This window comes from Agelaius tricolor, unplaced genomic scaffold (assembly GCF_023055355.1).
Source record: "Agelaius tricolor isolate 1412-34295 unplaced genomic scaffold, bAgeTri1.0.p SCAF_6, whole genome shotgun sequence".
Lineage (NCBI taxonomy): Eukaryota > Metazoa > Chordata > Aves > Passeriformes > Icteridae > Agelaius > Agelaius tricolor.
The window spans coordinates 31,458,388-31,529,080 of record NW_027269266.1 but is presented as its reverse complement, the minus strand read 5'-3'; the positions used below and the strand labels follow the sequence as shown (position 1 = coordinate 31,529,080).

Below are 70,693 nucleotides of genomic sequence, written 5' to 3'. Positions count from 1 at the left end.
GTTACTGCAAAGGAACAGGAATATTTCAGTAGATGCTGCTTCAAGGGCTGTTTTAGCACTACAGCTTTCTTGGAAACATAGTGATTTATCAATGCATAGTCTTTTTACCAATTTGAGATATTCACATTTTGCACTTCCAGCTGTTGAGATGTGTCCCAAATCTCTGTTTATCACCATTTGTTCTGATTCTTCTGTTGCTCTTGCACATATGCACAGCAGGCAAACTGCACATCACTGTGTACAGCTGGTCTGCATTCCTCCCTATCTGCTCTCCCCTGCCACTCCACACCTGTCCTGCATGAAGTTAAACAACTCCTGCCTGCTGCCCAAATGTTAAATGAGGCCATTTGTAAGCCAATGAAGCAAATAGTAAGTCATATATTTAGGGCATCACACCACCACCACCAGTGTGACATGCAGCCATGAAATCACAAGCAGGAGGGCAACCATGACTCCCCCAAAATCAGCTTGAGAAGTTATTTTTCAGCAGAATGGTAGTTTAAAATAGTCCTTTACAATGCCTTTGGTAAGGGATTTAAAATTCTAATCCATGTCATTTTACATATCTATTGAATTAAAGTTTAAGATTTGTCATTCATCCTAAAAATGCATTTACAAACTTCAGCATGGGTCTTGCATATCTGCCATGAGATAAATAAAATCAAAATCTCATTATTCAAGCCTTGACCCATACTTAAGCAGTTAATATCGAAGACTTATGTTACTATCTTTATTCCCCTGGTTCACTTACTTCCCTCTAAATGATCACAACATCCTCTTAATGGAGGCACTAATCTTTATGACAGGAGCTCTGGCTGCTGATCTACTGGCAGCAAATAGATCAGTCACTAGAAAGCAATGAGTATAATTAGATTCCTGGATGAGATGTCAATATATGGAACCATCTTGAGGGAAGTCACCATTCATCTCTGAAATTCTTTGGCCGCTGCTTGCCATTCCATTCTAGCACATCCTGAATGGACCTCCACAAGGAGATGGCTATACAGAAACAGCTGCTTTCATGGTCTCCCTTCTTCATATGTCATGTCAGAGTGGCATAGAATCATAGAATCACAGATTGGTTTGGTCTGGAAGGGACCTTAAGGAGCACCTAATTCACCCCCCCTGCCATGGGCAGGGACACTTTCCATTAGACCATGCTGCTCAAAGCCCCACCTTCCAACTCTTTGAAGTCATGCACCAAGAAAAGGGCCAATATGATGAAGAACAGTTCAGTATTAGTGTCTGTCAGAAAGATGGTGCACAGTATTTGGAATGTGGCACCCAGAACATTAGCAGCAAATTTAGTCTGGAGCACTGAACATGGAAAAAGGGGTACATTGTTAGTTTGACCCCAATCCTTAGTATTCTGATAGGTTCTAAAACACATTGCATAGGGCAGACAAAAGGTATTTCACTGCAGAGTAGCACACAGGCTATGAATTCTTTGCAGTTATGTGGGGAAACCCAAACATCACCCCCCAGCAGCGCCTTTCTGAAAGGGGAGGAACAGACTGCAGCAATCTGCTGTTAAAACACAGCAGCTTAGGGTCCCTTTTAGCCATGAAACTCGTAGAAGAGTCTACAGCAGGGTGGCACAAGGATGACTGACTCCCTGGAACACCCCGCCGCCGTTCCCACCATGCCAGCCGAGTGTTCCCAGAGGTGCCCGTGGCTCCCCAGCATCTCCCGGGAGCTGCCGGCCCAGGCAGGGCGGCACGGCCGCTCCACCTGCTGGGCACCGACAGGGCTGGGTGCCGGCAGCAACGGGGCTGCCAGGCTGGAGTGCCATCTACTGAGTCACCACCACTGCTACCCTTGGCACTTCGGTGGTTCGGCCACAGGAGTCCAAATAAAAGCAGCAACACCCGAGATATTCAAATCATGTCTTATATATAACCACATGTTTAAATGATTAAACCTATGAATTGTGTTCTCCATTGCCCCTGAAAGGGTAAAATTAGCTGTAAGTCAACAACCCATTTTAAAAAAAAAGGATAGATTTAACTAGGTTCTTTTCTAAATGGAGGGGATAGCATACATTTTCTAAGCAGTGGCATGCAGAATTCTGAGACACGCCACCTGTACATCAGTAACAGTTTAGAGAAACAGCAGAATTTCAATGGGAAGCACACGAATTCTGCTATTTCTCTAAGAAGTACCAGGTATTATTCCATAAAAGCAGAAGTTCTAAGCACCTCCACCTGGGTCATTAATACAGTGGTTATTAACACTGTCAGGACACAAGTGTTTCCAGGGGACTGAAAGCATGCTGCCTGCACACTGCTTCACCTGGCTTTTGTTCAACAGAAATGCTGTGTCCTGTCCAGGCTTCTTGTGGTGCTTGGTGATTGAAGGAGTAAATAGGTTTTCAGTTCTTCACCTTCCCAATACATTTAGTACAAAGAGCATTTGGTGGTTCTGGGAAAACCAAAGTCACAATTCATTACCTGCCTTTTGACTGGTAATTTAAAAGGTGCGGTAAAGAAATTCAAGCAGCCTTTCAATTGCAGACAGTGGAAGAGTAAAATGCATTTAGCAGCCTTCTGTTGTCCAACTTGTGGGAACATATTGGCTCCTGTATAGTAGCCTCCATAACTGTATTTGTCTTGATTGGTGACATTCTCTTGGCTTCTTTTGAAACAGATTGTCCACAAAGAGCAAAGATATTTTAGCTTGCTGACCATAGCATGTGCACGCTGAAGAGAAATTGATATTGCTTATGGGACAGCAGAAGACAATACAAATCAGTATTGTAGTAGTAAGTGTAATTGTTCTCTGTAGCTGAGTACTGCTTTTATGTATTTCTCAGTATTTTCCTGTTTTATTTGTGTTTAACTGTAGTTAGCTAGTTTAAAATAGCCTTTTGTTGTCATTAAAGGAAAAGAAGATCTGACTTTCTAACATCATTTATGGAATACTTGAAAATTTGCAACTTAGTCTATTAGGGCTGACATCACTGAGAATTATATTGAAAATCAAAATTTGTTATTCCTAATTTCTTAAGGAAGCAAGTACTGTTTATTCACCTTTACATACATCTAAGATGTATCTCTGTAGTATCTCTTGCCTTAAATTTCCTCATCCAGAGAGTTGCACTGACCTATTTCTTTGCTGGATTTTACACTGCAGTGAGAGAAATGAGGGAGTTGCCAAATATAAAATCCTGAATTCAGAGAAATGCATTTACTAGAAAATCGACTGTGCTGTGACTTGTCAAAATCAAGAAATATTTAGCAACAACATCCAAAACTGCAGATTAATCAGCTGCAGTAGATGGAATCATAGGGAATAATCAGAAATGCTGCCGAGTAACAGACAGTTATGTTCCTGCAACAACTGCAAAATGTCTGTGACACCAATGTGAGATGATGTTTCTCCCTTGAATCTCTGATTTTACTGCCTTCACAGGATATGTGGCTTAGTACAACTGTTGGAGTATCAAGTTTAAAGGTTCAGCATATAGGCAGATTGCCTTCCTTGCCCTGGTGAAAAATTTCTCCTTTCTAGTTTTACAGGTGTATGTGTGTGTCTGTTTTGTATTTTTTTTCAATTAATCAAATAAATGAAAATTAACTGAAAACCCAAACTGCAACTCTGTTCATATGATTAAAAAATTAATTAATAAAACTATAATTTCTTTGTTACACAAAGAAGATTCCTTTATGTATCTATGATTTCAGCTTTTCTGAAACATTAAGACATGCTCTTTTGCAGGGTTTTTTGGTTTCAGGTCAATAATTTCAAATGATGGTAAACAATCCACTGAACACAAAGTCTTGCATTACAGTAGGGTCTGGTAGAATCATTAGACCCCACCCAATTTTCTGTAACAGCTCCTTTCCTGTGATGATATAGAACAGGCGTGCAACTCTATGTGCAAAACTGATTCAGTACCTGCAAAAATTATAGAGAAGGTCATGCCTTTTCCCTGAGAACCAGTTCAGGATATAGCATGAATCAGCAAAGTGTCCTTTCATGGCTTCTCCTGTTTCCTGCTTTTAATTTTGTTCCTCTCCTGCAGTAGCATTCTGCTGCAGTTCCATCCAGCTTGTCTCCCTCTGCCTTGGCTGCAGTGCTGGTGAGTTGAACTGGTGTCTTCAGCACAAACCTTCAACTGGACTTACCAGTACTGCTGTAATGTCAGGGCTTGTTTGCAGATGGGTATATATATAAATATATATACATATATTTACATATATCTATATATACATATATCTATATACACAGATATAGACACGTAGGTAGATAGAGATATATAAATATAGATACAGATATATAGATAGATATAGATGTGGGTAGTTGTGTGTAGATATTTTTCCCCCAGTGATTTCTGAGAAGTGATTTTGCTCATTTTGTTCCAGGAGTGGGCAGAAACAGGAGCATTTTCTACTGTTGTTTTGAATGTAATAACGGTGTTGTGCCTAAAAGAACAGTTTGTTCAAACAAGCACAAAAATTTTCTAATTTCAGATGGGAGCCCAGCTGGGGCTTCTGCAGCCTACAGCAACATCTCCAACAACAAACACAGTGACTCTCCCTTTTTCTCTGAAGACCACTCAAGAAATAAGCCTTACTGGGGGAGAGATCAACAGTCATTTTGCATTTCTAGGATGTGAACAACATTGCCAGAGTGATTATCAGTCTCTGAATATCTGCCTTCTATACAGTACCCTTAAGTGATCCTTAGCTGAGCTTTTTTAAACTCTTGTTTTTCCTGAGTTTTGCAGGGAAAACCTTCTCAATCCACAGAACTGTAAACCAAATTGGGATCAAAATGCTTTATTGATCTGTCAGCAATATGGAATTAAGCAGCAATCAGTGAAGTGTTGCATTCAAGTAGTAATGCAATAAGTAAACCCTCAGACTAGACACATTAGTGTTAATTAACACCAGCAATATAAACACTCCCTGCAACAAATGCAAGAGGTTTCTGAAATGCTATAAGCCTGCCTGACCACACATGCACATTGTTTTAATACTTGTGAGCATCAACTCTGAAACAGTTTCAGGAAAATAAAATCCTGTTTCCTCTTGCAACCTTTTGATTTGTCTTCTTGAAAGGGGTTTTTGTAGCTGATAAATCCCTGGCATTTCATGCAAATAAAGATGTAATTTTTATTCAACTAATGGTGAGTTCAGGGAAGAGAATAGAACAGAAGAAAATCTTTACCGTGAGGGTGGTGAGGCACTGGAATAGAACTCCAAAAAGTTGTAGATGCTCCATCCCTGGAAGCATTTAAGGCCAGGTTGGATGGAGCTCTGAGCAACTTGGTCTAGTGAAAGGAAGACAAATTCCCCTCTCTACGGTGGGAGAATTGAAACTAGATGATGTTTAAAGTTTCCAACCCAGGCCATTCTATGATTCTATTAATAAAATAGAATAGTTATGCAGTGTTAAGACCAGCATTATGCATGACAAACTCTGATGTAGAAGTGAAGGATCTATCCAGGACAGCATCTCTCTGCTTTGTACATCCCAGGCCCATCCAGCACACAGGGGCAGAGATGGACAGAGAAGGGGAAAGGTGGGCTCTAAAGAATGTAATAAATAGTGACTTTCTTAAAAAAAGAGAGTACTCCTGATTGAAATAATTTAATCTAGATATTATTGAGAAGGACAAAAACTGCCGCCATCTTCTTTTCATTATGATTTCCCAGAGCAGACGTGTGCCTTAAAATGTGTGAAAAAATATTCTCAGTTCTAGAATTTTAAATACCTTCAAGCTGAGAATAAGGTAATTTGCTCATCTTCCATCCAAAGAGACATAATTCATCTTTGCTCTGGATGGGTGATGGTGCTTCACTTACAGTTGTGTGATATTACATTGCATTCAGTCTCCAAATCCTATCTTGTGATACAGAGATCACTGATAGAGTTTTTAATTCCCAGACAAGTAAGGAAGCGGGTCAGCAGAGCTGCACTTTAGACTTCTGGAGGGCAGGTTTTGGCCTGTTTAGGAGATTGATTAACATTGTCCCTTGGAAGGCAGTCCTGGGGGGCAAAGGGGTCCAGGAAGGCTGATCATTCTTCAACAGGGAAATGTTGAAGGCAGAAAAGCAGGCTGTCCCCATATGCAAAACATGAATCACTGGGGAAAACCAGATAGCTTTGGCTAGAGCTCAGTCTGTGATACTTAATGCCTTCTTTGCTGAAGTCTTTATTGGTAAATCCAGTTGTTCTTGGAATATATGGCCCCTTGAGCTGGAAGACGGGGACAGGTAGCAGAATGAAGCTCCCAGAATCCAAGGGGAGATGGTCATCAACCTGCTACACCACTTAGACGAACACAATTCTGTGGGGCCAGACGAGATCCATCCAAGGGTACAGAGGGAGCTGATGAAAATGCTCAGTAAGCCACTATCCATCATTTACCAGCAGCTCCTGCTAACCAGTGAGGTCTGAGTTGACTGGAAGTCAACAAATGTGACACCCATCTGTATGAGGGGCTGGACGGATTTGGGGAACTACAGGATTGTCAGTGTAACCTTGGTGCTGGGGAAGGTTAGTGAGCAGCTCATCTTGAGTGCCAGCAAGTGCAGGAAAACCAGGGAATTAGGCCCAGCCAGCATGGGTTGACCAACCTGATCTCCTGTGACCTTGTGATCCACTTAGAGAAGAAGGAAAGGCTTTGGTTTGTGTCATCTGCACTTCAGCAAAGTCTTTTACACCCTTCTCACAGCATTCTCCTGGAGAAACCAGCTGCTCATGGCTTGGACAGGTGCACTGTTCACTGGGTAAAAAACTGGTTGGAGGGCTAATCCCAGAGAGTGGTGATGAATGGTGCTACGTCCAGTTGTTGGTAAGTCACAAGGGGTTCCAAAGGGCTCAGCACTGGGACCAGTCCTGTTCTAGATCTTTATTGATGATGCAGATGAAGGGATTGAGCACATCCTCAGTCTGTTCATGGACAACACTGAAGCGAGCAGGAGTGTTTGTCTGCAGGAGGGTAGGAAGGCTCTGCAGGGGAATCTGGACAGGCTGGATTGATGGGCCAAGGCCCACAGTCTGAGGTTCAACAAGGCAAAATGTTGGGTCCTGCATTTGGGTCACAACAATCCCATGCAGTGCTACAGGCTGGGGCAGAGTGGCTGAAAAGTGGCCCAGCGGAAAAGGACCTGGGGACAGCAGGTGAACATAGGCCCAGCGTGTGCCCAGGTGGTCAAGAAGGCCAATGGCAGCCTGGCTTGAATCAAGGATAGTGTGGCCAGCAGGACCAGGGCAGTGATTGTCACTCTGTACTGGGCACTGGCGAGGCCACACCTCAAATCTTGTGTCCAGTTTTGGGCCCCTCATGACAAGAAAGACATCGAGGTACTGGAGCAAGTCCAGAGCAGGGCAACGGAGCTGGGGAAGGCTCTGGAGAGTGAGTCCTATGTGGAGTGTCTGAGGGAGCTGGGGCTGCTTAGCCTGGAGAAGAGGGAGGTTCAGAGGGGTCTGGTCACTCTCTACAGCTGCTTGAAAGAAGGTTGTAGCTAGGTTGAGGTCAGTCTCTTCCCAAACAAGCTACATGACAAGAGGAAATAGCCTCAAGTTGCACCAGAGGAGGTTTCGATTTAATATTAGGAAATTTCTTTTGCTGAAAGGCTTGTCAGTCATTGGAACAGGCTGCCCATGGGAAGTAGTAGATTCACCATCCCTAGAGGCATTTAAAAGATGTGTATATGTGACACTTAGGGACATAGTTTAGCAATGGACTTGGCAGTGCTGGGTTAATGTTTGCACTCAATGACCTTAAAGGTCTTTTCCAACCTAAATGATTCTTTGATTCTAAGTTTCTTTAACATCCATTTTCTTTATAAAGACAGAACTTCCTGATCCTTGATCCTGCTTATAGAAACTCAGGCAACAAGGCCCAGTGCTTTTCAACAAATATTCTGGAGCAAAACTACATACACATTTCAAATTGTAACTCTGTGCAGAGCAATGCACCTGGATAACATTTCTGGGAAGGAGAAATTGTATATAGAAGCCAATAATACTCCTCTGGTCTAAGCAAATCTGAGGGATTTACACATTCAATGAAGGAAGAAAAAGAAACCAAACTCTGCCATCCCATCCCCATAAGGGTGACCTTTTCACCAGATTAAAATATTTTGGCATACACTGCAATGCATGCAAGTACTTGACCACTTACTTTATCTAGTAAGAAAATCCATCACAAAATGTTATTACATTCTCAAACACCATGCCATCAATGCCAGCATCGTAAGACAATATGAGCTTCCATCTGGCAGGTGCCATCTGGAGCCCTGGGAATCATATCCAATTCTCTCACCAAGTTAAAAAATGCTGCAGCACTCTACAAGGAAGAAGAGCACCATTTCTACTTGAATCAGACTGGAACAATTGCAGGCTTTTTTTTTTTTGGGACAGGTGTTTCGATTTTGCTTGGTATAACTTATTAGCTTTTCTAGCTTAAACCATCTATCATTTACTTGAAATCAGAGTCCAGAATGTCAGGAGTTCCTGACAGACATTTTGGGACATGGACGTTTTCTATTTAAACTTCAAAAGGATGTGGTATTACTCAAACTGGGATGGCTGGGACTGCACCAACAAGAGGCAGCAGGAATGAAGCACAAAGCCTCTGCAACTCTTTCCTGGTCCTGCTGAGATGAAGGTACTACCAAACACTTTTGGCTCCACTGCAGCATGCCCTCAGGTGAATAGGAAAACACTGTCAGGTGGAAACAGCTTGTCAAAGTACCCATCAGTCAGGTAAACCCTGCAAGAGCTAGTGTGGATATTCACTCTGCAAAACAAAGCACAAACAACTCCTTGAGCTGGTAGTGTCACAGTATCATAAACCTAGAGGGAAAAACAAGGTTCTGTTTGATCCTGTGGCATTTTGTTCCAGGAACCTCACAGCCCTACTTCCATGGTATTGCACTTCAGCTTCTAAGGTGCAGTAGGTTTGTGCAGCAACTTTTCACTTCAGAAACAAATCTGGGGGCATCTGGCTTGGCTACTAGCCCAAGTTTAGAAACCTCTGTCAGCAGAGTAGCCATAACATAGTCTTAACATAAGTAGCTAAATTCAGAAGCTGAATAAAAGGTGGCATTTTGAGAAGACATTAAACAGAGAGGGACACCAATGGCAAGGAGAATACTGAGAATATTGGAGAAAGGTCTTAGAATAGGAAAGGAGTACAATCTTTTAGGCTGCAAGAGCCCAATTCAGGTAAGCACGTAAGATAATTTGCAGTTAAAGGAAAAATGTAGTTATAGTTACATTTCAAGTTATGACAACATATGTTGAGTCCTAAATGTACTATAATCTATTGCTAAGAAACTGTCACAGTTTTAAGGAGAACTGCACCATAAATCTAGAAGAATTACCACAAAGCATGCAGAATCCATTTGTGCTGAACTGATAAAAATCACTTGCAACGCTAATAGTTTTTTCGCAGGTACCATATTTGTTTTATTCAATTTCATATCAATTACTCTGATTAATTTGAAAGTAATACAATACTAATTAACAAAGTATGAGTTTTATTCTTTCCTAGCGAAGAAGTAGGAACAAGGCTATAAGAGGATGATATTGTAGCTGATCATGATCTCAATTTTACATAATCTAACACTACCTGGTTATGTTTAACGTGAGTATTTTCTTCAGCCAGAGTGAGAAGCATTGGAGCAAGCACAACTGTGATTTTTGTGGTTGTGTGGGTTTTTTTTTCAGGACAGCACCATTAACACAGAGTAATCATAAAATTACAGCCTGAAACCCATTTGGTTTGGTATAAGAAAGGAGACAATGATGAGAAACCTCTGCACAACTCAACTAACTACAGAAGATATCTCATTTATTTCATCAGTTAATTTTAAATTAATAACATTTGTCAACTTTTTGCCTATGTATGCAGCACATTCAGCATACTTTACATAACTTGTAACTTTAAAGTGTTGCATTGCATTACTAGCAAAACTCAGTTTGACACAAAGTGAGGAGAGAAAAAAGGAAACAAATACCAGTCAGCATATTTACCATCATAACATAAAAAAATCAGCAATCTAAAGAACTGTCTAACAAGCTGCAAAGTTGTTTAAAAGTGAATTCAGTGTATTTTTATTAAGTCAGAAGGAAGAACCAAATATAAGGTAAAAAGCTATATGTAGTTACAAATCTGTATTTTAAGGGTTACAAACTGAGGAGAACCAACCTTTAACAAAAATCTTTGTCTACCACTAACAATAACCAATAATTAAAAACAACCGTTTAACCTGTATTGCTTCAAATCAGCAATTTCACACAGACTTGATATCCACACTTGAAATGTGTTACAGAAACTGCAAAGTTTCAGGCAGTAAAATGCAACTTGTACAGTAATAGTTTTAAGACTCTTTACAAAGTACTCCATACTGAAGAAACTGGCAGGAGAATACAATCTGCTTTGAAATTCCTCTTTAGCCCATGCGTTTATCAAGCTACTGGATAAAAAAGCAAGGATTTCAGAATCCTATATACTAGATGTATAAATATTCCTATTATGGGCCTCTCAAAAATTAAGCCATGAACTCTGTAGGAGTCTTAAACATGATAAAATCAGGGTGATTTGTCTAAGGAATAACCAAGAGAGGTTAGTTAAGTGCTCAAATTATCATTATCTGGTGCAAGGGAGCTCCATGCTAACAGGGATATCAGATAGAGCCACAAACTGACTGAATTCTGCCCAAAACCAGTAATAAAAGATCTTTAGGAAAAAGTTCATATAGCAAGTTTAGTCATTGCTGTTTAACTAAAAGTAGGCGTTCTATAGTGGCAGGCTTTGTTTTGCAATATAAATGGCTTTTGAAACTATTGAAAGGACTAATAATTATAGTAATGATTTGTGAAACAGTATCAAAAGAACATCAAGCACAGACTGGATTCCTTCCTTCACTTGTCAGGCTATGCACACTATAGGAGGGTTTACAGGAATATCCACTTTTTTTTAATCTTCTGAAAAAACATACCCAGGCAATCCCAACTGTCTCACCTTTGAGAAGGGCTACAAAGATGATCAGAGGGCTGTAGCACCTCTAGCACCTCTCCTGTGAAGACAGGCTGAGAAAGTTGGGATTGTTAAGCCTGAAGAAGGCTCCAAGGAGACTTACTAGAACCTTCCAGGACCTAAAGGAGGCTTACGAGAAGGCTGGAGAGGAATTACAAAAGCATGTAGTGACAGGATGAGGGGAAATGGCTCCCAACCAAGAGTAGGGTTAGGTTAGATATTATGGGAAGAAATTTTTTACTCTGAGGGTGGTGAGGCACTGGAACAGGTTGCCCAGAGAAGTTGTTGACAACCCATCTCTGGAAATGTTCAAGGCCAGGCTGGATGGGGCTCTGAGAAACCTGGTCTAGTGAAAAGTGTCCCTGCCTGAGGCAGGCAGGTTGGAACTAGATGATCTTCACAGTCCCTTTCAACCCAAAACCATTCTATGAGTCTATGGACACTAACAGTGTACTACAGGATTATATTTTTTAGTCAAAACTCTAAATTAAGGATAATTCTGAAATAATCTTGGCCACTGATGTATAAGCACAGCTTAAGGCGAACTATAGTATGGTAGTCAAAACACAAAGATGATGTTTAGATAAAAGCAAGTGAAAAGATGAATGGCAACTTCTGCCCTTCTGAAGGTATTATCCAAGCAGCTGATTATAGGACTAATTTCAAAATTCAATCTGAAATAGAAAAAAGTCTTTTGCTCCAAGTATATGACTTAAGTAGCTTCATTTAAATATTCCACTTTAAAAGCTGAGCTATGTAAGTATTCTCACATAGGTGATGGCCTGTAGAATAATTCCATCTGAACCAGCCCTAGAGTACATTATAGCCTCCTATTAAGAACTGAAATTAAAACAAGGGCTAATACTGTCAATACACGTCAAATATTTCCCAGTGTGCCTGCAGAGGCTACTTGGCCTTGTGACCAACTGTTGTAGCTAAGTTGTGTGGTTGCAATCTGTGATTTAAAGAGTACTCAAAGCACATTAATTTTACAGGCCCTTCCTGACCCAGAAAAACCCGTGTCTCAGGCAGTATTCATGAAAACCTCCAACTAATAATCAAAGCCTGGTACTTGTCCAGTATTCTGGTAAGAGTAGCAGTGGGGTAATATTAATAATCAACCTACCCCCCGAGAGAACAACTTACAGTTAAATATATTACAAACTGAGTTTAACATATCAAAAGTTGAGAAATACCCCGCTTCAAAAGAGTCACAGCCTATCAGTATAAAGGAAGAATATAAAACTATTTTATTGACCACTGCTCACCAGTATTTACAATAAAGTAAACAATATACAGTCTGATAACATTCAAATTACTACAAAGTTAGTTTTCACCTGGTCTTCTTAAGACCGAGTGATCCCAAATACTAGAAAGAATGACCTTACAGGTTTAAAGGGCTAGGTTTGGGTAAAGAAGATACATGCACATCAATAGTATAGAAGACTACAAAACATCTGTGAGTTTGTTTAGACATTCATTATGATCCTGTAATAACTAAGGAAGTTCATCAATGTTTTATAAAAGCTTTTACCTAATATGGAGGAAGTAGTAGTATCAAATGCTCTCTTGTGGTAAATGAAACAAGTTGCAGAAAGCTTTTATTTACTTGCTGTTGATGCAAAACATACTACTTCAAAAAAATATCAAATTTGAAACTTGTTAGAATGTATGCTTCTCACATTGCTAATAAATCAAATTTCGGGTTTTAATATTCTTATATATAAAAAAAGCAATGCAAACAATTATTGTGCTTCATCTTCTGGGCATGAATGCCAAGTTAGCCGTTCTTCATAAAAAGCGATTACAATCTGAGGACACTTCACATTAGCTTCTTTGGCCAGCACCAGATCTGCCTCATCAGAGTCTTTCCTGATGTAGAAGAGAGCAGGATTTGAGAAAATTAATAATCAGTATTTCAAAACATTTAGCAGCTCTTCATAAGTTCTAAGTTCTGAAAACAACGTCAGCTAGAAACGTCAGCTTCCAGTATTCCTTTCACTAAAGCTACCAAGACTTTCCATGTTAATGGTAATGACGAGGTGTCATAGCTCCATTGTTCTTCCCTTCCCATGTATTTTCTGTTTGAAAGGAAAATGCTATTCAAAGGGAATCAGTCATAAGGTTACATACTGGAGTATATAATGAAAGAAGTAAAATTCAGTTACTTTTGTCTTTTAAAGACTAATCAAAGCTTCAAAGTAAGACTTCAAAATCAATAGGACCAACCAATCTTAAAGAGTTGGTACTTCCATGCAAATTACATTTGCTGTTTATGCAAATAACTTCCTGTATTTCATACTGTTATTCTTGATGCTGTCTTGGACTAACAAATGAAGCTTGCCAGTCTGACATGACTTCACTTCATTTTGAAGTGTATGCTGCCTTTAAAAGTCAGCTTTGTGCATATAAACTCATCTATGTTTGTTACCTAAGACCAATTATGAAAAACTCATCAACAGCAACTGAATTAAACAAAAAAAATGTCCTCTGTGTTTGATATTGCCAATTATCACTGCAGAAATTCAAACACTTGTGATCTTTGTTTTTCAACTTTTCTAAGTTTCACATAGAATTTATAGAAAATTTGAGAACGCAGAAGGCAGACCATCTCCCACAGCACTAATCATCAGCAGTCTAGGTAAATCCCAAGACAAATCATGTCTCAGGAGATCACTCAGTTTAACTCCATTCAGAAAATTCTGCCCTTCTCAAAGGCTGTGGAAAGCCATCCTTCTTATCCCATCGCCTTAAGAAATCTGACTCTCAGCAAATGTCAATTCAATCTCTTGATTTCTCAACACTGGGAAGAAGCATTAATTTTACCCCATTTGTTCACAAAGCAAGAAATCCTTCTCCCAACACTGTAGCTAATGAAGCTGGTCCCCATCTAGTCTCCCAACAACACAAACTCCCCACATCACTCTTGCCTCTTACTAGCCCATAATGTCAAGCCTCAACGTGTTGTTTATTCTTTATCCCCACCACTGCTTTCTCCCCTAGTTGCTTCCAATTTCACTTTGATGCATACAGAACAGCTGGCACTATGCTTGGTTAAACAGCTGGCTATCCAGCAGCTGGCTTCTGCTTATTGAAACATGTAAAGCTGGATTTCTGCCTGCCATTCCCTCTGCAAGAGCATTATCAAGATCCATTTTTTTCCATACAAATGCCAATTTCTTCCTATTTTATCAGAAATTACCTTTTAAAGTAAAACTGAACCAACAGAAATGAAACATATTTTGGGTTTTGAAGGAAGAGGGACTAAGTCCTAGCTGAATATAGAAAGCTTGTTTTTCTAAGAATACAAGGTTAATAAGGAGACCACCAGCTTCTGTGTCTTATTCCTGAGAGGAAGTTGTCTCTTTAGGCTAAGTGCAGCTGCCTGCCCTCCCTTTATGGACAAGAACTGTGGATGTAAGACTTACCATTTCATGAGGAACATAAGCTCTCCACTGCTATCCGTAGCCCCAATTATCCGCTCAGGATCAAGACCCCTTGCAAACCCTCTTGGTTTATCAACCTAGTAATTTAGAAGATGGTTATCTAGTTTAAGACAAAATTCTATTTTGGTACTAGATACAGGAATTTTTGTACATACATGCATGTGTGTATTCGTGTATCAGAACGAAAAGTACAGCCTTTAAACCAAATCAAATCTATAATTACATAGTATTTTTTCATGACCAATCTTCAGGCCAAGTAATTTAGAGGTAGGACAATAATAAAGGATTTTATATCCATGTTTCCAGCATTTATTTCTGAAAATATAATAGATGAAACAAATGGTCTAAAATAATTTCAGCAGATAAACAAACAAGCATGGTCAGTAAAAAGAACAAAAACAGCAAAGTAAAAATGCATGCCTGGAAGTGGAAAAAACATATCCTTTTCAGCAAAACAACAGGCATGGGTTGCCTATACCAACAGTGAAACTGCACCCTTGGGGAACACCTCAACTCTTCTTGGCTCACTGACATCACACTGGTGACAAAAAATATCACAACTATTTCCTGTATTAGCTCCTTTATAGGTTCATAATATCCTTTTAGAGACAGTGGCCACTATTGTACCAGATGAAGCCAAACAACTGACTTTATACAGAAAGCAAAATATTCTTTGTATAATTCATGGACTATTCTTTCTGATGCCTTCCAACCTTTTTGACAGTAACCACATGTCCAACTGCCTGCCTTCTCCAGTACATGAAAATGACTGGCAGTCTCAGGTTTCAAACCACTAGTCCAAAAGTTTACAGAAGAAAATGTGAACTGTTGAACACATTATTACGTGTCCATTATTCTGTACTTATCAGCATTAAATGTATCAGTTTGCCTACTCATTTAAACTGAAGGAGAAATCCAGACCTCTCAGGAAAGGTAGGCTTTTTTCACTCACCTCTTCTACTCCTTCTCCACCATTATGTCTGCTCCTAGTCTAAGTAACTGATTGATTTTCACATTTTGCCATCTTGCCAATCACCCATTCAAAACCATATACTAAATATGGCAGCAAACCAGAACTTCATCTTTGTTCCATTCATGGATCTTTTGTTCTAATAGAAACCTATTGCTTAATACCATTAATTAATAACTCTTAACCAGTGTTACTTTCAATTATTCAGTAAGTGGGATGATGGGACAATGTAAGAACTTCTAATCATCGTGTCAGTCAATCATTCTTTACTAACCATTTGGACAGTCTCATTACCCGCAATGAATATATACCCTTTTCAAACCACAGATCCAGATGCTAAGAAATTTTTACAGTTTTACATCAGTGTTCAGTCTCATTCTCAAAGTCACAATATGATTTTTGGGGGATGGAGAGGTAGGAGAGAGATGGAGGAAACAAAAACTTAACACATGAACATATACTTACAGAATCACGCTTTTTCTTTGATTTACTATCATCAGATTCGCTATCTGACAAAGATTTTCTTTTGGCACCATCTGTTTTTTCTTTACCAGCTTTCTGAGAGTTCAGAAAAGCTTCAATTAGCTCTGGACAATCTAAGTTCTCTTCAGGTTCCCATGTGTTGTCAGCACTGAAACATACACACATTTATGTAGAACTAAGTAAAAAAGAAAAATGTAAAACTAGCCCCATGGCTCCCCTTAAAATAAGCAACTTAATTTTTGTCTCACTATATAAGGTAGGTCTGTTAAACCCTAAGGATGTTTATCTTGCCACCTTTAGTAGCCTTCATGTACTGCATTTGATGACTGAAAGGATGCTTCATTAGTATTGAAAACAACATTTTTAATCTGAAGGTAACAGAAAAAGCAGCTCTATTAACACCTGTGTTCTCAGTGGGGTATGAGAGTTGAAACAAGCAATCCACACCCTACCAAAACTTAACTGTCCATTTAAACTGACTCACTTCCCTGGTTCCTCTAAAGACTGTCCATGAAAACTAACAGTATGATATGAGTTACAGACAACAGAGTGTACACAGCAGTCATTAGAAACAGCCTAAGTATAAATCCATACATATAAGCTTTCAGACATGAGGAACACACTAAAGTTGTCTCTGAGCACTGAACACAACTATACCTAGAACTATCTGCTTCCTTCAGTTGACTGACTGCAGGACGGAACAAAGGTGGGCAGAGCTGGGCACTGACTATGTTTCAGTGAGTATGCATTTTGCTAACTAAATTTTTAAGAATATTCCTCACAACCACTCTGTATCTCACATGCAAGTACTGGCACAGCACTACTGCACCAGCAGGTTACCTACAAATTATTTTCCATTACAATAATATATTATTACAAGTTCAAATCAGACCCTCAAATACTAAACACATTGTGCTTCACATTTATGCACACATCACTACACACATTCCAGGTTGCCAGACTGCACAATGTTGCAATGCACTCACTTTGGGAGGTATGCAACAATAATATCATAGCATACATAACCATTTATGCACAAATTCTTCTTTCAGCTGTCAAAGCAAGCTGCCACAGAGTGTCACTGGAAGGAGGCACAACTACATTCCTTCTTAAACAATCAGCTTCTTAAGTCTACTGCAAAGTTTTAACATACATATGTAAGTCCTGGGAAAGACACTCAAAAATTCCTTTGATGTATGCCTAATGAAGGCAACCATTCCACAGGCATATTCAGTTAATTTGAGAACAGTTCAGGAAAATTAATAATAAGCAAACTATCTGCTTCAAAGGTGCCTGCTGTTTACATTCCTGCGTGATTTGTTACTCAGAAGTACCATTCATTCTGCTACATATATGATAACTATCAGTCTATCTTACCTTGATAGCTATGGACACAAGCTCTATGAGAGTGGTAAAAGAACAATCACTAAGAACGTCGTAAAAGTTCTCAAATGTTTTATATAGAGTAAACAATGAACTACATTATCTTCTATTTTATCTTCATACTCGACTATCCCACTTGACTATGCATTTAAGAAAAAAAAAAAAAGTCCTTCCCTCAAGCTTCTTTAAAGTGGATGCCCATTGTCCAATCTCTTGTCACAGTTTCAAATCAATGGTGTTTATCATTCTATCAGAAAAAAAAAAAAAAAAAAAAAAAAGGAATGCCTTACTCTGTAAATCCTTTCCACTTCAAGTAGTATTCCACCTTTCCATTTACAACACGTCTGTCCAGGACTTTCTCCACAACAAATTCTTCAGGCTCTGCCTCTTCAACTTTTTTACCTTTGCCATTCTGTTTCTTTCCCATTTTGTGCTACAAAAGAAATTCAGAATAACATAATTCTTTTTTATTCTTTTGCTTTACACAGTTACTTCACCGGCTTATTAACATTAAAGCCAGAAGCTCAGACTCCTTTCATGTTAGTGCATGTGGTCAGGTAACCTGAGCAAGACATGGTAATCTTTTGGGTTTTTATCAGTTGCTTAATGAGATACCCAACACCAGTTTTTAAAAAGGTGAAATTTTTTTGTTCACATACTCAGTGACTATACTCCCCTTAAAAATTTAATTCTCAGTGCTACATGCTCAAAACATCAGGAAGCTTCTAAAAGTTAACTCTATGCCTGTGAAAAGGCAGAGGGCAAGGCAGAAGTAAAGAGAAGTAATAAGGAAACTGTGAAAATGCATAAAATAGAAAAGGGATGGTACTGAAAAAAGGTGGCTTCTACCTTTTCCAAAAAAAACCAAGGAGAAACTGATGGCAGCAAAGTTTATGACGTATTGCTACAATAAGCAAAATACTCAATAATAACCCGCAACTATTGAAGAGGACACATGCTAGGAGCATTCCATTACTGCAGTCCCTTCTCATTCTTAGCCATGCACCCATGTAACTTACAAAGAGATGTCACAAAGGTGCATACATTTAAGACTGCTACACTTAAGTACAGCACTTAATACATAAATGGAATTTTGCTAACTTACAAAACTTTTTAAGTGTTTTAAAGTTTACATTTGATAGTTCAGGTAATATTCTTTAAGTTCTTAATACAAATATTACATCCACATCATCCTCAAGGCATTCCCAGTTTAATAAGGCACAATTGAATAGCAGTAAAAGGACACATTTCAGAATTTCCTTGTTTGTAATCTTATAAAAGTTGGAACAAGCCTATCATGCTGTATCACAGTTCTGGAGGACTAGCAGACCAAAAGCAGTTTGCTTGCCATTTTGGACTGCACCTCATAAAGAAATTGTCAAGTGGCAGCCATAAACTAAGTATTAAGCTCCTAAGAGTTATGCAGCACCCTAAATCAAAGTGGACAGAAGTAATTCCTCACTAAAGCACTTTCTCTACAACAGAACACAGACAAGCAAATACCACAAAGCACCTCTATTTGCTTGATAGCCATTCTCTAGTCCTCTCTAATATGGGTTAGTTTGACAACACTGCAATTTTCAAATTTTCAAACTTTTAGACTTAGTAGAATTTTGTCTTGATGTGGTGAAAGGTAAAAAAAAAAGTATGTTAGAACAAAAACTGTATTCTTTTAGTGAAGACTGGAAGATGCTTCTCTTGCCAAAGCCCTGTCTTTGTACCCCTTATTTTTAATAATTAATTTTTCCCTCCCTCCTCAAAATACTTCACTCTTTATGGTTAGCAACCCATAAATTGAAGGTTCAAAGTACAAAGAGGAGAAAAAGTTTCTAGTTTCTCATTTAAACAGCAAGTTTCTACATATATCTCACACGGCCATCATTTTGATTTGAGAGCATAGAAGAGAGAACAGAGCATGTATTTCCAATTAGATTTTAGGTGCCTGCATATCCCAGGTGTATTTTGACCACAGCATTCATGTCTGAAAAGTGTTAACTTAAGCATATTGGCTTTTTTTGCCTCCACAGGAAAAAGAATGCAAGACTGATATTGAAGGGAAATACAACATGAAGATGTCCAAGGCTTCTATGAGGGCAGCTTCTTTCAAAAAATGGAAGTGTGAAATAGAAAGGGGTAGATATGAGGGAAATAAACAAATAATAAAAGTAGCAGAGGGGAAAACGACAACACAGAAAAAGACAGACTCACTATACCATAGTAATAACATTATAATTACTGGTGATGAGGCAAGCAGGCTACAAGTGGGGAACATCTCCATCTGTATTCTCCGTTGGACTAAAATTCTTTGATTCAATGGAAGACTGTTTTCTGGTACTCTTTTCGGCTTCACTAATTCTTGTCACTTAAAGATCAATGTTTTGGATTTCTGTATCAAAGCAACAATTTGGTTTTTTACTTTCTAAAACTTAAGTATCTTAAGTATCTTCCACAGAGGAAAATGAATGTCATGGGGGTCTGTATTTTTTCTTGAAGTGCAGTAAGAAATAGCAAAATAAAGAGTATGCTGCTTCTGTTTTAAATATTAGAGATTTATTAGGTCTTGTGCATCAGCACTGCTCTTCAAACTCTTGAGCCTATTAAAATAACACTTGATTGCAGAGCCTGCAGAAATACTGAACATGTTAAAAACCTGTACATTCTGGGATTATACAAGCCCATGCAAATCTCAGCCCACAAGTGAATTGTGACACCTGACTGAACTCAAAGAATACCAAATGCCCACTTGACCCCTGAAGCTCTCTTCTCTAGGGTTGCATGCTGTAAACTGGACATTTGACCATTGAAGGCTAATGTATAGCTTGTTTCTCTTTCTGCATTCAGAAGTCATATGACACTACATATGACAGAGGCAGATCTAAGGATAATCACTCTTTCTTTGGGGGGTAAGCTTAAAACACTGATGTGACACTGTGGTGTAGAATTTTAACATTCAAGATATAAGAAAATTGGAATTACAGCTCTAGAGCTACCCTATCCCTTAACACATTTAGGTTTTGCATGCAAATATATAACGAAGCAGAATTAGTTATGGTTCCCATGGGAACCATAACTGATTTTCCTGACCTGTGCAGCAAAATTCTTGACATCAAAAGATTAAAAATACTGCATTTGTAAGATTTTTTTCCTCTCTCCAAAGTGCCCTTCCCCACCCTGGCTAACTTCTTCTTCAAATTCGGGATAAGTGGACAATCAACTACTAACAGAAAGTTCAGACATTCACCTTGGTGAAATATTTTAAACTAGTACAACACAGAGGAAGCACTCCGTTGCACTTCTAAGCCAGGAGTTAATACAAGTTTTGAATATATTTTGAGCTGAGTAATCATTTCTGTAAATTTAAGAACAGGCCTTTTGAGTGCATTATAAACCAGCTGTTCTGCTATTGAAGTTCTGAATTGTGCACATGTATTTTTTCCTTACTTCCCCGTCTACACCTCAGATACATCTCACATTATACTTCTACAGGTCTGTCTTTTGTGAAACTATGTATCATTATTAGTAGAACTGTAGCCAGCAACCAACTGCCCTTAGGAGTCCATATTTTAATGTCAAGCAAAGCTTTAGAGGACTTGAGATCCATGAATGCATCATTAAAATGGTCCAGGAGGGGTTGACATCTGATAATCTCTGCTCCTATGAAATTCAAAGAAACTGTTATTTGTTAAAAAGCATTTCAAAAGGCATCTTAATTATGCCACATCATTTCTCAATAATGTTACTTTTCATCTGTAAAGACTGCCTTTTGTCAGGCAAATAGTTTTCTCCAAATACACTGGGAGAAATTAAATGAGTACATGATTTGGACTTTATTTTTTACATGTATGATGAATTACATGGTATGCTGAAAGGAGGCTAAAAAAATCCTCAGTATTTTCTATTGTAGAATAGATGAAATAGTGCAGAGTCCTTTCACACTTTTTTCCCAACAAGTTTCTCTTTAGAAATGGCAGATTTATTAAAACCAAAGACAATGTCCTTTCTAGTAGCCTTACTTTCTGGATCTGAAATTTTGGTCAGAATAATGCTGGGGAGGGGAGATGTGGATGTATCTTTTAAATGGAGATGCCAAGTTATAAGTTTGAAGAAAAATATGTTGATTAAATCCTTATATACTTTAGGTGTGCATGAACTTACCAATGTAGTTTTATTGGAGGCCATTTTTATTGCAGACTTGCAGAGCTTTTACTAGAAAAATGCATGACAATTAAAAGGAAGTTTGCATTACTCAAAGAAAGGCATCCCAAGACAAGCATGGTCCTTGTTCCAACCCCCATGTATTCACTGCATACAACATTTCTTACACGGATTAAATCCAGAACAAAAAGTAGGTTACTACTTTGTCCGGCATAACCCAGTAATGCACCATTAGGCTAGCCAGGATAAATGATACTGACAAGGTGGTATATAGGGTTGAAAAAAGATTTTTCCCAAGGCCTTCAAAAGCATAGACATGTTTCTAGGGAAAAGGGGGAGGACCATCAGGGATGCTTATTTCCTTAAACCAAATAGAACAAGAGTTCAGATTCTAGAAATTGAAGATATACCTAAGTTATATTAAATGCAAATATCAGATGGGGAACAGATATATTTGTGGTGCAATGAATCACCCATTATTCTTACATGGTAGCAAATTCTTACAAACAGCAAATATTTATCTTAATGCAACTATAACGTTGCCTTCTGATTCTCAAGTTGGCAAGAGTTAAGGTCCTAGAACAATATTAACTCAGCTAAGATGCACATATTACATATTTAACCTATGCAAATTACGCTGAATACAATCCATCCCCTTTTCCATGTCATTTCTCATACCGACCAGCTCCATAGGCATGTATTGTCACCGCCCCGCAGCGAGCTACAGAAATGCTAGAATTCCCCATATGCCTGGGTAAAGCAGAGAAGTCCTTTAAGGCCAGAAAGCCTCCCGGACTCAGCGATCCCGCCCAATCCTCCCTGACACGGGAGGTGGATTTTGGCAGTCCCATGGGCGGTGGGGTAGGCGAGGTGGGAGAAGGGCCGGGGCCAGGGCGCCAGTGCCGAAGGTCTTGCCTTGTGTCTCCCGGAGAGGTAGCAGAAAGGGGTAAAAAAAAAAAAATCCCCAAAACCCAACAACAACCCCCCCCACCACAGAAGAGAGGCAGCCCTGCGGAGGCCTGCTGGGGGCGGCTGCGCCTCGGGCCTGCGGCGGGCGCACATGAGGCCGGCGGGGCCGCCCCGGGCGAGGTAACGGGGACGCAGGCCCCGGGCCGCTTCCGCCGCCGCTGACAGGGCCCCTTCCACGCCGTCTTCCCCCCGCCCCGTCACGATTCCCTCAGGCCGGGCACACGCAGGGACGGCCGGCGGGCCGGCTTTGTCTGCCGCGCGGGTGCCTCTGCCCCCGCCCCCGGCGCTGCTCTCCTTCCCCGTGGCGACAGCGCCCGCGGGTCCGGGGGCCGGCCTCCCTCCCTCCCTTCCCGAGCGGGTGCCGAAGCCCCGATTCCCCGACAGCTCCGCTCCGCCCGCCACCCCCCACCGCCAAGGAAGCGGGGGTGGGGAAGAAGCGGCGGTGGGGGGAGGCGGGCGGGTTGCGCTCCGCATCTCCCCGCGGCGGCCCGCAGCAAGCCGCAGAGGAAAGGGGAGTCAGGGAAGGGGACTCGAGGGTGAGTGGGGTGAAAGGAGGCGGCTGCAGCGAGAGAAAAGAGGGAGAGAGAGAGAGAGAAGGATACAGACTTCAATGGTGCCCAGCCGCTTGGGTCTCCTGTCTCCTCCTGGCTCCCGCCCTGCGCGCACTGAGCGGCGGCGGCAGCAGCAACAGCGACATCCGCGGGGGGCTGAGGCGGGGGGTGGGGGCAGGGAGGGAGAGAGAGGGAGGGCGGGAGGCGGAGGGCGGGGAGCGGCGCGGCGGTGGCTGGCGGGGCTGGGCTGGGCTGGGCTGGGCGAGCACTGCGCGCCGGCGGCTGTGACGGGGCAGAGCGCACGACGCCGCCGCCGCCTACGCGCGAGCCGCTACAACCTCCGACCGTCGTCGCCGCCGGCACAGGAGGGGGGCCAAGACGTCTCTCCAACGCGGGGCGAGCGCAGGACCGCGCCAGGCGTCCAAAAGAAGGAAGATGCCTCGCGGCGACCGGGAAAGCGACTGGGTAAGCCTGGGGGAGCGGACGGGGTTGGCAGACCCCGGGAGCCACGGCCGCCATCATGGCCGCCGCTGCGAATGCGCGCCGGGCCGATGCTGCCCGCCGCCGCGGAGCGAGGCCCTCGATCGGTGCGGCCGGGCGGGCCTCGGGCGCGCGGAGGGCGGGCGAGGAGCGCTGGGGTGGGTTTGAAGCTCATTTGGAAGGGTCCCCCTTGGAGCGCGGCCATTTCCCGCGTTGCGGCGGGGAGGCCTGGGCGTGAGCAAGGGGAGGGGGGAGGGAAGCGGGCTCGGAAAGCAGCGGGGCTCTGAGGCCCTAGAACTCATTCATAAGTGGGAAAAGAGGTTCGGGGAGTCTGCTGGCGAGGCCTCGCTGCGGGCGGGAGATCCGCGGGTGGATCCGCGGTGAAGCTGAAAGGGAGGGGGAGCAGAGGGGGCGGGAAGAAAGGAGCTGCTCCAGCGCCATTTCTTTGGCGCGCGGGGCGGCAGCACTCACCCTTTGTCGCGGTGCGTGTAGGGCTGCCGGAGAGGGAAAAAGGGAGGGGAAGAAGGAGGGGAGGAGAACAGAGCGGCGGAGCGGGCGGCACGCCCGATGCCGACGGTGCGGGGTAGAGCGGAGCGGGCTGCGGTGAAGTCCGCCTCCCTCCCTCCGCCGGGGCCCCGCGATGTGTCGCACTTGTGCCAAAATCTGTGTAGCTCTCACTTCCTCCTGCCTGGGCGGAGGGGGAAGGGGGCCACGGTGAGGTTTCGGGGGGCGATGCGCGGCCGCCCCCGACTAATATTAAAGCCGAGGTTTGAGCCTTCGGGGCCTTTTGTCAATTTCCGGAAAAAAAACCAAACAAAAACAAGTGACACGGTGCCAGCAGCGTTTGAGGCCGCTTCGGCTGCGCTCGGGCACGTCTCGCGAGCCTGTCGGTTGTCGGAAACTGCCGAGCTGGCTGAAGTAGTCGATGACTTGCTGCGTCTTTCTGTCCGGAAATTGCCGAGCTGGCGCCGAGCGCCATTTTCGCCTGCTGCGGCAGATTCCGGAAATTACCGAAGCGAGTCGAATGGGCTTCCATTCCTGGTTCGGCTTTTTCCGGCGGCTGTCGAAGCGGATAAGCTCGACGACGACAGCTCCTTCGGCTCATTTCGGAGACGGCCATTACTAACGGAGTCGATGACTTTTCATTATACGATAAAAACACGTAGGGGCGTTATTCAGAACTGCAGCCCCTTTGGAGATATTTAAGCTCCAGATCCTGGCTTTTTTTTTTTTTTTTTTTTTGGCCTTTTTTTTTTTTAATTAATTAAACCTCGGAAGCGAGCCCGAGTAGGAGGGCGCTAACACTACGCGGAGCTGAATTTCAAATTACGTAACAGCTCAGGCAGCCATTACCGACCGGTTGTACGGTACTCTCGAGCAGGAATACATAAACCATGAAGAATATGGTACGTGGAATGGGAGAGTTTAGAGCTTGCTTTTAAGGAGGGAGACGCGTTTGCTTGTGCAGACAGAGTGATTTTTTTCGGGGCTGAGCATTACAAGCAAGCTTGGTCGTCCGCGCAAGTCCTGGCGGTGCTGCTGGGTCGCAACGCGGGGTGGATGCTGGATGTCTTTGCGCAGAGGAAGGTTCTGGAAGCGGCGACTGGGGCTGGCGCGCAGACAGGCGAGGCGGCGGAAGCTGCGGTGACCGCGCATGGCGGACAGCGCGTTCTTGAGCCCGTGGCCATGGCTATTAGCTGCGCTGCTGCTGAGGTGTCGCAGGAGGAGGGAGAGTCGGAGCTCCGCGGGCTGGGGGCCGTCTTGGCCCCGCCAGGCGCGGAGCGGCCGAGGCCGCGCTGCGGGTAATGGCGGTGGCGAGGGGGAGGGGTAAAATGGCGGCCTGGCCGAGTCTCGTGGCTGCGAGGGGCAGTGGGGATCCCTCCGGCAGAGCGGGGTGCCAGCTGTAGTCGTCAGGTATTCACGGGCGCGAGAAGGAGCGCCGGAGAGGTCTTAGTACCGTGTGTGTAGGTGCACGCTAGAAACAATTTGCTGCTCTCTCCCTGGAAGCGGCGGCTGCTCCCGGGCGCCATTTTCCCCGCCCGGCTCGGGGCCGCGGTGTTCCCGCTGCCGCCACATGGCGGAGCCGGCGCGGCCGCTGCGTTCCGGCTGCCACAGGCGGCGGGCGAGCAGCCACTGAGGGATTGCCGAGCCCTGCAGTTCAGGGATCCCCCCTCCCTAATCTCCCTTAAACGTTTTTGTTACCCGAATTCTTAATTCCGCAGTCAGCGTGGATTATGTGTGCGCACATTACTGCTATATGAAACACCTTTCCTTGCTCTGGTGATTAATATTTCAGTAAAGGTTATGCATTTTTTAGTGCTTTCAAGTTGCTTTAAGCCTGTGAAGGAAAGGTTTAAAATACACACGGATGAAGATCCTACAGAGGTAAAAATTTGCTCTGGCGCTTGATTCCTGCCACGGGATATACTGTGGAAATCTCGAAAGAGGTGTTACCTCCAGCTTTTATACTGTGGCCTTTTCTAAGTATGAGGTGTCTGTGTCTTTACCAAAAGAGCATTTCCTCAGGATTCTAAGAGGTACTGGCATGATGATAGTTATTGTTGTACATTTTATACTTTCTGCACAAACTTTAGATGGGCAGAACTCTCTGGACTTTGGTTGGAGGTTAATGTTATTGCCATCCCGAGCTTCTCGAAACTGGCTCATTTAAGACAAATAGTTTCTCTGCATCTAGAGATTGTCTGCATGTTCGTGGAGCAGCCTGTGTATGCTGTTTTGGCACAATGGTTTTCATTAAGAACTAGTGATGAATGTTATTGCTGTTTTCTGACGAGTGGTGCCTAGATGTTCTAGGTAGATCATGACCCTAAATACATCTGTACAATGCATTAACTATTCTGTTCAGTGTCTGTTAGTTATATGTAGTATATTTTTATAATTGTTCTATTCTTTCCTTGAGTTCCATTTACAGGTTTATAGCTGTTTTCAGGAGTAAACATAACAATGAAAATATCTTACCTGCCTACTAAACTTTCTTAATTCTCATATTATTTTATAATAATGCCCTTTATTAAATGTATGGTAATTGATTATACAGGAAAAAGGTTTTGTGTAGATCTACGAAACTGTAAGCAAATGGTCCCTAATTCTCAAGCAGCAGAACTGAAGGGAGGATTTTTATTTTTGCAGTATTGATGCTTAAATTTTTTTCTACCTCCTACTCAAAATTAATAAATGGCATATTGATGTATATGATTTTTTTTATAGTGGTCTGGTGTGCAGTGTTCTTTTGTTTGTTCCTTTTATGCAAAGAGGTGAAAATAAATTAGTTAAAACACGTGTCTGCTGCTTTTGAGCACGTGTCTTATTTTGACTGTCCTTTGTGTAAGGAGGAGACAGTACTAGCTTTCTTTTTATTCCTAGAAGAAAAAAAAAACTAGATCCATCAGCAGATTCCAAATATTTTTCAAGAGAAATTTGAACTCATCAGTCTTAAATAGAGGATGTATTTGGAAGAAGGAGGGGAGAAAGTTGATTTCCTTGTCAGACTGCAGTATATGAGGCTGGCAATACGGAGGTGTATTTTGAAGAAAAAACACAGTAATCGTGTTCTGTTATATGCATCCTGATCCAGGCCTGCCTTGGACAACTTCAGAAAATATGTTGGTCTGCATGCAGCTTGGCTTAATACGTCTAAAAGCATATGTGTACTGAAGTATTTTGCCTGTTTTCTTAGGCTCAGTGTTTTTCTAGTTTCCTATTTAAATTTAGCTTAATACCCATTGCACAGTTAATCATGTTGTGTTTGTCAATTACACCTCCTGCTGCGATATTTGAGTTGTATAAAAAATAACCACCATACTGAAGAAAACACACAACCAAACACCCAAGCAGATTTTCTTGATTTTTAAAGTTAGTTAACAGTGAAAAGCTGAAGTGATTTGAGTTCTGTTGTCCCTAGAAGAACAGTTCTCTTCAAAACAACATTCTAAAATAATGAATTTGTAGAAGAAAACTACTTCTTAGTGCATTTTTTAAGTGTTTGGCATGAATTTTCATACATATGAGCTGGTGATACTTTTGTATGTAGAACCTGGCAATTAAAAGGCCTGGTTTGTATAAAAAGTTACAGTAAAAGTGCTTTGAACTGGTAAAAGTCAGAAGGTTCTTCTTCCTGCTTTAGTTTACCAGTACATACAAAAAAGTGAATTCAATAGCTTATTATTGGTCCTGTTTGTTGTTGGGTTTGTTTGGGTTTTTTTATGATGTTCTTGTTAGTGCATAAAAGATCTTTGCTTAACAAGTGCAGTGATAGTTTCTTCGCAAGAAAATAAAGTCTTACTGAAAGCATTAGTGGATATGAATATGTATTATTCACATTTCTACTTTGAAAGGAATTATTTTAATGGTGCTCCTGTTGAGGGTGTATAGGTTTGTTGGTAATTCCAGTGGTGTGGGATTCCAGGTTAATTTTACAGATGCTTGAGTTTCATTTGTTTTAGTAATTATGGAGAATATATGAATTGTTAACCTGTTAGAGAACATACTTAGATGTATTTAATTGATTTTTACTTACAAAGCCTTGGATGAATAGTATGGCAGTATTAATGTAAAACAATTTTAACCATAATGGTTTTTATAATTGAATATTCCCCAGGATGGAACCAGACAGTATAAATTAATTCCTATTTTCTGTAATAAAAACAAATCCCAAAGTTCTCATTTTCTTTAAAAAGCATCTCATATGGGTCTTACAGAGGAGTATTCTGAAAGTTTTCAAGTGTGGTCCCTTGTTTTTGATATCTAGAGGGAGACACAGGAATAAGGACTAAAAAAAATTTGTATTGTAAAAGTGGGCCTGTAGAATTGCAAAATTGCTTAATTTCTTTAATGGGAGTAGAACCTTTAGAAGAGCCAGGTCTCATTTTGAAAACAAATCTTACTGAAAGTCTTTGATACCTATGAAAATCTTGGTTAGTGTTTGATTTGCTAATGCAGAAGAGGTGTTTCAAATGATATTAATGTAATCTTCTTTTTTTCCCATGGCAGAGGGAAAAGGAGCAGTTCCGCAAACTGTTTATTGGTGGCTTAAGCTTTGAAACCACAGAAGAAAGCTTGAGGAGTTACTATGAGCAATGGGGAAAGCTTACAGACTGTGTGGTAAGTTTAGCATACCAATACATAGCAGTGGCATGGAATGTGTAGGAATTTTAAATGTTTGTTTTCTGGATTGCTTAGAGAAGATGGAATATTAGCTTTTAATGGTACAGTTGGTTGCTTTACACACAGTTCAGTCCATTGTAGCAATGCGTAAATTTTACTCTTGCAAGCCTAATTGAGTTAGGGAACATTCACAATCTGTTTTCTGTAAAATTCTCCCAGATTATCTAACCACTGCTTCCAACAGTTCAACTTTGGTATCTGAAAGTTGTCTGAAGTGCATTAGAAAGTGCTTACAGAGAGCATTATTACATCTGTGTGGTTGGTAACATTTGGCAAAAAACTGGTGTCTTGGTAAGCAGTAAGCAGCCGTAGTAAAGCTGGAAAAGGATGTCTTTCTCTGTGATGTTTTCATAGAGTTGGAAGAAACCATTTACTATTTAACCATGCACTGACAAGTTCATCACTAAACCATGTCTGTAAGCACCTCTGTTTTTGTGTCTTCTGAATACTGACAGGGATGCACCCCACTGATCTAGCAGCATTTCTGAGTTAACTGAGTCTTGGAGGACAGCAGTGGTTTGAATTTCTTTGATCCCAAGCAGTGTCACTCATATTATATCAACAGAGTCTGCTACTTTGTGTTTTGAAATCAAAGCCAGGAAAAAGTAAATTAAGTTTACACACTTACTCTTAATACTGTTACCAAAAAGCTTAACATGAGACTGATACAAATAGTTTAAATGTCTTTATTGATTCTAGGTAATGAGGGATCCTGCAAGCAAGAGATCAAGGGGGTTTGGCTTTGTAACATTCTCTTCCATGGCTGAAGTTGATGCAGCTATGGCTGCAAGACCTCACACGATTGATGGAAGGGTGGTTGAGCCTAAGAGAGCTGTGGCTAGAGAGGTAAGTATGGCTTTGAAAGCAAATGCTTCTCATGCTTTGAAAAATGCCTGTTTTGGTCAGACAGGCTTTGTTCTTGTTTGAAATTGCCTGGGTTTAAATTACCTGGTTCAAAGCCCATAGTTGGGGTGTTATTTCCCACACTTTTAGTCTCTTACATAAACATCTACTATTACAGTGAATTATTATATTATTCTGGTTATGGAATCATATCTGCAAGGGACACATATGTGGTCTGAAACATGTTGTAGCAAACATGTTCTGTTGAATATTTGTGATGATGCAAATTCCAAAGTAACTTTTCTGGAATAGTTCCTTGCACAAGCCTCAAATTAATAAACTCCTGTCAGTTTTTCTGATTATTCCAAGATCTTTCTGGGGTATTTCTAAAAGGTACATAAAACCAGAGCCAGGTTACTGTGGCACAGAGGTGCTTGAGGAGCAAGGGTGGATTATAAGGCAAGTTCTGTTCACCACACGGAAGCTCTGGAAGGGTTTACCAGATTATGGTTGGATTGATGAACTGGATTTGAATGAGCTGTCCCAAAGGTATGGGGAAATGGAAATTGTAATCACTGGTAGCCCCTGTTAGCTATCCCAATTTTCTTGCCATTCTCTGCAGAATGCAGGGTTGGTTAGCATTTGGAAAAAGGTAATTAAAACAGCATGTGTGTATGCTGTTTAATGGGATTAAAATGCATAGTTGTGAATTTGCTGAGGTTGAAGGGCCTTGAAACAAGTGGAATGTGGGTTCACTGCTGTTGGAGTATTGGGCAGAAGAAGCTGATGCATCTTTGTTTTAACAATTACAAAAGTCATGCACGAACTTAAGTTATTAAATACTTGCAGTTCATTCAAACAGTTGATCTCTATCATTTTTCAGTGCTTTTAAAGCTTTGACATAAAAGGGGGAGGAAAAACCTCCAAGCAATGCAGTGTTACTTTCCTCTTAGAAGGCCCCCTAAATGAGCTTGCATTACCTTAAAAATCGTAGTTTATCTGAGTTCTATTCCTGAGATCCAGGTAAAATAGTGCTTTGTGAAATTGGGTTTTTTTGTACTAATTTAGAAAGTTCTTTTAACAGGAATCTGGAAAACCTGGTGCTCATGTTACTGTGAAAAAATTATTTGTTGGTGGTATTAAAGAGGACACTGAAGAGCACCACCTTCGTGACTACTTTGAGGAGTATGGAAAAATCGACACTATTGAAATCATTACTGACAGACAGTCTGGTAAAAAGAGAGGGTTTGGATTTGTTACATTTGATGACCATGATCCTGTGGATAAAATTGTATGTAAGTAATTTCACTCCTTCTTTGGATAGTATTAATTCTTAGCCTCAGTGTAAAGCTAAACTTACAGATAATGGGATTAGTTATGTGCCTGTATTATTTGCTACATCATAGGTTGCTGGATTGTGTGGGAACATGTATTTCAAATAAGTGTTGTCATCCTTGTTAAAAAATTGTATGGTATTTTGTGTTCTTTTATATGATTCAGAATGTGTTTGTATTAGAAGTCTGATATTCTGACTTGTTGGCAGTTAAATGCTGATAGCCTGTTATTTGATACGGTTACAGTGCAGAAGTACCACACCATCAATGGACATAACGCAGAAGTAAGGAAAGCTCTCTCTAGACAGGAAATGCAGGAGGTTCAAAATTCTAGGAGTGGGAGAGGAGGTATGTACAAGTAATGCTTAATAGTTTGTGGTTGATTTTTGTGTTCACTTTCCACAATCTCGCTACTTATAAATGTTAAACTGCTACAGGAAACTTTGGTTTTGGTGATGCTCGTGGAGGTGGTGGCAACTTCGGTCCAGGACCTGGCAGCAATTTCAGAGGGGGAGCCGGTAAGACAGGCATGTTTGTTGCATTTACATTTTTTACCTTATTAATGCTGTCTTTCTGGTTTTGGAAAACTTTGTATGCTTTGGTGCTGTTTGACTTAAATGCACCTGTAGCAGTTGAGAGAATTTTTGGGAAAAGTAACTTGCAAGTGAACTTGTGTTTTGGTTTTTCTGTTTTGCTTTGGTTGTGGTTTTTTGGTTGGGTTTGGGTTTTTTTTTTAGCTTTTATGGAAAGCCAAAAGTAATCTAAACATAATTATTTACTAAAAAGAGATTTCTCTGGTTCTATGCAGTGCTTGCCTGACATTTTAAAACTGGGTACCCTACAAACCCAAGAAAAGAAAAAATGTAGAGCGATGATTGGATGTTGAGCTTTATTTTTCTGAAGTTAATTGTACATGTTCTTAATTGATAATTTCTGAGATTTAGTTCTGAAGGTCATAAGAGTTTGAGAATTTGACTAGTTTGCTACAGGTAAATTGAAATCCGTTGGGGTTTTTTCTCCCAATAGATGGATATGGAAGCGGACGTGGATTTGGTGATGGATATAACGGATATGGCGGAGGACCTGGAGGTTAGTTTGCTATTGTGGTGGTGATGTATTTTTCTCTCATTAGGAAACACTTCCGTATTTATATTCATATGTATAAAATTTATCTGAATTACCTGAGCCATTTTGCTAGCTTTAAGAAATGTACATGGTTGTTGGCTTATGTCACATTTCCATATGGCAGATTGTATGGTTATTTTTTGGACAAGCATTCTTATCTTTAGGATGAGTGGGTCTTAAATTTCCTGGAAAATGAGGATTTTAATTAAACCTTTCAATTGAGATCTTTAGGCAGTCTGACTGTTGGGGTTTGGTCATAGTTCAGTTAGGGTAGGAGTTAGTATGTGCTTTAAAAAATACTGTCCTTAGAATTTTCTTTACAAAACTACCTTTTTCATTCTCTTTGTTCTTCTAAACAGAAAAAATATTCTTTGTGTATAATTTGAGTGCATTTTATATTGAAAAGCTCATTTAAAAGGATTATGTTCTCACAGGTGGCAACTTTGGTGGCAGTCCTGGTTATGGAGGAGGAAGAGGAGGCTATGGTGGAGGAGGACCTGGTTATGGCAACCAGGGTGGGGGCTATGGAGGTGGTTATGACAACTATGGAGGAGGTAACGTTTAGGCTTAAATTGTTCAAGCATTTCAGTTACAAGTTACTGCAAGTCATTTGAGTTTGGGGGATGGTTGTTTGGAAATGTTGTGGAAGGAAGTTGTTGTTTTTCAAGTAGTATGAAATAGAATGAAAACATTGTTTGGTGCATGCACTGCTGGAATACATGTGTGATTTTGTACTTTATTTAGAATTTTTATAATGGGGTGTCTTTGAGTGTTGCATCCATTTTAGCTCATGTAGGTATTTCTCCACTTTTGTGTCGATAATACAGGCAATTATGGAAGTGGAAACTATAATGATTTTGGCAACTACAACCAACAACCTTCAAATTATGGTCCGATGAAAAGTGGAAATTTTGGTGGCAGCAGGAACATGGGGGGACCATATGGTGGAGGTATTGTATATGTCCTGTGTATTTCCTTGTAGTTGGAGTGGGTGGACTTCTAGGACTTGGGGGAAATAAAAGACATGGGGTGGTAGCTGTTTTGAACTAAAAAATGGTAGACTGAGATTAGGTATTAGGAAAAAAACTTACTGTGAGGGTGATGAGGTGCTGGAACAGGTTGCTCAGAGGTGGTGTGAGTGCCCCATTGCTGGCAGTATTCAAGGCAAGGTTAGATGGGGCTTTGAGCATCCTGGTCTAGTGACAGATAACCCTGCCCATGGCAGAGGGTTTGGAACAAGATGATCTTAAAAGGTCCCTTCCAATCCAGGTTATTCTATGTGCTTCCAAGGTGGGTATGTAGGAATTGGATAACTTCTGCAGTAGATGGACTGAAGTGCCTGTGTTCTTTCTGCAAGTTTGCTTCAGTGTCTTGATATTGTAAAGCCTGTCTCAGGGAAATTTATTTTTATTATTTTGAAACAGATAAGACATACTAACTTCTTCCACAGTGTTGTGCAATTTTGAGTTTAAAGATTCTATTTCATGTTCTTTGCTGTCAGCTCACACTATTTGTGGAGAGTCTAGTTACTTAATTTCCATCATATTTGCTGTGATTTTTATCCTCTTTTTTTCTGAGGCATCCTACTTTTTGTTGTCTAAAATGGAGTATCAGGCTTGTGAAATGGAAACTGAAACATGATGCCCTTTCTTATAAGGTTTAGCCTGCAAGCAAATTCAGCCCTCACAGTCTCAAGACAGCACAGTGCATCAAATTACATGTGGCACTGTTGAATCTTCTAAGATTTCAGCATGTAGTTGCTTCCTGTGGCAGTCTTTGGAAGTTCTTTAGAGGAAGACAGTGAAATGTTAGAAGTCGGTGTTGCAAATGCTATCACTGGAAGTAAAGCAGATGTTACTCTTCATTTAGTCAAGCTTTGATTGATTGCTTCTGTGAAAAACCTTCCTAGATTTAAAAATGCACTGATGGGACCGTTCTGTTTCTTGTTCTGCAACTGCAGGAAACTATGGTCCCGGGGGCAGTGGAGGAAGTGGTGGATATGGAGGGAGGAGCCGTTACTGAGTTTCTTCAAGCATGCCATGGGTAAGTATGTTTTTAAGTGTTAAAATTGCAGTGATTCTTGAGAGTAGCTGCAGGAGTTAAAAGCTTTTTAGGATATTATCTTTCCTTTAAAAAATGGTTAGATGAATAATTTCATAACCTATTTTTTTACTCTTTACTTCTGTTGAAACAGGCTTCACTGTATAAATAGGAGAGGATGAGAGCCCAGAGGTAACAGAACAGCTTCAGGTTATCGAAATAACAATGTTAAGGAAACACTTATCTCAGTCATGCATAAATATGCAGTGATATGGCAGAAGACACCAGAGCAGATGCAGAGAGCCATTTTGTGAATGGATTTGGATTATTTAATAACATTACCTTACTGTGGAGGAAGGATTGTAAAAATGCCTTTGAGACAGTTTCTTAGCTTTTTAATTGTTGTTTCTTTCTAGTGGTCTTTGTAAGTGTAGAAGCATTCCTTTGATAATGTTAAATTTGTAAGTTTCAGGTGACATGTGAAACCTTTTTTAAGATTTTTCTCAAAGTTTTGAAAAGCTTTTAGCCAGGATCATGGTGTAATAAGACATAACGTTTTCCTTTTAAAAATTTAAGTGCGTGTGTAGAGTTAAGAAGCTGTTGTACATTTATGATTTTAATAAAATAATTCTAAAGGAAATATTGTGTAATTTTAGATTTTTTTTTAATACTGTAAAATAAGGCAAGGAGTGGGTAGTATAAGGTCCCACAAATAATACAAAGCTATTGTTGTACGTGTAAAATTTAATGCTGGTGAGAAAAAAGTATGTTGTCTGTAAATTACCAGGTTTAAAATATCTAGGTAACTTAAGGGGTATCTCTGCAAGGAGAAACACCTTTTTAGATTTTTTAGATGCTGCTTCTTCAATGGCAAGGAAAGGAAAAAACCCCAGCAAGGTACTCTTCCAGGGACGCAGGTCTAGTACAAGAGAACTCTTGAAAACGTCACTAAAAGTTCAGCCAGTCTTAAAAAGCTGTGCTGTATCTCTGCAAAGCTTTAACTACGGTAGATTGTTTATAAGGATGGCAACGAAGGCTGAGGGTGTAGAGCAAAATAGTTCTAAGCTTCAGTTAAACTTCTTTAGGTAAGATCTTGTTTACTTTTCCTTTCTTAATGTTTCAAACCCAAGAAATTAATAATGTATGACAGTATTCTTTCAGTATAGTCATTATCATTATGTAGTTTAACATATAGCAATGAATTGAGTTAACTATTACAAATTGAAAAGAAATTTGTGAATCCTGTTTTCTTGTATTATTAAATTTTTTTACAAAAATAATTGTTAATTTCAGCTACTTAACATATTTTTTTCCTACTGGAATCTAGCTATGATATGAACCCTGGACAAGCATAGACTGCTGCCACTGTACACTGCTACAGTTGAACAAATGAGACCTGCAAGTGTCCATTAGTAAAGCTTTGCAAGGGTTCCATCCCTGGTGTTGGTAGTTAAAATGGTAGGTCACAAGTTAATTAAATCATACAACTTTATTTTTGCATCCTGCAACATTTTCTTTTTTCTTGGGAGTCTATGCATTATGGTGGTTGCAAGGTAATGCAATGAAGGTAGTTCTGTGCTGTTGAAAATGAACTATGTTGTTCCGTGTCTTGTCTGCTGTAATCTATTCTATATAACACATTTCATCCCAAAGGTTCCCAAGTAACTGTAGAGTGTTTACGTGTAAAGAAAAATTTCACCACAGAATACATCTGCCTCTGTGAAGGAATGTGTCGTCCATTTTCTTAACAACTGCATAAGCAGTTCTTTAGGAGGGCAAGTGAAACCTTCAAATGAAACTGCAGGTGGTATTTCATAAGTGTACAATGTATTTGTGTAAATTGGAATTTGGCTAGAATGTTGAGGTTTCCACCATTTTTTATAGTTCTTGCAGCTAACAAACCTTAGTGCCAAATTTAGTCAGCCTTACTCTCACTGCATTGAATGTTTGCACCTCAAATTGATGGAAATTTATCAAGTATTGAATGAGTTACTCAGAGTAAGGGTGGCATACTCTACTAGATTTGGTTTTAAATAAAAATCAACAAAACCTGTCAAAAAAAAAAGGCAACCAAAAATGCCTTAATTTCAAAGTTCAATGCCTTTAAAAGGCTACCCATTGAAGAACGTGGACTCAGCTAACAAAAGTCCTGTTCCTTTTGTGTTAGACACACCAGTGAACTGCTTATACTTTTTTTTTTAAAAATGGCTGAAGTTCCCCTATTGGTAATTTGGTTTAGACATATGTGATAAACATCTTCAGATACACTTTTTTTTTCTTTGGCAGGAAGGTGCCATGCTGCAGGTAACTAATGAAGAAGTGGTCAACCACAGAAACGCTTCAAGAAATAAGAAATTCTGTATCATCAGAAAATAGTTGTTTTTGCTGCCTTCATTAAAAATCTAGAGGTTAAATGAGTACTGATAAAACATCACAATTAGTACAGATCCCTGTAATGATGGGTTTTTTAAATTATAGTAATAATGTCTTGTAAACCTTTCGAATAAAATTCAGATTCGTTAGGAGAAACAAATTACTAATGTTAAAATAGCAAACATTCTGTGAGTAGAAAGTTTAACTACATATATTTATAACTTTCATAGCTTTAAAATAAAGTATTTTTATACCAAAGTAGTTCTAGTGTAATGCTTAATAAAAACTTAGTGTGTATCTAACATTAAATAATGTTTATGTTTAGACCCTTCCATGATTTGAAGCATTCCACTTTGAGGTGAATTTAAAACAGAATCAGTTTGACAAGTGTGTTCATGGAACTCGTTTCTCTGACCATGGGCATCTGTTCTCTCTTGGGAGAAACAGCGCTGCAAATTTAAAAGTGCTGATGTCTTTGCTGTTGGACACAAGTGCTTAAAAGTAGCTTTATTTGGCTGTGTTTTTTATTACCTCATACTTTACTGTTAATGAAACTACCACCAAAGCCAGTTTGTCAGATTTCAATAGGACAAGAGCTTTATCCTTTTCACTTTTAAAGTGCTTTTAGCATGAAGACAGACAGAATGACTGGAATGTAGAATTCCTGCTGTACAAAACTTACTACCCATAGCTGCATCTGGGGGCAGAAGGAAAATACCAAAACAAAAAAATGCCAAACCAAATAAAACAAACACCAAGTGTGAACTTGGGAAAGCTTGCTTGGGAGTGTATTTAAGGGAAGATATCTTGAGGTTATACTGTTTTAACCACTTATCTTCATGCATGGTTTATTCAAAAGTTGAAATTTATATGCTTTGGCAGAATCATGTTTTTAACCTTTATTAATACTGTTGAAGGATTCACGTACAATTTTCTTCTGTTTCTTAAGTTGAACTTTGAAATACTTGAATAGGTAACCGGTGGGCTCTAACGGAAGCAGTAAATGAAGACGCACAAATCTGCTTTACTTTCTTCTTTCCAACAGAATGACCAGATCATAAGGAATTTGCCTTCTTTCCTATAACTTAGATGTAGTTGATGGAAGTTTTTTCTTTACAGTTGCCAAGTCCACATTCATACACCATTTAAGAAAACTAACCAAACCACTTCAAAGGACAGTAATTTTTCTGTTTAAAATACTATTTCAGTAGTGTAGCAACGAGATTTAAAATTTACTTGCATTGAGTATGTTTTCCATAAGGAGGATGTTCTCATTTTGGTCTGATGGCAGTGGGCGAAGGGAGCGTATAGGGGAGACAGCACTGCAAGAATGAAATTACTGGATATTTCAAGTCTTGAAAACCTGGTGTCTTTAAGTTTGCTGATGTCCTGCTTTTGAATTTTCATGGCTTTTCTCTTGGTACGGCCTTAAAAGTTAAGGCTTGTGACAGTCAACAATGGTCACCAACAAATGTGGTGAGACAAGTCACGGTTTTGAGTCAACCTGATACTGGAGGTTAGCAACTTCAAATAAAAGCAGTATTGTGTGGTCAAGTACTGGTCATCAATTTGTAGACAATGGATTCTTACTTTCTATCAAGTGGGATTTCGTCACTACAGACTTAGTCTTCCAAGTAAGTGTAATGTTGCAGTGTTTTCAGGTGCTAACAGCTGAGGATCAGGTTGTCAGTACTAGGTCCAGCTTTCCCCCAGCGAACACTTCATGCAGCAAACTAAAGGAAGAAAGAAAAACAACGTAGCTTGTGCTGACTGGTATGTGAGCCAAAGAATACCCAAAAATCGAGTATGACTTGTATTTATAAAGTGATGGTGAAAGGAGGTCGGTAGTAGGGTTCTGGCCACTCAGACTTCGTGTTACATACAATGATAGTTGAATTTTTTTCATTTCTGTTGTGCTGCAGATGCTAAAAAACACTCAAGAAAATGCAAACAGTTGTTGTTAATGCTGTAAAATGAACAGGGCTTGAAATTTGTTATGTGTAGGAAAGACTGTTCTTTTAGTTTGATGATTAATGTACATGATCTCTTTGTGATGAAATCATAACGCTTCTGGGGAAGAAAACCCAAGCCCCAGAAATGGATCTGAATTTTCAAACAGTTGTCAGCTGAGTTTGTTTTGGCAGCTTTGCCTCATTGGTAGAGGATAATTTGCTGGGAACATACTGGAGCTGTGCATTCCCTGTAGGTTTAGTATTCCTTTTGGTTTTTGAAGTAGTGTGTGATGCAAGTCAGCGCTACCATAGTAGTGCTGTTGCTTTTCCACCTAAGGGAGATGGCTGTTTCTCTTCATGTTTATTCAGCCATACCATTCAGTGTGTCAAGGATAGGAGTGTTACATGGAAGGGTTTGCCTGGGTAATAATCCATTTTGGCAAAAGTACTGTCCCTTTTAACAGTCATGTTTTTGCTTTGCAGCTACTTTTGGTTTGTGTTGCACAGAAATTTTGTCAGGAGTTACTCCAGTTATGGAGCAAGAACTGGTTTGTTCATCAGCAGTAAAACTGTATAAATAATACCTTTGTGACTTGCCTGACAGAATGCTATGAACATTAGGTCAACAGTGTTCAGGCACCTTGTGAGACCTCCCATGCTGCTTCACTGTACAAAAAAGGGTGTCTGGGGGAACATCCTAGAAAATTGCTGTTACCAGCACTCTTCCCTCCCCCCTTTTTATGTTCATTTGGAGATACTGTATGAAAATGGGTGGCTGGTAGACTTCATGGAGTTGTAGTAGCTGTGCAGCAGGTGTCAAGTAGCAGTACTTCATGAGAGATACACACTACAGTACTACGACTTCACGTGGTTACATCTGCCATCTCTATTTGGTTTACTTAATAAACAGTTTCTCACTACACCCTGGTGTTGAGTGTCCTGTTGCCTTATTTATAGGTCTCTGCCACCTCTGTCCTCAAGATTCTTGTTAGATGACTCCCAGAGATGAACTAATGTGTGTGTTTTGAGACAAAGATTGTCAAGTTGATACTCATGAAGTGCTCTGTCGGTTCTTTTCCTCACTGAAGTTTGTTCTGGTTCCCCCATCTAAAACTAGATTGTAAGCTCTTGAGCAGGAACACCTTAAGCTTGTAAAATTCGGCACTGTAAAAAGCCACAGCCATTGAATAAAACCTAAACTATGAATTCAAAGCTGCACTTCAGTGCAGTACTGCAGTAGTCATTTAAAGTGCGTGCAGTGTTTCAGCTGTGTGTTCTGGGAGCGCTTGTTCACAGGATGCCTCTACGGGAGTGTCCAGCCTTACAGCTCAAATAGCATCCACTGGGGTTGCAGTTGGATGGAGTACTCAGCTTGCCTTGGCTGCTGGTGCATGTTTCTCCAGAACAGGAGTGAATCTTGGAGCAGCCAGCAGGTAATGCTTTGTAGTACGTGTTGCTGCCATCAATAATGGGTATACGGTCCACATAGTGTTTTACTTAATCTGACCTTTCCTAACCTCTTGCAGATAAGCTCTTACTAACATAACGAAAATGCAGTTCAGCACTGAAGTGCTACAGACTACAAAGCTTTGTCATGGGACCAGTAATTTTAATGATCACTCCCACTCGGGTATTTTCTGAGTTTTGTTGCTGTCAACAGCTATGTTTACAATCATCAGCTTAGTGGTTTCCTGGTTTATTATTATATTTAGTAAGTGTTCTCAGTCTAACCTCAGAGACTTGTGTTTCAACAGAGTAGTAGTAAGATAGGATGCAGCTGTAATATCTTTGTGCCATCTGGCTGCAGAGTAGGTTTGATACCATACTGTGTCTTTCCATGCAATAAAGCTCCTGGTTTGTACACTTGGGATCTTGATTTTGTGAAAATCTTGATCTGTCAATAATAAAGACAAGACGGATTTCAGTCAGGTGTTGCCACATTTTACAACCCTTTCAGTAACAACTTTGATTTGTCCTGTTTACCTGAAAAGTTCAATTCTGTAGTGTCTCTATTTTGGTATAGAGGTTGCAAATATGGTCTAAGGCCAGTACATAAAGTGCATTAAAAGCTTCAGCTGGCTAGCCTAAGCACACATCGTTTAAGGAACTATAAAGCATAGCCAAGACCAGGCCATGTTTGGCAATTTTTATTTGGTGTGGATTTTGTGTCTGTATGTCTGTTTGGAATTTTTCTTTAAACACAGGCTAGTTGCAGAAAGGGAAGAAGACAGTTCAAATGAGTGTCTGCTCCAATTAAAAACAGGACATCAGTCTGAATTCCACCTATTTTTTGTCCTGTGGGCAGGTAGCTGATGGTTAAAAAAAATACACATCCAGACATAAAGTTCATTGTATCAGTACTGTTGCAGTCTGCCCAAAATCAGTATTTCAGCTTAGTTTTTTGTAGTAGAGTTTCTTGTTTGGTTCTGAGGAACTGAGGGTCTTCCATTATTATTGTGTTCTGAAAGGGTTACAGGTATGCTTTATTTTTGGCATGTACCAAAATGTAAATGTGTAGCTGTTTCCCAATTGGGTATATGCAATACTCCATTAGCAGCTGGCCTTACAAAAATCTACAGAGCTCACCTGCCACTGCTATTGAAGGAGTGGGCACCAAAAAGTTCAGGCTTTTTTTTTTCTTCCCTGTGTGAGGCCCTAAAGCAGAAATACTTAGCTTTCTGGATTTCTCAGTTGTGAGCCTAATGTAGTAGCTATGAGAATTTGTGCACGTAGGCAGTGAAGTAGGTTTAAAGACTTTGTCCTGCAAAGAGTAAGTGCGTGGATTTTAAAATGTTTACGTCATTTAATTATGATCATGCTGACTTGAATATGCACTTCTTTTTTCCCCTACAACTAAAGTTAACAATTCATCATATGTATCTGATACATACTGCATCTTTTGGGTGGAGTTTGTGATCTAGCCAGTAGACAAATCCCATGTGAACACTGATGCTTAACCAATAGCAAAAAATAGCATACCCTCAGTAATAAGACCTTCTGCTATGAATTTACACTTAGCAATTTCAGACTGTGGTGAAATCAATAAAGAACACATGCACACATTTATTTAAAGAAATCTTTTAATAGAAAATGCTGAGAAAATTGTTCAGTCTGATTTCATTATTGATAATTCAGTGTACTTGGCACTATCTTAGGGCTCCCTTTTTAGAAAATATCTCTTGATAGTATCAGTTTTGTTACAGATAAGTGCAAGTAGCCAATGTGACTTCCATGGTAGTGGCAGTTTGTTTCTTCAGCAGGTATAATTTGGCATTTAAGCTTGTATGTGGAGTTCTTACATGGTTGGTACAAGAGATTTTTTATTGTACCTGAATGTAAGTTTGCTCCATTGTCATCATGCCATGACCAATGAGAACTTTTTAAATACCAGTTTTATGTGTTTTAGTTATAAAATTAACAAGAAGTATTTGTTCATCTAGAAATCAATATTAGTAGTTACTTTCATAACAATATACCTCAACATTCTTTCCTTATCATTCATTACAGGCCTTTTAGGCCATCGCTCTTGCAGACCTTTTTCAGGCTGTAAAACAGTAAAGGATAGGATGTTGTAAGTATGTAAGTGAATAAAACTTCTCCTTTCTAATAGCACAAATAAATGTCAAACCAAAAAACTTTTCATTTGGAGCACTATCAGAGTGTAACCTCAAAATTACAAGTATAGATAAACAGTAATTTGGTTCAACTTAATTTAAAGACTAAGTAAAATGTATATTTAAAAAATTAAATCTGGGACATTAAAAACACTTAAAAATACCAGTTAAAAAAGCCACAGAGAAAAACTCAAGTACTTCTTGAGGAAGGTGTCAAAATGGGAGGAAAACAGAAGGTACACAAATAAATATCACAGTCACCAGGAAACAGAACAGAAACTCCTTCACCATTGGTCATTTTTGTGGAAGAAAGTTGAGAATGATTTATTTGCAGAGGATGAAGGTAAGAAAATATTGAATCGGACACTATTTTTCAGCATGTTTGCAGGTTGAGTGTATGAGTTGTAAAATTAAGTGGCAGGCTATCTTTGCTTGGAGTTATGATGCTGAAAGTAGTGAGGAAAAATGCAGTAGCCTCCTGGGCTGCTCTCCTCAAAGGAAAACCAGGAAAAGCAGAACTGTTCTGAATAAATGCAAAGCATGCACTTATCTCTTGAGCCTATGTAAATCCACAGTGAGTTTAAGTTGAAGATGCACTAGAACTATAATTTTTCTTTCAGTGCTAGAGAATAAAATAAGATCATTTCTGTATAAAGAGTCAAGTATTCAAGACTAAAACATTTTCCTTCATGTGTAACATTGATCGAAAGTTGACTTTATCTCTCACAGGTGTTCTCCCCTCTGCCCCCCATTACCAGTAACCAAATTCCCAGTTTTAACATAGGTCTATAAAGCTACACTACACTGATGGTCTAGCTCCTTTGATTCTAACTAAAACTAAACAGATTTCCTCATTTGGAAGCCTCAGCTCATGGACCTTCTAACAAATCACAGCTGGCTGTGTTTTCCAGACTCTTCAACATAGAGTGTTTCTCCTCAAGTGTAGGTTCTGTTTGAACTGCTGTAATCACTGACCTTTAGTTGTCACACAAGTACTCTTATCATCCTTTCAGGCAAAATAAAGGTGATCTAGGTCATCTCCAGTCATCTTACTTTTGTTTCTGCTCTTTTCTGTTATCTTGTTTCTGTTCAGATTTGGCCAAGTGCTTGGGTATTATGAAAACACTACCATTGCTATTGCAGTGAATGACATACTGGCATGGGTTAACAGGTCTACCCTGGTCATCCCTCAGTCTACTGAAAATGTCATGGTACAAGTTGTTTAATTTTTGCTTTATCTGGTTGATTAATTTGCTACACTGGGAGTGCTCCTTTTTAAGGCTCTCCTTTTGTGTTTGGAGATTACACACATCTTCTTCCAAGTTAAGAATTGCATTCAGTTTGCGTTTACGACATTTTTGGGCAGCTACCTTGTTTTTTCCTCTTCGCCTGATGTCACGTAGAAGTGATACCTGAGTTTCTGTCAGCTGGTTCTTTGCTAGCATGGTGTTGAAAGAGTCAACGGACATGCTCACAATTTCCTCCACTGAAAATGGTATTCTCAGAGCTTTTGCACGCCACTCATCTCTGCTCCGGTTTGTAGCAGTAGAATTATGGCACCTCTCCTTCACTTCGTTTGATTTCTTCATCCACATCTGTTGATAAGGCTCTGGAGTGGATGCTGCTTGACTTGGCAGCTGATTGTAAGTGTGATTATGAAGAAACTGCTGAAGCATGGCTTCTGTAGAACACTCTGCAACACCTGGATATTCCACATGGCTGTGCTTAATGTTTTCTTGGCAGTGGACACCAACAGCTCCTAAGCCGTGCGAAGGAGCAGATTTAACACCACTGCTGTACCCAACAGAACCTTCACAGCAGACTGAATAAGAGGTGGTGCTGTGATTTGAATTCAAAGGTAGTCCTGAATCTGAGCCAGGCTCTTCAAAGATCTGAGAAACTTCTATAGGACTAAAGCCTTCCTCCAAAGCCAAAGACATGAGCTTAATTTCATCAAAATTATCATCATGGGCTGTTAGATTTCTAAGATCAGCAGCTGAAAACAGCCCTGTCAAATTTGACCCATGAAATTGTGATTCTGGGTTTGTGATATCAGTGCTTGATTGAGGGAAGAACTCTTGCCTTTGTAAGTGTCTTGGTTTTGAATTTAATTGAGTGGGGTAGTCTGTTCTCAGTAGTATGGCATCAGGAGGACTGAAACTGTTGTGAAGTGTCTGGGTCAAGTTTATATTGTGGTGTGAGGATGATGGGTCTTGGCCTCTACTAGAAGTAGCAACTTGTGTATCTTCCAGTAAGTTCACCTAAAAGATGAAGGGGAAAAAAATGAGATCTTTCATAAAATGAATGCTTCTACATCCCTTGCCTAAACAGTCACGAACATTTCTTAACATTCCACTACTTTATTCTATTAAAGCCAAATTTTTGTATGTTAAACTCTTCTTCTAGCTATTTGGAATGCTGTTTCCCATCTGTATAAAGCATAATCTGTATTGGCATATGGCAAAAGGAAGAAGGAAGAGTGAGTGCAGAAGTGATTGAAGGAATGGGAGAAGGACTTGCAAAGGACAGTGTGGGACCAGTTAGGGTTGAGAGGGAAAAACGGGACTATTGCCGAGTGTACAAACTGTGGCCTATGTGTTCTGTCTGATCTAAGAAAAATGTCCTGCTGGGAGGAGTGGTCATGACCCTTCCCTGGCAGTGGTACTGATGATTCAAGGGTGAGCTGGTTCAAGGTGTTACACTGTTAAAAACCAAACTTTTTTAAGAAGATAAATAGCTCATCTGCAGAAGTTAACCAGTAAGGACAGCAGTGAAGAAAAGAGTGGAAGACAGGAATATTAAGACTGTGCTTTTGTAGTCTCACTACTTATTTCACAGTTCATGAAGCTTTCAGGCGTGAGGTGCCACATTTGGTTTAGTTCCATTTAACTGAAGTCTATTGCATCCAAAATTCAGCTGAACTGTTTTACTGATCATTTTGGAGGTAACATCCCCCCCACCAAGCCACGCCTTTTGTGGATGTCTTGACTTTAAATTACTACTCAGGGTTTTTCTACAAAACCAAAGCTGATATATGATCCCTCAGCCCTGATGTTCAAACAATAAACTGGACTGGTAATGCTGTTGGTAATGCTGTAGTAGCACTAAGGCCCATCTTTTGAGGACCTGAGTTAGAGTTGCTGGGTCTCAGGAGCACAAAGGCAGAGGAGTCATGAACTAGATTGATACAAAGTACTTGAGAATGTAAATACATCAAGTAGGAAGTGTATAGGATTCCTCCATAGTTGAGTGTCCTTACTGTGATTCAGGAAAGAACTTTCTGATTGCCATTCAGTGAACAAGTAAAAAGCACTTTCCACAGGGAAAGAATGATGTATTATCATAAGGACCAGAACATCTTAGGTTCCCTATTATGCTTACTGGGAGCTCAGGTAAAAAGAAGCTGGTCTTGCCTTATTTCTCCTAGGGAGTTACCTTGTACCAGACCACCTGCAGTCTGTGGGATAGAGATGCTATTTTCAACTAATCCTTTGAAAAGAATGATTCTTAGAAAGTCAGCTATCAAAAAATTCCACTCACTGTAAAGACTTGATACTTAGCAGAAACAATCAATCCAAATTCAACAGATAGATTGTCACAAGATGGCAGTGCATTAATGATGTTAAATAAAATACGCAATGTGTTACTGTGTATCGTAATAGCTGTATAAAGGCTACAGACAAATTCCTTTCAAATTTTGAGAACAGAGAAAACTAAACTGATGAACTTCTATGTCTCATTAGTGTGCAATCCATTTCCAGAGCTGAACAGAAGAGGAGGCTAATTTATGGGCTAGAAGGTACTATCCAAGCTAGAGATTCCCAAAACGAGACAAGCATGGAGTTATATGGAAAACACTAATGACCCCGGAAGAGGATCCTATGATGGGAAGTGTATATAAGATGCCCTTGACGTATTGCAAAAGAGGAATGTAGGGAGTAGCTTTATGGTCAATAATTGCAGCTATGAGCTGTGGGAGGAGGGGGAGACTTCAGTTAAGATAACAACTGTTTTTTGTGAAGATGGGCACACAGAAAGTAAAATATAGTATCAGAAGGCCACAAGATTTAAAAATACAAAAAACCACCCCAAAACACTAAATGAGTTTACTGCTAAAGCTGACAGATCTGATTTGCAGTGAAGATGATCTGTTGTTCTTGAGAGTATCAACCCTGTAAGCACTTGACCCAGTATTTATGACAAATGTAATTTTCACCACAAATACAATAAATAAATGTGTAATAAATGTAATAAATCAGTGTTGCTCTAGAGAAACACAGCAAGAGCTGCTGCATAAATACAAACTGGTATTAGGGCTTTAGAAAGGCAACTATTAGTTGAACCAACTGAGTTGTCCAGTGGCTCCATCCAACTTTGAACACCAGATCACAGTAAAGACACAGCTCTTACACCAAAAAAGTTGCTGGGGAAAATTTTTCAAGTAAAGCCAATGAGAGCTGCCGTAAAAGGTGGATAGCAGCATCTTTAGCAGTTTCAGGTAAGTTTTACTACATTGATTTGCCAATAAATTCCCAGAGTGGGTAGGGTAGGCTGTGGTGGTTTTATTTGATAAAACAGAGTAATTGCTCACTGTATTCAAATCTATTGGCAATACCTGTATTTTCTCATTTACCTCTAGCATGTTTTCCACCTGCGATGACAGAAGCTGTAAATAGCCCTCTAAGGAGAGAATGGAATCTGCATGGTTGCTGTTGCTCTGTGACAAAAAGAGAAACATGGTGTAAGGCACAGTTATTTCACCTAAAAGGAGGTAAAAATCAAAGTCTGACAGGAAACAGCACCATGCCACACTGCTGCTGACCCCACCATCAAGTCTTCATCCTGATGGGAGATGACATGTTGCTAGAACGAGCAGATCAGCTCCATGGCCTGAGCATGCCTACTCTGCCCACAACAGCAGACCTGGGCTCTCCTCTGAAGCTGTACCTCCCACCACGAGTGTGGAAAAATCAGGTATTTTTTCAAAGCCAAGCCCTCAGGGGAGTTGCAAACAGGCTGGCAAGACACCTGGATCAGACATTCTCAGCTCTCACAAGGTCTCAAGAAAATGGAGTGCTCTTTTCATTGCAGCTTAGAGAGAGCAGAACTGAAGAGTTCAGTGCCCCAAATGTAATTCTACATCTGAGCATCAAGCTTTATATAAATTGTGAGAGCAGTATAATTTAGCATCCATGTCGCTAGTGTTTGTAGGCAAAAACATCCTTGCCCACTAGCACAACACCTTCATACTGGAGAAAATAAACCCAAATTAAAAAATAATTAGTTGCAAGTGTTTTCTGTAAACCTCTGAATATTTCAACTACTCAAAAAATAGTGGGGGATTGAGGGAAGGAGGCAATTTTCAAAAAGGTGTACAAGGGCATCATTCACAACGCACTGTCTGAAGTGAGCATTTCTTTCCTGCCCTGGCAAGGAACATTTCAAATAAAAAGAGGAAATAAATTATTCCTTTCAAAACTTTTCACTACTATTTATCTTAGTGATAAGTTCTGTATCCTCCCTCACTTCTTCAGTTTTCTCTTCTTCCCTTTTTTTTATCACTTACTTGATTTTTGTCTTTCTCCTCTTGTTCTTGCAGTTCCAGCTGATCCTCTCCTGGAGGTGGACAGCAGTCATCCAAAGCTCCCTGACATGCTTTCAGGTCAACATCCTGAAGACACAAATAAAACAGTTCTACTACACAGCATGCTCTCAAAATTCATCTTTAAAAGGCACTTTTTTCTCCTCCAGCGATAGCATTCCAAATAAAATATGCACTGAACAGGCCATGGGGATGAAGTGTGTGTGTAGACTTTGGGAACAAAATAAGACTAGTGTCAGTTCAGAGGGGCAGCCACCACCTCTTGGCAGGCACTGAACCCATCTGCAGTAGAAATGGACACCGGAAACAAATTCCTCTAAACCAGACAAAGAACCACAATGTAATTTCATGAAAATTTTGGACTGATTATGAGTGACATTTGGAGGTCATTTCACAACAACATATCCAAGCCAGATAGAAACTCAATGATGGAATCATAAAGCAGGAATTATACATAACCAGTTAGCAAAATCCCTTCCTTACCTGTATTGTAACAGCAACTCTGCTTCCCATCACTTCCATGTAAACATTAGCCATTTTCATTTATCCAAGTGATGGAGTTTTTCAATCTCCAGTGATGAGATTGTTCAAATTTAGGGGCCTCAGAAGCAATTTTCAAGTTTTATTTTATTTATATTCGTATCATCAGACTTCTTCATTGTTTATTATATGGGGCTGGAGTTTTGCTAGAGTAAGAAGGAATCAGTGCTGATTCCTATTTTTAAAAAGCATGTGTTTGTATTTAAAAATATTTTCATATTTCAGCTTTTGCAGGGCAAGTCTGTATTATTAAAATGTGAAACTCAGAGGAGTGGCAGCCAGGAAACCAAGTGGCCACAATGCATTAGTTCCAGGTATTCCCAGAAAAATGCTGTGGCAGGAGCAGAAAAGACAAGTTTTCAACAGCAGCAAAGATAATGAGATAGTGTTCAGTTCTAAAAATCTCAGCAAACAATTTACAGGTTTGTTATGAAAGCATAAACTACATAAAATCTGCAGTTTTAACAGTCATCAAAACATATAAAAGTTTTTAAATTGTTCCTTCATACAAAACACATTAAAAAGTAAATATAAAAATTTCAAAAATAGGACTCTGGAGAAAAATATAACTTTACAACAAATTAACATTATTTTCATTTTTTTACCTTCTATTTAAATATTAAAATATGAAAATTAATTTCATTTTAAACTAATTTTGTTTGTGGGCTTTCAATTTTTCTGTGCTTTCTTCTCAAGACTGGAAGAGAACTTCAGCTTTATAAACAGCCATTTGTAAAAACAAATAGATCTACAGGGCACTCATCTGTCATTCTGATGTAGGAATGAAGAGTTTCCTTCAGTAATGCCCAACACAGTTTCTACTCGTTAGAAATTATATTCCAATACATTATGTCTTCTTTGTCAGCTGCATCTGGAAACGACCAGATGATTTTTTTTATTGCCAAATACGAGAAAACAAATTTGCTTGCCTAAAACCAGACATACACACATACAAAACAACAATAACAAGAAAACAAACCTCCTAACTAACAGTTTTCTCTATGCAGTTAAACAGGAGAGGGCATTTACTACACAAGACACTGGGAACATGGCAAGTAGCTACTTGCAAACACTTTAAATGAATCCAATGGAGCAGATCACAGGCATGAAATTAGTCCCATGCTTATGTGCTTGCGAGATCAGGGCTAGGCTTTAATTTTACAGAGAACAAACCTAATACTTGTCAAATTCATGTGACCTGTTAATATTCTAATTAATAAAATTCATGATCATCAAAAGTGAGTAAGAAGTCAAGGACAACCGCTAATAAAGGCCTTAAGCAGCTCCTCTGGAGCCAAGTGGCCTGGAAAGCTGCTGCTGTGGCAGAGTATTCAGCTCCTGCATAACACAGCAAATCCATTACTCTACTGGCTGCAGAAGAGGCAAATGCAGGAAATAGTTACAAACGTGGTATCTATAATGTGATGCCTCTAAAAACAAACTGCAAGCACTAGGTTTGTATACAGAAGATATATGAGTCACAAACTTATAAAATTTGCCACTCCTTTTAAAATTTCCAGGGGTATAAACCTCTTCCTCTGCCAGGGAAAAGAAAAGCTTGGGGAAGCTTTGGGAAGAGCCCATGGTGTGTCCTACAGATCATTCAAAATCCTCACAGTTCAACTTTCTTACAGTGGAGATCTGACTGCAGATGATGCTGGTCTGCTGAAGTCTACTGTCACAGACATCTTTTAGGAAAAATCCTTTCCTTAGGATTTTTCCTCCTGAGAAGCTGAGAGGCCTCAGGAACAAAATGTAAACAATGGTTATCTGCTGCTATGGAATGCAACAGGTGGATCTGTGATTGGCTCATGTTGGTTGTTTCTTATTAATGGCCAATCACAGTCAGCTGGCTCGGACTTTCTGTCCCAGCCACAGGCCTTTGTTATCATTCTTTTTCTATTCTTAGCTAGCCTTCTGATGAAATCCTTTCTCCTATTCTTTTAGTATAGTTTTAATATAATATATATAATAAAATAATAAATCAAGCCTTCTGAAACGTGGAGTCAAATCCTTGTCTTTTCCCTCATCCTAAGGCCCCTGTGAACACTGTCTACAATGGAGATGGTCCTTCCCCAAACCACTGTGAGGACAATTAAATTTCTGATGTACCTGATGGGACATCTCCTTTCTGAAGGGAAAATAAATGCTCCTGAAGCTCACAGAAATTTATGAAAACTGTCTTGTATTAATTTCTCCAAGATGTCAAAGATAACTGAATCTTCAGGTCTTTTCTTATCAGTACATAAACCTCTTGGCTGCTAAGGAAATGGAGAATATTTCCAACTACAAATTATGGAATTTGTCTGGAGTCTACATTCATTTTTATGTTCTCTTTTAGGAAAAAATATGTATCTATTTTCTCTACTCAGCCACAGATGGTGTCATGGTACCCATAGTTTCCAGGCTGAGAGCCACCAACTGCACTACAGGATCACAAACCATTTTGTCTGAAGGACTCTTGACCTTAAGCACAGAATGGAGGTCAGAATCTCCCTCTGATCTTTGCACAGAGCTCCTGCTGATGTGAATGGAGCAGAGGTGCCAGTGGGGAAGGGAGGGAAGCAGGGTCTCACACTTGCAGTCATGCCCATTCCCTGTGGCTTGCCAAAGGGAATGTGTCGTCTCTTCTGAGCGAGCTTCACAGTGTGCCTCTGAAGATTAGTCTTACTAACACCATTTCTTCCTCCAGCAGATGATATTAAAATAGATACCATGGCTGTTCACAGTGATTATTACTACAATAAGTTCTCCATCCTTTGAAAAAACCTGTTTTCAGCACTACCAGAGCACTTGCTGAAGGATCCTGGCCCTGCAGCCAGGTTTTCACAATGGTGGCATAGATACAGCACACGTAAGGTATTTCACATAACGAATTTTCACCTAGGGGATCATTTCAGCAAAATCCTCTATAAACCAATCAACCAGAACCTTTTTGCCTTTGTTTCTCTGTTTTGGCTTTTCAAAAAAATCCCCTGGATTATGCTGTTTTTTGCATAAACCAGGTATCCCCTGGTGTTTGCTTTTTATTACACTTTGCACCAGCTTGTCTTCCTCAGTGATGAAGAATGACCGAACAGCACAGCTCAACAACAGAATGCTTCCTTCCATGCCTGTTGTATCACTTGGGACTGACTGCAGGACTGTGGGGAGAATAGGAGGGGTCTCTCCCCAAGAAACAGCCACACTATGTTTTTGAATAAGGCATTTCATTAAAGATACCTTAATTCTACAGACTGGATGTACACCTATTGACAAAAGTTTTATTACAGAGGATATTAATCTAATAACAAGAAGGATTAGGTATAGATCCTATTTATTCAGCACTGTGCTGCCACATTCAGTGTTTCTGTCCTTCCCATCCTTATTTTGCAACAAGGGTAAGAGAAGAAACAGTAATAGAACTACAGCAATACCACTGAGCCCAGGAATTTGGGAAAGCACATGGCTGTCTCTGTATAGAGAAAAAGACTTAAAATTTGCTGATTGTAGAAGACTTAATAATACCACCAAACCCATCGACTGCAGGAGCCTTTCCCTTTCTACCACTGGAGGGTGTGGAAGTTCCTGCCTCCAAGAGTAGGCTGTTTCCAAATGGTAAACTGCAACCCTACCTGAGGGCAACCTTTGATGCGCATTTGGAAGGACTTCTGTGCAAGCACAAAACCAGAGAGCTACACTAAAATTCTCATCATAAAATAATAATAAAAAAATAAAATCCCAACTATCTGAAATTTCCATCTTGCTTCTGCCACTTACTGTTTTCAGTTGCATTAAAGAACACAGTCTGAGACTGAACATGATTTACCGAATTATCCACCAGCCTTGTATGTGGGGGGCTGGGCTCTAACCATGCACCTGCCCTTTCCCTAAGGTACAGCTCACCACAGGTCAGCTACAGGCTTCAGTTTGTCAGTCTTTGGAATATGAAAAATAGTAGTTTCTGTCAAATCTGCTACTTAAGGAGGGCCAAGAATCAATGTGGAAGGGAGAGAAAGTATGGTTTTGTGGGTGGCCTGGCCTATGCTTAATTGGAAGCATGCTGCCTGCTCCGGCAGGTTTCCAGAGTTTCTTACTCTGTGTTAAAAATAGAGCTTTAAGTTTCCAATTGAGTAAATCACAGTATTGATCTCAGCATCAGCTGGGTGTACTGTACATCAAACTTTCCTCCACATATCTCCTCCCCTTGCTTCCTTCCTACACCCATGTCTTATCTGCTGTCCTTAAAAAAATGTACAGGCAGCAGAACCTGTAATGACACCAAAATACAAAAAGGTCTACTGTGGTGTATTGGATGGGTGAAGAAGATCCCTCTGGAGGAGCAGCAGAAAGCATAATAAATCTCTTTTCAGCTATTGGTCTGTGTGCAGGTGGCACATAGGACTAGAACTACACAACCCAGGGCTACAAGTGCACAGAAATACTTGAACTAGCTCTGGAGTAACAGAAAGGGCTTGCTGGAAGAGAGCAGAGCAGACAGAGTGGTTTGCCTGGGCACACAGAAAGTGCTGAGAGGCAGGGGGTACCTGCCCCTGCAAAGCTGTTTCACTGCACTCAGACTCAGAGTTATCACTACAAATACCCCAGTGCTGGAGCAAAGGTACACAACCACAATTACTTGCAAAATAACATTTTTATTTTGGTGCTGTTAACTTATGTATCCTGTTCATGTGCTATCTTAGTTACTCTACATTATGCTCTCTTTATTTTTGTTGTTAAGTTTTAAACTGCTCCATTGATGTCATTAACCTTCGAGATGGTTTTCCACAAACTTTTGTCCCTTCTCCATTACTAACTGCACTTCTCTGTGGAACTAGCCCTCTCCTCATTATTAGCTGAAAAGATGTGGCACAGGCCTGGTGCTCTTTGCCATGTTTTGAATAATTAAGTAGCATTTCCAGAATAGAATCATTAGAATGGTTTGTGTTGCAACAATCCTTTAAGCTTGCACAATACCAGCAGAAGTTAAGCAAAACAGCTCCTAGTAACATAACCAGTAGTTTCACTTTACTACTTGGTAGGATTAAATACAATTAATAATTAATTATAATGAAGTGTATCTGATATAATTCAGCTCTAATTTTAGTGATCTTGCTCTTTGCCTGTGTACTTTAAATATGTGATTATAATCTTACAAACTGATATCTACTTAATAGATAAGAAAAATAGAAAGAAAAATATTTCTTGTTATTTCTCTATATTCATAATAAGCCCTAAAATATCCTGAAAACACCAGAAGAGTACTTTATTTTTTTAAATGCAGCTGGGGTTTAGGATGTGGGGAGGGTGGAATGGTGGATGGACACACCAAATATCAAAGTAACTTCCATGTTATGGCTAGGCTTAAAAATGACAATAAACCATGCTAGGTAGGCAATGTAATTGAGTAAATCAAATGGTTCATAGATGTGATTCCAAATGTGGCACCTGTCAAACATTTATGACCTATCTACTCTAAATCCCAATAGTGCCATCTGGGCTGCCACCAAACACTCCCTGGGAGAGCCCTCCTGTGTGCTGCAGCGAGATGATAGCACCTCTCCAACCACATGCATTTCAGGGCTTTAGATAGCATGGGCCAGCTGTGTCAGCTAGTACAAAACACACATTCTGTGTGCACTCTGTTCCAACACAAAATTAACACCAACCTACTCTCCAGATGGAGGCAGAGACAGGTACATGTTGAAGACACAGAGACTGATAGTGTTGTCATTGACTTCAATTCAAACATCAGTTTTCATGCTGAAAGTAGCTCAATAACCTCCTCAAAATGAGCTTTTAAGATACACCAAACAGGTGCACACTCCAGCCATTTGGTCCTGTGCAGATGTTTTTCACCAGAAACCGATTTAATTGTAATGACAGACAACAAAGTATCGAAATTTTCAGTTTCCTTTGAAGTTGCTAAATAGAGCTTAAAGACTAACTAGCAAAAAGATAAAAGAAGCAAAAGTAGACACACAGGATACTAAATACAGCTGGAACCAGTGGATAAAGAGATAATGAGGAATATATTGGTTTTGTGGCAAAGCCACATAATAAGAAGTAACAGCGCATGCCCTAGGGCAAGTTCATCTGTCACACTGGGGGCACTCAGTGAGTATGACCACCAGAGACTCCTCCAGACAACCCTCTAGGACCATAAAAGGGCTTCCAGTTAGAGGCACATGCATGCAAATTAGTTCTCAGAAAAATGATGTTTATGTATTAGCTAGTACACTGTAGTGAATATATATGGTCCTCGTGGAATAAATATCTTCTTGTAAAGTTTCACAATACATTTGATTAGATGAGATATTCTCTGGGTGTGTTCAGCACACTGAGAATAAAGAATGCCTGCTTTCTAATACTTCCAATTGTGTTTGAAAGTTTGTTTTCTGTCCAATTTCAGTATCAGTAAAGCATGCAACATCCCTGAGAGTAAATGTGATGAAGGTAATTAAATATATTTGGTCACTCTTTCAGATGGAGGACAGTAAAAAAAACAAACAAAAACCAAAGCCCCTGTGCCCCCTCCCTCCCGAAAAACAAACCACCCAAAACAAACCACCCAAAAACAAACCCAAAATCTCTTTCTATGCCTCTGGTGCCCCACGATGCTTTCTTTTGTGGTCAGTGAACTACCTGACATCAGGGCTCTGTAAGATACCTCCCTCCCTTCTTGCTCTACCTTTACCATAAAGTGGTTGTATACCCTTACTGGCAGTAGTCAGTACTGAATAAAGACAAATTACTCAGGGACCCCTTTTAGATAAAATTACCCTTTCAGATAAAACTTTGTCTGCAATTCAGTTCCAGATATCTTCCTTTTGAGTCTTCCTAGGCAAACATACTTTCTCAGGTATCTAGCTTATCCAACTCCCAGCTTTTCCAAGCTACCAGCCTCTCTACAACACCAAATGCCTGCCAATTCACAGTTCTGAATAGGGAACACTGCTAAAAGTCACAATCTGACACCTCAGCTCCTCTAGGATTTGAGTATCTCCACCTTCCCTCTGACCCTCACCTGTAATTCCTCTTCTACTTTCCACATTTACCACACTCTAATTCTTCCATCTTTATGCCTGATATTCCCCTCATCTACTCTTGCAAGCACTTTTCATCCACCCCCTGCACTGGCAATACCTTGGCCACTCTCCAGAGAGCAGGAAAATGCTGTTGTAAGTCAGCCCTACACCACAACTCCAACTTCCTCCAACACCCTCCCTGAACACTCCTTTGACTAGGCTTTTTCAAACCCTTGCAAGACTAAGTTTGAGGCTCTTCTCTTATGCCACCTCTTTCTGAAACACCATGAAGTCCTTCCCCCACCTCCTTAAGGTGAGTTCTGGCTAACAGGAAAGGGCCATTCACAAGCAGGGACCCATCCCATTTATCTAGTTCCAGATGTCTCTCCACAGCAATATTGCCATGTCCTACTGCTCAATGAATCCAAAAGAAAAAAAGAAAAGAATAATTTGAAATATGTTCTGTAAGTTAAGCACACAGCTTCAATGGGCTTCAATCTCAAATGGATTACAGAAACACCCTTTGGAGAAAAACCTTCAGAGAAAAGCCTTCCTATTACTTAACTTTCACTTTACCAAACTTTGACACTCACCAAGAAAAAAAAATAAATCCATAACTCAAATTATTCTCACTCAATATAAATACTTCAAATGGTGTTCAAAGTCTGGGACGGATTCCCCCCTTCCATAAAACTCTGCCTCTGATGGTGTTCAAAGGACTGCGCTTGTATGAGGTTTTACAAAACCTCATACTCAGTTTGACTCACGCTGCCCTTTCTAAAAAGTAACATAGAGACAACAGTACAAACAATACGTATTATCCACTGTGCATCTTCTTCCTTAAATTTTCGAATTCACGAACAACAGCAATGTTATGCTGTTAATTATTAATTAGAGCAGGTGTTTAATCGAGTGCAGGAATTCAGCTCTCGGGTGAAAGAATGCAATACATTCAGATATAACAAACCTACTTGACTTGTGTGGGAGCAGAACCTTCCTTCTCTGTCCCACCCTGAGCTGGAGCTCATTTCACATGGAGTGCAATGACCTAGCACAGCAACTCCTGCTCTCATTCAGGTACTGCCTCTTCTGCTGGCATGGGCACTGCCTGGGTTCATGTGATTTGGAATGAACATTTTTACTGTAAGACTAACACAGAGAAAAAGCTGAAGAGCTACACAGTCCATTCTTGCTAGTCTAAATATTCTCTCACGTATATTCTGTAAAAGATAAAGAAACCACTGAGTTTTTAAACTCCCTTTCTTCAAATGTCTACATACATACATAAACACACTTGCACACATAGAAATACTGATATACAAAAAAGAAAGGGAAAAGAAAATCACTGAATCAAGCAGAGCAGTTCTGAGCCCTTGCAAGACCTTCACACACCTTGCTGTGTGACAAGCTTCTTGAGACTTTCTCTGTTTGGGAAGGAATACTATTGCCATACACATAGGACTGATGCCACATCTTGCAGCACTGAGGCCTCCCGTTTCCCCCCCCACATACACAGTTTTTAAGGTGCTTTGGAAAATATGTCTCATTCATTTTTCACATGGACATAGGGCTTAGTGTTAAGAGCTTTCCAGAATTGTTGTTAAGGCAGTGTTACATTGAGAAGCCTAAGGAAAATGCAGTTGCAGAGTGGGCCGTGGAATGTAACCCAAGTTATGTGCCTGTAGAATGGCTTCTCTTTTCTCCACCAATATAAGACCTACACCCTGTGTCAGCTACATCTTTCCCCCATCTTCCCTTTTTATAGGCTCTTTCTGGGCTTAAAACTTAAAGATGTACACTGCCACACAGTGCCTCTATATTTCAGTTTTAGTTTTCCTTAAAATAAGCTATGTCCTTGAGCAATCCAACAATACTTTACAAGCACATTGGGGAAAAATAAGCAGATATGCCCAACTTTACCTGTGTGACTAATTCAATGTGGCCTACTCAATGTGACTTACGTGTATGAGTAGGTTTGAGTAGAACAAAAAAAGTCAGGCACCCTGTTTTCAATAGGAGATGTTAGTATGCAAACAGGTGCTGAATATTAAGGAGAAAGTGGTGCTCCCATTAAAAACCCTTTCTTAAAAAGAACACAAGCAATATCAACCAGGACTGCAATCTCTTTTTTCCAGCAAACTGTGAAGAGAAAGACTAGGTGCAGCACAAACACTGTTGGAACTGGGAAATAAAAGTAGCATGAGAAATAATCACCCCTCTTAACTTACAATACCTGCCTCTGTCTCAGGCTTTTTATCTGTTTCCTTAGCAAACATGCCCACTGGAGCCCAAACTCTTGGACTCAGGTGTTCTGCAAAGAGGTAGGGCCAGAATCACTACCTTTCATTACTACAGAAATGAATCCATTTCCTTGCATGAGATGATCAATGTATTTCCAGTTACCCAAAGCAAATGTTTATTGCTTTTTTATTTCTTTTCCTCTAAACTCATGGTTCTCAGGGAGCTTAGTCTCAAACATCCCTGAGAACGAAACCAACAAGCTGACTGTAGCTGACCCAGATCAGAACAGTGCAGAGGCATTAAACTAATACCCTAAGCCATAGGGCACATCTACCAACCCTGCTCTGACCTGCTGTAGGGGATGCAGGACAGGGCAGTATGCACAGTGCAGAACTTGGAACAAAAAACCTTTTTTTAATGTAGCCTCTGTAGTGGTACAAACACTTTTACCCCTGGTCCTGTTACACATATCCATCTAAGAAAACTGACTTAATATTATTATTTTGTCCATTTAAGGGTGTATTTCAGAGGAAGTATATTTTGCTATTTTTATTACTAAGGCAATAAAATATTGTGGGGTTTACATTTCATCAGCAAGCCTATGTTTGATTACAGAAACAAATAGAACGAAATAGTTAGCTGGGAATGCAGTGAATACAAAGGTTAGGGCTGATCCGAGACTGCTGGGCAGCAAGCTGAGTGTAGGAGCCCCCCTACCCACTTTACTCCTTGTCAAAACCAAAGTGCTCAGGCTGTTCTAACACTGCACCTCATCTTAGCACAGGACAGTTTAAACCCCTGCAAGTTTAGTATGCCTCAACAGCATGCCTTGGCCACTGAATTAATTTTCATCTGCAGTTGTCTTCAAGAGTAGTTTTAAGCACCAGATCTCAAAAGACAAGGACCAATAGCTTGCATTGTGTTGCCAGAAATGTTCTCATCAGGGACTGGAGTCCAATTAATAAAATCAATCCAGGGATGGCTAAATCCAGCTGCAATCTTTTCATGATGCCACACAATATCGAGCAGAAAAAAACCAATACTTCCATTTGTTTACATAGACTTCTCATCCTGATCTAGTGTGATAAGAGAAATGCTAAAAATAGCTCAATACGTTTACAAAAGGCAAATTGAAAGTTACAAATCAGCTGAGCCACTCTGGAATCCATTATACTATTACAATAACGTTTTGACACCATAAGTAGACTCAGACAAAGCTACCAAATGTCACCTTAAAAACAAAGATCTATTTTCGATCTGTGTTTCATGTTTTGGACCTGCCGTGTGCTTCAAAAAACATCTGGTGGAAGTGGCATGGGGGTTTCTAGACAGATGTCCCTTTATGCTTTATTTCAAGAACTGATTATCTTGCTCGAATCATTATTTCACTTAAATGCATTGTGGTAAAGAGAGAGGCCCAGAGCTACACTCAGCAAAGAAATGAATCATCTTCTCTCCACATAAAAAGTCATCTCTTACAGTCAGGGTGTTGAAACTAGTTTTGCAACTACTTTACAAAAATAACCAAGTGAACACATGCGGAAATAGGGAAAAAGAAAAAAAATTAAAAAGAAATATAAAATCTATCATGTATGACAAATTAAACAATTACCAGCTGATGCTGGTCCATTAATTCACAATAAGAACCAGCTATTCACAATTGTTCAAAACCAGCTTGAAAAATGTTGGTAGTTCAGCTTGGTATTTCAAAATGTACTGAACATCAGAGTCACAAGCCCACCGTCTTGGCATTCCTGTACCTTTTGTATCCACGAAGCGCATCACAAAAGTCCCAGACCATAAACTACGCAGGAAACAATGAAACTCTATTCCCAACAGCGGTTTAACTGGGAAAAGCCAGCCCCGCAGCTGAGCGGCTTGGCTAATCTTGGAGCTGCAGCTGTGCACAACTCTTCAGCTCTGTGCAGGACGGGGCCTCAGCGGGCACAAGGCGACACAAGCGCGGCAGGGACTGCACGACGAGGCGCGAATAAACAGGGAAACCTGGTCAGCGCTGCCGGCTGCCTATTGCTTCACGGCGAGTTTGAAACTGCCGCGCTGATAACGGAGGGCAGATAAAAGGAGCCCCGAGGTTTGCCCGGGCACAGTGAGACCCCCTGCACGTAAGAAATGTTCCTGACAAACGTAGCTACCGCATTACTACGCACAGGTGCCTTGCGCCCAGGTGAGGGGTGCACCGTGTGAAACACCCTGGAGAAGCTGCGTTTCTGCAGATACGCGATATTCCTGAGAAGCCCGTGTGCCCGCGTGAAGAAAACAGAGGCGATGCCGGAGGAAACGCCCAGCAGAACTGTCCGTCCTGGCTTTACAACCCTGCCCGGCAGGTGCCAGCGGCGCTGGGGCCGGGCTGTGCCCGATGCAGGGCAGCTCTGCGGGGCTGGCCCCGCTCGGTGCGGGAGGCTCCGCCAGCAGAGGCTGCGCGGCAGCCCGGCCCCGCCGCTCGGCGCTGTGCCTCCCGCCGCCCGGGACACGGGCAGGGCACGGCCAGCCCCGCACACCGCCGGAGGTGTGTATCCCTCCTGCCCGTTTTTTGTTTTCTCTTTGTGGGACGGTGCCTGGCTCACAAAAGCGTTCTCCTTCGCGTCCCCACCGCTCCCCCGCACGGACACCCCGGACCGCCCCGCTCGGCCGAGGCGGCTGCGGGACCGCCCGCGCCTCACTTACCTCCGCCATGGGGCAGCCGCCTCGGCCGGGACCGCCGCCGCCGCCGCCTCATGCTGCTCCCGCGGCGGGGCGGGGCCCGGCTCCACCCGGGCGGGGCGGGCGGGGCCGGCAGCGGGCCCGCGGGCTCCGGGGCTCGGTGCCCCATGCTCGGCCCGTGGCTGCCCGGCGCAGGCCCTCAGGGGCCGTGTGGGCTCGGCGGGACGCGGAGCGCAGCCCCAGCTCCGCGGCTCCGCAGCGCAAACCCGCCCCCCGCTCCCCTCGGCGCCGCCGCACCGGCCCTTCCCGCGGACGGGAGGCGGCGCCGGGGCGGGACGGGGACGGGGACGGGGACACCGCGGGCACGGGATCCCACCTGTGTGCTGGAGGTTCCTGCGTGCCGCGGGCAGGAACAGCGTGCGGTTGCTGAAGCGAGCTGGAAATAAAAGAGATGAGTTACAAGGGGCAGTAGCAGGGAGGAAATTAAAAAAAAAAAAAGAAAAGAAAAGCTAAGGGATTCTCCACAACTCTCGGTCAATAGAATCTCCAAGTAAAGTTACAGGATGCAGATACAGGTTTTAACTACAATGAACCTGCTGCTGAAGCATCTCTTCAGTGCCTTTTCTTTCCCACCTATTGAACTCGGCATTTTCCTCGGCACATCTACTCAGCACAACAGGAACTTACTCTCGCACATGCTAGAGATACATTTCCAGTTGTGTTGTCTCTGTCCTCTGAAAAGGTCTCTTATCACTTCTCATCACTTCTACTTATCTGAGTGTTTCAGACTTGTTTTGGCATTTGCAAGGCGTTGGGCTGTTCGGGCAGACCCCGAAAGTGTCACTTCTCCAGTGATAACTCTGTGTGTAACGGGTGCAGTTGCTCAATTCCGCTGTTATCACAGACGACATTTCCCTTTTTCTGCGGGGTCCAGTGTGATACCACGCAATGAGTGTATTACAGTGTCCCTAACGTTTTATTGCAACACTTGTTTCTTGAATTCTAACGAAGTAACACTTTCCTTTAAAAAAAATCTAGAGTACTGGAATAGGATACAGTCTTCCATTGCCATTTTTAAGGGGGGCTTTTTTATTGTTGGTGTTTTTTTGTTTGTTTGGTTTGGTTTGTTTTTAGGGTTTTTTTTGTTTGTTTTGGGGTTTTTTTTAGTTTTTTTTTAAATTTCCCTTTTGGTTTGGTTTGGTTTGGTTTTATGCCTGAGTGAGATCTCTGACTTTTAAGTGGAAGTAACGTTAATTTTCCTATGGGAAAAATAAATTATATGTGTGCTAAGGTAAATATATTTACAATCATGATTCATTGCATAAAAGCCAAGACAGCCACCACAAGCCTTTATATTCCACACTGTGCATTGATGTTAAACCTTTTATTTTTGGGGGTATTTTTTCAGCATGGTCAAAATCTCTGCACATAATTTTTATGTTTGTAGATCAAGTGTTCTGATGATAAGAAAATATATGGCAATTGAAGAATTTCCATTTGCCTGTAGAATTTCTTGCAAGAGACAGAGAATGAACTTGGCACATCCCACTCCCCAAGGGAGACAAGAGCCTCTTTGTGGCCACTGTAGGCCACTGCAGGGATATCCATGAAACAGGCTTGTTCAATCGTTTAGTCTTCAACAAGTTGTGTTCAAAATGTTTAATAGCAGCTCTGAACTGTTACAGTTGCTTTTGGCTGCTAGGTTTTCATCTCAACTGACTTTTAAATCACGGTCCTTAAGACACTCAGCAACACACACAAGCCACTAGAGAGGCACTGAAACCTGAGGCTGGCCCAGATGCCTTAAACTGGGGATAACCTTCACTCAGAGGACATTCCATGGTGGCAGATTTAGGGATTCTGTTCAGGTCTCTGGCTCCCAGTATTCAGAACTTTAAAATCCTGCCCTGGAATAGTGATGAACAAGTGTGTGCTCAGTTAGCAATGTCTTGCAGAGAAGGCATTGGTGTCAGAGAGTTCTTGTGTTCCCTCTCCCAAAAAATGCTGTGACTATTTTGCACATCAGACACCGTCTACATAGACAATCAGCCCTTCCTCCTGAGCTGCAAAGTACTCTTTCTGTGCATCTTTACTAAGAAATCAATTGCAAAGACCATTACAATGTCATAGCATGAACACTCCTTCTAGAATGAACCCCTTGAACAAGATACTTCCCCAAACCTCTTAGTCGGGTTCAGCACAACAGCAGATGTAACAATTTACACCAGTTTGGCCTGCTCTGGCAGCTCCTTGCTGAGGGAAAAGAGACAATTGGCTTCCCTGTGTCTGACTAAAAGCTTGATCTGAGCCTGTGAACAATCATAGAATCATAGAAAATGCTGAGTTGGAAGAGACCCGTCAGGATCATCGAGTCCAGCCCTGGTCCTGCACAGGACACCCCAAGAGTCACACCACGTGTCTGAGAGTGCTGTCCAAAAGCTTCTTGAACTCAGACGGGCTCAGTGCTATGACCATTTCTCTGGGGAGCTTATTCCAGTGTCCAGTCCCCTCTGGGTGAAAAGCTTTTACCTGGTATCCAACCTAAACCTCCCCTGGCTCAGCTTCATGTAATTTCCTTGAATCCTGTCACTGGTCATGAGAGTGAAGAGATCAGTGTCTGTTCCTCTGCTTCCCCTTGTGAGGATGTTGAAGACAGTGAGGATGTTGAGACCACAGTGAGGTCTCCCCTCAGTCTCTTCTTTTTGAACAAACCAAGTGACCTCCTCATAAGGCTTCCCCTCCAGACCCTTCACCATCCTCCTGGCCCTCCTTTGGTCACTCCCTGATAACATAATGGGTTTTTTATGACGTTGTGCTGAAAACTGGCCCCAGCACTCAAGGTGAAGTCACCCCAGAGCGGAGCAGAGGGGGACAACCCCCTCCCTTGTCCAGCTGGTGATGCTGTGCCTGATGTGCCAGCCAGGACATGGTTGGCCCTCCTGGCTGCCTTCTCCTTCTTTGCCTCAGTTTGCAATGTAGTAACTTAGTGTTTCTCACAAGTGACTCAAATGGAAATAGAAGTTGGTCCCTTTGGCATGTGGTCCCCTACACTTGTCTCTGCATACAGGAAGGCTGGACACATAGCCCAGGTGAGTGCCACAATGGTTTTCAAGACTCCTGGTATGAATTCCTAGAGAGCAAAGAGTGTATCTTATGTTCATGTAGGGAGCTGTAGTGATTACATCCCAGCTGTTTACAGCCTCCTAAGGGCATCTGTCGTCATTAATTCCAGAGAAATCTTTCAGTAGTTTCAAGTACTCAGGCTAACATTCAGTGAATCTAAATATCTGTTTGGGTTTTTTTTTCCTTTTGCTAAACTCTGGTAACAGTTTATTTAATTCAATAACACATCAGCTTGAGTATGACATTTCATGCATAATTCTGGATTCTTTCAATTTGTAAACTGACTTCTTGTGAAACATGCTTTTAATCAAGGTAACCTATTTAGATAATCTTCTCTCAGGGAAGCATTAACATCAGCTTTAACAAGTATGTTGCTCAACTGCTTGAGTGTTGATTCTGCTGTTCTAAACTGGTCCCCATCATGCCTTTGTGCTTCATGCCAGTGTTGAAAAGGAGGAACAGGCTCTTCACCATCAGAGCATCTGCAGCAGAAGGCAAGTGATGGAGTGGAAATCCTTGTGGCAGCTAATGCAAGTGTTAAGTTTGGACCACTAGAGCAGGCAGGTACTGTCAGTCCAAAACATACAAATGTCAAGAATTTGTTGTCTGGCTTTAGACTGTTAAAAATTTCCTACTTTATTTTCTGACTGATTTCTTACCATAACATTAAGTTTGTCACCCTGAGTGTGACCAAGTAGCAGCAGTTTTATTATTTCCTTAACAGATGCTCCTGTTCTAGTTTCACTTTTATACCTTTTGTGTCACAGGAGATTCTACAACTGGTACTGGGTTTAACAATTCTCTCACAATCTATGCATAAGTGGTTTCAGTTATCAGTTTTATGTTATTACCTAACAGTGTTAGCTATAAAACAAGTAGAAAAAAACCCCTTTGTTAATTTTGGTCAAATTTTTGCTCTGTGCTTTGCAAAAAAATAATTCATCACAGGTGTTTGTATGGGCAGTAAGAAAAAATAGCAAATGAATCTTCAGTGGCCAGGTCTGGCTTTTTCTGAGTCAAAAGGCACAAGCTGAGCATGGACCTGGAACCCATTTTCTACACATCACATTTTATCACTTTCACACACTCAAACCAGCTCTCTTTTATGTCAGATGCACAAATACAATGCCAGTGAAATCAGTGTATAAATACCAGGCTGGATCATGTATCTTGCTATGCTCTTACTACAAATCCTTTGGAAGGGCTCTGAAATAGCTGCATTAGTGCTGCTGAGGCCATGGCTTATAGAGCTGGACACAGATCATGGGAGAGTGGCTTATGAAGTCCTTCTAAGCTGATCTGTAATGCACACATGCTTTCATGTCTTGTCTCTGTTATACCTCCTTGCAAGGGATATAAGCAGATACAGATCTAAATCTGTCTGTCTGTCTATCTATCCTCAGGAGTGGGAGGTCAGTTATGCCTCAACACAGGAAGACCCTTAAGTTCTAGATATTAAAAGAGTAAAAAGTAAAAAGCTTTGTCCCCTGGACATTGAGCTACTCATTCACAGATTTAGCTAGTTAAGTATGAAGCTGAAAATCACTTTCTTTTCACAACCCATCCCCTAGATTCAAGCTGCCAAGTCTCCTTCTCCAAATGCTAACCCAAGCTGCCCCCCATGCTGGCACTCTGCCTAGGCACAGCAGTCTCCCACAGGAAGAGATGGGTCCTGGTTTTCTCTTTTGACCCATACCATCCACCTACTCAGTGTTTTACCTTTGTACCATCTGGAGAACATAAAATGAATGTCAATTCCTTTCAAAACCATGGGAGGTATCATTTTTCCTTGCTGACAGACAGTTCAAAACACAGCAGACATCCAACCTTCAACATTGCCTTTTTTAAGGTGTGCCTGGGTATGATCCAGCTCCCTCTCCATCCTCCACAAGGGAGCCCATTTGTCCTGTCCCAGTAGCCTTAGCTCTAGGAAATTCACTCTCTGGTCCTCTTTGTTACATCAGTTGATCTCAATACCTGAAGAGTTGGTGGCAGCCCTGTATAGATGGGCTTTTTGTGCATCTGTGCCTTAATGCTTTATTCCTTCATCAGACAGTAGTTGGGGACCAGCTGAGGCCACAGCTCAGCAGGAATTCCTCCTACCAACACAATCACAATGGCATGTGCCAGAGGAGAAGACAGCACTCATGTACAGAAACACATTTGGAGTACAAGACTAGTGGAAATAACAGTTGTAACCTGAGGAACACTTGGCTTCTTCCTGGAGAGAATGATAAGTAAGAAGTGATTGATCCATATTAAAAAAAGAACCAAACACCAAAAGCCAAAAGACAATAACAAAAACCAGTAGGGACACTAGCTGAAAGCTAAGGAATAGAAGATGGAATAAAAAAAAATCCAAGAAGGAAATCCTTTAAACAATCTCAAACAGAACAAAATATACTAAAACACAGAAAATAAAATAATTTTAAATATGTGGCAGAAATGTGTTGGTTTTGTTTAGGAAGAGGACAGAAGTCATCATGTACTAGACTTGGGTAGCACTTGTCAGTAGAAAGAGCTACATTTGCATTTCATTTTCAGCTGAAGCTGTCACTTCCATAGTAGCAGCATCCGTGGAATCCAAGGATATATGGTATGATAAGAGGCCCTGATTTTTGGAGGCAGTCAATGCCTTAACTCTTGAGAGCCTGAAGCACTGTTCTACTTTTGGCTACTAACTACAAAAGTAGAGAAAAACAGTAGAGACAGAACACTTGCTGCTTTCAAGATGTTTTTATATTTGATTCCTTTTTTCTAATTGATGCAGTTGTATGCCAGGAACAATTTGTCACTGAGACTGTGGTAACTTGGGGTAGAAAGGAAAGATAGTGCAAGGTGAAAGGGGAGATTGCATTGCATTTTGCAGCCATAGCATTTGGAAAGATAGCATCCAGCCAGGAATGGAGTTCATGGCTAAATGCCAAACATGTTTTGACTCATGGGGATTTGCTGGAACATAAAGAGTTCAGAGAAGTAGCTCTGCAGTTTACCTCAGTCTTAAAAGACTTAGCAATTTTAGGAGATTGTTAGACTGGAGATTTCAACAGGAACATGGGAATTTCTCTTTTGCTGAGGCCTACAGCAGGTCAAAAGATTTATTCTTAGGATTTAGGAAGATTTTGGGATCCATACCTGTCAATAACATAATATTTTGTTATGCCTGGAAGAAAATATTTCAGCTCTGAGTTTTCTTAGTCAAGCTGCCTTTATGCTATTGATAATTGCCTGAGCAATTTTGAAACTCACTTCAGTGCCTATTGGTGCTTACATATTTTGTAACTCTATCTTCAAAACATTTAAATATTCTTTAATCTCTTTCTGCTGTCTTTTCCTTTTAGATATCTTAAATATGTATGATTCTATGATTCTCTCCTATTGGATTGCTTTGTGTCAACAATGCACTGTATATAGCTTGTTTAGCTTGGAGATGCTTTCAGAGAAAGGATGAAGAAGGTAGAAATTGTCATATTATTTATGTTTCTACAACAGCTTCTACTTTTATAAAGGCTGCATCTTCACCTTGGTTAGACAAATGCATGTTGAAGCTAGATGTGTCTCATAATCAGTTTTTTCTTAGAAGCTGCTTGCAAACAGAGGCATTGCTAACACTGTGGTTACCTTTTGAGTAGCATCTCTTTTTTTCTCTGTTTTTTTTTTTTCCCTCAGCCATGTGTAATTTTTGTTGTTGTTGTTTTGTTTTGTTTGGTTTTTTTTTTTAATTACAGTATAGGTCTCTTTCAGGCACCTGCTTGTGTTCTCCCATGGCATCCTTTACAGTTGGGATGAGGTACACAAAATGGTTCATTATTGTCAGATTGAAAATCTTTTGCAAAACATCTTTTGCAGCAGTTCTCCAAGTGAGGAGCATGTTGGAAGGCACCAGTTATGCATGCCTAAATAAAAAGCTGAAATCTCTTTTATCTGCTGGGATCCTGCAGCTTATATTTATTTTAAGTTCTTTAATATGGTTGCTGTTACTAAAAATGCCAACAGAGGTGATAACAATAGCAATAAAAATAATATTTGAAGAACTAACAAAGAACAAATGTTCTGTTTGTGATGAGTCCTGCTAGTGTGGAAACTGCTGCCTGTATTTATGTGCAAATTCTGTGTTGGCTGAACCACTCTCTTCTGTCTTGGTGTGTATGGAATGCACATAATTAATAGAATGGATAAATTGAATTAATAGAATAGATAGAATTAATATGTACCCTAAGTATAAAACTGACTTTAAATCCCACAATCAAATTAGAACCACCACTTTCTCAAGCACTCTAAAAATCGTTTGCCTTCTTTAAATAAAGAAATGTTAGTGAAAACTTCACATCATTTCAAACACAGAGCTTTTATTTGGTCACCTGGTGGGGAATGATTTTAAATTCACCAATGGCACAGCTCTTCACAGAAGGCAATGGAAAAAGAATGGAAACCTTATGGGTTTGTGAGTTGGTGCAGGGAGTACAGCCACCTGCTGGGTAACCCACCGAGGTGCTGCTGGCTGCACAGCTCACAGAGCAGCATCACCAATGTTAGTGCCCAAAAGGAGCTGCCAGAGAAGGAGATGGGAATTGCTGCCAACTCATATCCTTCCCATCACTTTGTTCAGGACCAAATGAGTTCCATCAGACTTTTTCTGGAGTAGGGTCTTACAAGGACTTGTTTTCCTCCCCCTGTGGTGTCAGATGCTGACCTGCCTGATGAATGAGTTCATTTAATAATGATTCTTTCTTTTGTGCCATACCTGCTCCTGGAGTTGCTCAGATGATACCAGTATGTACATTTTAAATTAAACATTTTTATGTATTATTTAAAATAATAATAAGGAATGGGATACTGTCTCCTTAAATCACAGTCCTGGGTAATTACAGCTAGGATAAGCATGGGAGACCAGAAATCAAACCCAAACTAGTAAATTGCTGTAGCAGAAAATAGTTCCCTAAGGTTCTGTAGCAAGGTGTTCTGCCTAAGCAGGGATACAGCAGCTTGAACTTTGTCACATTTACAGCTTATCAGTGATGGATTGAGCAAGGAGGGTCTGCTGATCACTGATAAGGTTGAGCAAAGGGTCTGCTGTTTGTAGAGGATATGAAAGCCAGGTGCTTCCTGACTGAGGCTGGGATCAGCAAGGCTGTGCAGGCACTGATACGGAAGTGAGAGCCAGAAGTGTCAAGCAGAAGAAACCAAAGAGCTCATAACACCTTTCCAGCAACAAAGCGTATTTTGCTGAGTAAACCTGACAACACATAATCTAATAATGCATGTGACTGACAGTCAAACACTTTATTCTGTTAGAGGCCAGTCCCACATTTTCATGGCGAGGACATCTAGCATACCTCCCTGGAGGTGTGTGAAGAACCTTCACTGAAGGTTACTCCTCAAGGCTGAGCTAGGCACTGACATAGCTGGTATTTTTCTTTTATATTCATAATGAAATATCTTTCATTACATCATTCACTAGAGTGATACAGAGCTGTTGGCTAAAGTATGCATTAATAGTCAGGCTTAACAACCCCCCCCCCCCCGAGATTAGGCATGCAGCCAAGTGTTTCTGGAATAGTTGTGGTTGCTCTTCAATGCTTCAACAAGCTATTTTCTTTCCAAAAAATATGTGTCTTTCACATATTAGCTCTGTTTGCTATCTCACACTATCTATTGGTTTTTGCAAGCTTCTCCAAATATTTTAAGACTAGAATTCAAGCAGTGACATGAACCAAAATTTGGACTTCTATGCCAACAGTGAAAAGTGAAAGCTTAAGTTTAGTTATAATAAGACATAATACCAACCACCAGATTTGTGGTTCCCTACAACTGATACCATAGGACTTAGTTTCATTGGTGGAGGGCAAGTCTGCCTTCTCTTACTCATGCTGGGTGTCTAGTTTCTAAAAAAAACCCCTTAGTTCTAGAAGAATATTGTAGGAGACCAAACATGCTGCAGATTATGGTGTATATTCTCTGAACCCCTAATGGGAGGGAAGTCTGTGTGCCAAGTCTTGTGATCAATTAGACAGCAAAGCACTCCAGAGGGTGTCAGGTTCATTACTTGCATTCACTTTTGTCTTTAGACTTTTGAATATGCTCCACAGCAACCTCCCTTGATTATCAACTACAAATTGCCTTGACAACAATGATCTGTAAATTCTTGATTCTTTTTCTAGTAGTATTCTCATTTGGCAAACTTGTAGAAGAAAGTTAGGAAAAGGTCACAAAGAAGTTGCACTGTGACTCACTCAATGGAAGCAAGATGTCTGATTCTACTAATCTGTTCTGACAAAGTAAAATTTATTTTAATAAAAAAAAAAATTTCAGGATGGATAGGAACAAAGTTTTGCCCTTTGTGTAGAACTCAGGCAATAGAGAAAATGCAACATACTGAAAAGCATGACTTGTCAAGTTCAAACCAAATCCTTACTTTTATGCCTCAGTTTTTATATTTGAAATTTACTGGGTATGCATTTTTAGCAAGAATTATTACATGTAGATAATAGCTATTAGCAATGAGATCTCTAACTGAGGTGCAGCTCAGAGGTCAGAAATCAAATGTGTGGCATCCATGTGGGATGGCTAAGCATCTAAACAGATTGCATCTGTAATTTTGTTTCTGCAATTCGAAACTAGGAGCTTTCCATCCTCATTTCAATATTTGGTTCACAACACTCATTTAATAGAACCTTCTCTTTTGACCTGCACATAATGATACCAAAATACTGAGGCTAGACTTTCATGACCAGTTGATGACACCAGAATAGTACATCAAAGAAAGTGTCTTGTAGATGACTGGTCAATAAATCTGCTTGACAATTTAATTGGTATAATTGATAAAATCCATATAACTACTAGAGAGGAAATTAAATTACTTTATACAAATCAGATTGGGATTTAGATTAAAATTTTCTGGGTCAATTCGCTCTTTGCAAATTATGTTATGGAAGACCCCCTGGTTTGAAACACACTTATTAAGCTTTCTCCTAAAAAGTGTCTTAATTCATATAGAATGGCATAGCCTAATATCTCTGTACACAATGTATCCATTTTTCCCATGTAGTCTTCAATTCTCCACATGGAGAAAATATGCAAACACTCAAAAATGCCACAATAACCCCAGATTGTACTGTTCTTTTATTCTTGTGTGCAAAGATAGTGCCTTAGGAGGCACAACAGGTTGTTGCAATGCTTAGATCTCGCTGGTGTTATTTATTAAGGCCTTTTACTGCATCAGTGGTGAGACTGAGGGCTTCTCCAAGTTCTCAGCAAAAGGGGCAGACAGCTGGAATTGCTGAATGGAGGTCCACAGCTTGCGTTATATTGTGGTAGAAAAGTTAAATAATCACAACACCTTCTTTCACCCTTAAAACCCATTAAAGGAAATGCATTTAGTTTTTTGCCTCTCAAGCTTGATGGAGAGCAAAGAGCTTTTTCTTTCTGCTAAGTAGTAGAAAAATGATAGGATTTTTTCCAGTCCTGTTGTTTCTGTGATGATGATCTGGACCTTCTCAGGTTCTGACGGAGAGGCACAACTGCTTCTGCCAAGCCTCAGAAATCTCTACCTATTTCTGATACAGAAGAGTTCAACCAAGAGTTTAATTGTGACCTTGGGAGTGCTTGTACACACATT

General features: G+C 40.7%; 3 protein-coding genes and 1 long non-coding RNA gene across 15 annotated transcripts; 2 read left to right on the top strand and 2 right to left on the bottom strand.

Moving 5' to 3' along the window:
• Window positions 1–12,226: 12,226 nt before the first annotated feature.
• On the bottom strand, window positions 12,227–24,041 carry CBX3 (chromobox 3). Of its 7 annotated transcripts, XM_071429234.1 has the most exons (7): window positions 23,012–23,166; window positions 21,437–21,487; window positions 19,518–19,667; window positions 17,572–17,714; window positions 15,881–16,046; window positions 14,428–14,522; window positions 12,227–12,871 (listed from the first exon to the last, which is right to left on the bottom strand). In XM_071429234.1, the coding sequence occupies exons 3-7, from the start codon at window positions 19,557–19,559 to the stop codon at window positions 12,745–12,747; spliced, it is 573 nt and encodes a 190-aa protein (XP_071285335.1). In that variant the 5' UTR covers window positions 19,560–19,667; window positions 21,437–21,487; window positions 23,012–23,166; the 3' UTR covers window positions 12,227–12,744. The 7 variants fall into 7 exon arrangements, with proteins under 7 accessions (XP_071285335.1, XP_071285337.1, XP_071285336.1 ...); XM_071429236.1 differs by lacking the exons at window positions 19,518–19,667; window positions 23,012–23,166 and adding an exon at window positions 23,908–24,028; XM_071429235.1 differs by lacking the exon at window positions 19,518–19,667 and having other exon boundaries at window positions 23,012–23,169.
• HNRNPA2B1 (heterogeneous nuclear ribonucleoprotein A2/B1) lies at window positions 23,289–36,596 on the top strand. Of its 5 annotated transcripts, none has more exons than XM_071429231.1 (13): window positions 23,289–23,421; window positions 28,447–28,557; window positions 29,320–29,466; window positions 30,548–30,758; window positions 31,044–31,145; window positions 31,235–31,315; window positions 31,824–31,886; window positions 32,357–32,476; window positions 32,750–32,872; window positions 33,883–33,965; window positions 34,117–35,047; window positions 35,290–35,420; window positions 36,249–36,596. In XM_071429231.1, exons 1-10 carry the CDS (start codon window positions 23,392–23,394, stop codon window positions 33,942–33,944), a joined length of 1,050 nt encoding a protein of 349 aa, XP_071285332.1. In that variant the 5' UTR covers window positions 23,289–23,391; the 3' UTR covers window positions 33,945–33,965; window positions 34,117–35,047; window positions 35,290–35,420; window positions 36,249–36,596. The 5 variants fall into 5 exon arrangements, with proteins under 5 accessions (XP_071285332.1, XP_071285328.1, XP_071285329.1 ...); XM_071429227.1 differs by having other exon boundaries at window positions 31,235–31,324; XM_071429232.1 differs by lacking the exon at window positions 23,289–23,421 and adding an exon at window positions 24,687–24,842 and having other exon boundaries at window positions 31,235–31,324.
• Window positions 36,597–41,349: 4,753 nt separating this feature from the next.
• NFE2L3 (NFE2 like bZIP transcription factor 3) lies at window positions 41,350–60,575 on the bottom strand. 2 transcript variants are annotated; one of them, XM_071429225.1, is made up of 5 exons: window positions 60,546–60,575; window positions 60,329–60,388; window positions 47,468–47,572; window positions 46,535–46,618; window positions 41,350–44,162 (listed from the first exon to the last, which is right to left on the bottom strand). In XM_071429225.1, the coding sequence occupies exons 1-5, from the start codon at window positions 60,558–60,560 to the stop codon at window positions 42,951–42,953; spliced, it is 1,476 nt and encodes a 491-aa protein (XP_071285326.1). In that variant the 5' UTR covers window positions 60,561–60,575; the 3' UTR covers window positions 41,350–42,950. The 2 variants fall into 2 exon arrangements, with proteins under 2 accessions (XP_071285326.1, XP_071285327.1); XM_071429226.1 differs by lacking the exons at window positions 60,329–60,388; window positions 60,546–60,575 and adding an exon at window positions 59,977–60,257.
• Window positions 44,148–47,688, top strand: LOC139591078 (uncharacterized). Its single transcript, XR_011679549.1, has 2 exons — window positions 44,148–46,399; window positions 46,541–47,688. It is a non-coding gene; the product is annotated as an uncharacterized lncRNA (long non-coding RNA).
• Window positions 60,576–70,693: the final 10,118 nt, after the last annotated feature.

Coding starts and splice junctions, on each gene's coding strand:
- CBX3 (XM_071429233.1), bottom strand. CDS start 19,559: ATGGAGATGTTCCCCACTTGTAGCCTGCTTGCCTCATCACCA. Junction 17,715..19,517: donor GCCTGCTTGCCTCATCACCA/GTAATTATAATG, acceptor TTTCTTTTGTAG/CACAAAATGGGAAAGAAACA. Junction 14,523..15,880: donor CAAAGAAAAAGCGTGATTCT/GTAAGTATATGT, acceptor CTAAATTACTAG/GTTGATAAACCAAGAGGGTT.
- HNRNPA2B1 (XM_071429229.1), top strand. CDS start 23,392: ATGCCTCGCGGCGACCGGGAAAGCGACTGG. Junction 29,467..30,547: donor AGAGAGCTGTGGCTAGAGAG/GTAAGTATGGCT, acceptor TTCTTTTAACAG/GAATCTGGAAAACCTGGTGC. Junction 31,887..32,356: donor ATATGGCGGAGGACCTGGAG/GTTAGTTTGCTA, acceptor ATGTTCTCACAG/GTGGCAACTTTGGTGGCAGT.
- NFE2L3 (XM_071429225.1), bottom strand. Junction 47,573..60,328: donor CAGGAACCTCCAGCACACAG/GTGGGATCCCGT, acceptor TTGTGTCTTCAG/GATGTTGACCTGAAAGCATG. Junction 44,163..46,534: donor AGGTGGAAAACATGCTAGAG/GTAAATGAGAAA, acceptor TTCATCTTTTAG/GTGAACTTACTGGAAGATAC.